This window comes from Pan paniscus, chromosome 5, assembly GCF_029289425.2.
Source record: "Pan paniscus chromosome 5, NHGRI_mPanPan1-v2.0_pri, whole genome shotgun sequence".
NCBI classification, from domain to species: Eukaryota; Metazoa; Chordata; class Mammalia; order Primates; family Hominidae; genus Pan; species Pan paniscus.
In genome coordinates this window covers 97,478,545-97,550,633 of record NC_073254.2, presented here as the reverse complement: position 1 = coordinate 97,550,633, position 72,089 = coordinate 97,478,545, and the positions used below count along the sequence as shown (strand labels likewise).

The following is a 72,089-nucleotide window of genomic DNA, read 5'->3' as shown; positions in this document are numbered from 1 at the left end:
GTCATTTTTCAGGTAAGCGTAGTGAAATTCTGTAACTTTTCATGCATTTTAATTTGTTCTCCTGCCCATTGCAAGCCACTAGCTCTAATGTTCACCCAAGATGTGAAAGGGTCTTTAAGAAATATCACTAAGCACTGGCAAAGAGTACATGAGTGACCTTGTTTCTACTGGACCTCACAGAGATATAGAACCATCAATTGATGGGATTTTAATAATTTTGGTCTTTAGCTTCTAACCCTGCCACTTCTACAGAGGTGTCAGGTCTCCTGCCTGACCTTGGGACATCATGCCAGGAGATAGTTCAGGTAGTTCTTCCTCATTTTGATCTCTAGTCTCCATTGGTTGTGCCGGCCTATGCACAGCCCTTCTTCAGGCCTTTGATCCTTTTTCAAAGGCAAAGAAATGTTTATTTGTTCTCTTGTTCTGTTATATTGGCCATGGGAGACCTGGGGCTCTTGGTGAGTATTGACTCTGCCCCTAACATTCCTACTCTATCTCTGTTCTATCACTATTAAGGCTAGAGGAACACCAGCAAGTTTGTTAGCCACTTCAGTTCAGAGAGGACAGAAGAAGTCCTCCAAGTATCTCTAAAATAGCAAGATGACAGAATGAAGAGACAGGCCAACTTCCTTGCTGGACTCCTTACTCCCCAATTCTCTTTTCACTCCTCAGATCATATGGTCTTTATCAAATGGGCAGGATACGAGGGGAAGTACTAGAGAAGAACCAGGAAACAACTTATCCTCCAACTAATTCTACTTTTAGTTTTTTCAGTCTTGTATTTAGACCTTACCTGTTGAGCTGAAAAGCTAAGAATCTGTTACTTGGTCTAATATGATTACTAACTCCAGGACAAATGGAGGTTCCAAGGTCTAAATTATGAAGAGGTGAGTCCAGGGCTAAAAAAATGAAAAGCTCTTTCAAAAAAAGAAAAAAGAGAGAGAGAACATTTCATATTATTTTTCCACATATAGAGGAAGAAACTGAGGCACAGGGAGATTAATAAAATGGAGTTTGTAGAGTAGGAGTCAAACTCATAGCTCTCTGAATTCCATCCCCAAGTTTTTCAGAAGATGTCATGCTGCATCCTCAGTAAGTCATTAAAATCATTATTCAGCCTCAGTTTCTTCATCTCTAAAGTGAAAAGCTTGAACTGATGAATTCTAAGGCTCATTATAGCTCTAAATGTCCCTTAGTTTGTAAATATTCAGCACTATCTAGGTGACAGAAAAGAAATGTGTGTGTCCTTACCCTCAGGTGGACTCATAAGCCTTCCCTTAAGAAAGAACATAAATAGGGATCCTGCACTAGATTGCAGAGACTTCTGTATTGCTAGTACCAATGTAAATTTTCTATCTATTAAAAATCAGTGGCAATAAAAGAGGACCTATAACTACCAGTAGATATTCAGATTATTTTATGTTCATATAAATATTTATTATTTTTATCTCTAAATGTAAGCCTTTGTAACTCACATACGCAGCAACTCTTTTAATCAAATTAATACATTAAAAGAGATTCACTCTAATAATAATAATTATTTTTTATGCAACCTAATTACTATTTGGCTCTATTTTAATATTATAATTTGTATACTTGGCATTATAACCTTCTTAATAGTGGCATTAACTTTGATTTTTCTCAATTGATTATTTCCCAAAGAGCCTGATCTTCAAATTCTTTTCCAGTATCTAATACTGAAGCTCAGGTTGTTTGCTATCCTCTATCTTAACTGCATGATTTACACCTGGCCAAATACTGACAGTTTGAGTTAGTTTCAGGCAATGAAATATGAAAACTCTGATTTACTATGTATGCCTGCCTAGAACAGACCTGCCACTGCTTCAGGAGAAGTCCCACTTCAAATTTTTTCCCAATTGATTCTGAAACTTGAACTGCAGTAGCATTTATCAAAGAGATTAGAAATGGCTCAGGTGCATTCCCTGGGGTAGAGATTACCACTGGAACGTGACTGTGCCCTTCATCTAGCATGTGTAATAAGGATAGTCACTATCTATTGGCTCATTCATCTTTTTACGAGGGAAAGACAAAAAACAAACAGCTTTCTTTAAAAACTGTGTTCTCCTATTTTTTTTCTAGATTTTAGGATTCATATATAGGAAAATTCCCTCAGTTAGTCAACATTTTATCAGTTAAATTGATAGATACACCTCTTTGAATCTACAAAGTTAAATATTGTACCCAAATACATCAGAGAAGAAGTCTATTTTACAAGTTGAATTCAGAATTAAAAGCATAGAAACATATGTTTGAGTTAAGGAATTAATTGACAATTTCAGTATTTTTCAAGCCAATTGGTTTTAGAAAAGGGAAACCATGAAATTCAAAATTTTTGGTGACAGCTTATTTATTTTTCATTTATCTATATTGCCTTAGGACAAAAATGAAGCTAGAGTTAGTGAAGAAATATGAATTCAAGAGGCAGTGTTCTAATTTTGTACATGGAGGTCTGTTTTATATGAAAATTATATTAGAAAACAGATGCAATAAAGGTAGCAAGAAACAGACAGAAGGTAACAAGTATTTCAGGGTAACAATGGATGATGAAGAAGTAGGAAAGAAAACTTGACGCTTCAAATTTAGCTGGAGCAACATCAGGAAGCTAAGCATTGAGGAAATGTCTGAAGACTGGTTAACTACTCTGGTACATTAGCACTAAACCTTATGAAAATGGTTTATTTGAGTCTAGGTAAAGATCTTTCTCTAACATCTTAAGCACCTAATTTCCCTCATCAGCAGGGTTTACACATTAATATTTTCAACATAAAGCTTCCTTGTAGAGAAAAGAAGAAAAGTCATATTTACTGATTGCTCACTATGTGGAACTGTTTGGTGAGGCTGAGTGATTTGCTCATACACCCAGATCTGTCAACACTACCACACCCCGGAGCTTTGAAGTCCACAGTGCCAGCTATTTCCAGGAGGGGATTCAAAAACAGATAAAGGCCTTCTGTATTTCCGGGTACCTTATAAAGGAAACATTCACCAATCTTATTTTGTAGACTAGGGGTCAGCAAACATTTTTTTTCCCTAAAAGTTCAGATGATAAATATTTTAGGCTTTTCAAGTCTTTGCATTCTCAGTCACACCTACTCAACTCTGACACTAGCACAAAAGTAGCTATATACAATCTTGTATATAGCATAGTTGTGTTCCAATAAAACTTTTTCACAGAACAGTCAGTGGGCTAGAATCGACCTATGAGTTACAGTTGGCCAATCTCTGACGTAGACATTGGTAGAATTGATAATGACTTTTGGGACTTTAATCAATTTCCCCATTGGCATGTTTGTGTGTGTGTGTGTGTGTGTGTGTGTGTGTGATGGAGTTTTGCTCTTGTTGCCTGGGATGGAGTGTAGTGGCCCGATTTCGGTTCACTGCAATCTCTGCCTTGCAGGTTCAAGCAATTCTCATGCCTCAGCCTGCTGAGTAGCTGAGATTATAGGCACCCGCCACCACATCCAGGTAATTTTTTTTTTTTTTTAAAGTAGAGATGGGGCTTCGCCATGTTGGCCAGGCTGGTCTTGAACTCCTAACCTCAAGTGATCCACTGGCCTTGGCCTCCCAAAATGTTGGAATTACAGGCATGAACCACCCCACCCGGCCAGCTGGCATACTCCTTCTTAAGCATAAGAGGTAAGGGTCAATAATCATGAATGAATGCTGAAGAAGTAATTAAAAAATAAGAACTATTAAGTAGTGGTATCCTAAGCCTTGTAACAAGCTAGCCAGTAGACAATACACAGATTCCTAATTATTACAACATGTGGCTCACATCCTTTTTCTCCTACTTAAGAAGAGAATCTGGGAAACACATATTCTTGTGTATAAAGCAGAATATCTGAAAAACTTAAAAAAGTAAAGACCGAAAAACACCTCCAAAATACACTTCCTCAAAAGTGAGTAAAGAATGATTTATCCTGGTTAGACTACTCACCTTAATATAAAAATCCTTCTGCTCAAAAAGACAGAGTACTTCCTGAGAAAGCTCAGTGATCAGAGACTGCCAAGACAGCTCCATGCCCAGGAGATGCTATTGATCCTAACTTGGTGGAAGGGAAAATTGAGGAAGTATCTGTGAGGCTAAGTCAAATAAATGGATTTGAATGGATCACAAATCTGTTGACGATAGAAGAAGAAAATGTTAACTTCACACATTATTGGAAAATGGCACATAAAATACAGTCTTAATAAAAACCAGTTTCTTATCATTGAGAAGATAAACAAACAAACAAACAAACAACCTGAGATTATATAAATGAAAGAAAAGAGAATATGATAGTACTTGGGATTTTCTTTCTTCTTAATTTTATTCCAAGTGAGACAGAGCAGAGCAAAAAAAAAAAATTCAACAAGCTAAAAACTAAACTATTCTCACAAGTAAGTATGGGATTTGTATTGTTTTGGGATGACATCTGAAGTATAAGAAAATAAATTTATATAGGAATATTGAAAAATCTGCAAAAGCCTTAGTAGAAAGAGTAAAAATGAAACACATGCTCCCGTAAAAAAAAAGTAGCTGAGACATGGTTACTTATTAGGTGTAAAAGTTTCTTGAAAATCTGATTGCTAACCCAAATATTCACCTCCCATTTACGTTTTTGTAGTAATAGCTCAGCTGAATTCTGAAGGACTATATCCACCCCAGTTTGCACAGTGAATAGTTTTAAAAACCAAAGCCACACAGAGTAGAACCAATGGTGTTTTTGAAACGTAGGTTAACAATTTTGTTCATAGCTTAGGGAGACAAGATCAATGACAGCTTTTAAATCCAATACTAGAAGATGAGAGAGAAAAATACAATCATTTTAATTATAAACTTAATTTTTATGTTCAGGTGAATTCAGCCTGTCAATAAAGAAGGAAGTGCAGTGTGTATGAAGATGAGCAAAGCAGTCAGGTAAAAAATATTCTCCAGATAAATTGAGCAGTTTCATATAGGAAAAATAAGTTTTCCTCAGAAAGCATGAGCATACATATTTCCAAGAATAAGCAAAAAGATAATATTTGCACATTGCTCTGGGATTATAGTGACTATAAATTTCCATAAAAAATGAAATAATCAGCAAATTTTTAAACTTTTACCCTTATTTTTATTCTATAGTTAAAACTTAAAGAATTTTCAAATAGGTTTCCCAGGTAGAAAGTAATAAGTACAATCTATAATGGCATTTCTTAGAGAAAAAATTGATACAATGAACCAAGTTGAAACTTATGATTGAAACAGATTTCATATGCTTTTATCACACAATTTAGAGAAAAATATCAGGAATTACCTCTATTCTTTGATATTTATTTTTAACTGATGCTTGATTGTTTTCCTGTAAGAACTGATAATAGGTAAATGCACGTTTTATTCTGGTCAATTGATCTGACCAACATGTCTTTGCTATTTGTACAAAGAGTGCTTTTTTTATAAAACAAGAACTGAATATGTTGAAGTATCCTAGTGAACACTGTTAAATGCAACAGAAATAAATATGAATCTACAGAGCACTAGGCAAGAGTCTACTGAAAACCAAAAGAGGTAGATTTTTTTTCCTTTTTTAAAATGTCAACATGTCTTCATACTTTGAAATGTTTACTAGCAGCTATTTAATATTGTCCACAGAACATATCTTATATATTTATTCGAAACCAAAAAGACTTAAGAATAAAATGTGTTATTAAAGCAATGATTTTTTTTATCATACTTTAAGTTTTAGGGTACATGTGCACAACGTGCAGGTTTGTTACATATGTATACATGTGCCATGTTGGTGTGCTGCACCCATCAACTCGTCATTTACATTAGGTATATCTCCTAATGCTATCCCTCCCCCCTCCCCACACCCCACAACAGGCCCTGGTGTGTGATGTTCCCCTTCCTGTGTCCATGTGTTTTCATTGTTCAATTCCCACCTATGAGTGAGAACATGCAGTGTTTGGTTTTTTGTCCTTGCAATAGTTTGCTGAGAATGATGGTTTCCAGCATCATCCATGTCCCTACAAAGGACATGAACTCATCCTTTATATGGCTGCATAGTATTCCATGGTGTATATGGGCCACATTTTCTTAATCCAGTCTATCATTTTTGACAATAGGTAACCTATTCAATCCAGATGATTCAATCACCCTGATCACCTGAAATTGAAAATTTTTCTAACGCAAAGTGATGGTGTGCTTATTGTAGAAGACTAAAATTACTGCAAACTTAAAGGACAGATGTCACACCAATCCAAAGACCATTTTCTGTTGTAGAAATAACAAACTGATACATTTTGGAAGATGATTTTGACCTTAACATCTTGAATTTTTTTTCAAGAGAGGAAGTATAAAACACTAATGCATGTGTTATTTTGGACTATATTTTTAAAACAAGAAAAATGTGATGTATTGATTTAGATGTCTGGATGTGCTAGAAAGAAATACTGTCTTGTCTTTTATGCCAAAAGTTTAAAAGTTACTTATTCCCAATAAGATCTCAAAAATAAATAATTCTTGACTATTTATTCAAAACTACTCTCTCACTTTTTAATAGACTCAATTCTAGGCAAAGTTTTGAATTGAAGTAGGAGAAAGGAGTTGGTGTTCACATTTTTGTTTTCAATCCTAAAAAGAAAATCCCAGCCAATAGTGCTTTTGACTAGTGTCTAGTGAAAGCTAAGATTCTAGTTGATGCATTGCCTACAGCACCAAAATATCAGCTCATGTTTTCAATTTTCACAAAATTTTTACAGGTAGAAAGTAATAGACACAATCTATAATGGCATTTCTTAGAAAAAAAGTTGACAGCATTAACAAAAGTATAACATAATTAGAAAAGATCTTACGCACTTTTCTCACACAATTTGGAGACAATACCATGAATTCCCTCAGTCTAGGATCAGGCCTTTTACATCTTTTGTCTGTGTGGAGGTTCTTAATAAACACTTATTTAATCAAGAACAAAAAAGATTTTATTGATGAGATAATCTTATAACTTTCTCCAAAGTAAAAAAAAAAGAAAATACACAATGTGTATTATGAGAAAAAAATCACTCAAATATGCATTTTTTATTGAAAAGAGGAAAATTCTAGGTAACTCTACTGCACTTATTTTACCACGTAATTAAATTAAACATGTAAGTTTCAAATTGCATTTTAAAAAGTTATTGATTTATCCGTCATGGTTAATCAAACATTGTTTAGTAGGTTAGCTCAATATAAATGTTTTGAAATATATACTGCTGATTTCTAAGCCCTAATGCGTTGCTGCTCCAAAGCTATTTCGAGAATGAAGGAAACTGTGTACACAGTTACTTCTTAATCAAGCCTTGGATATCAGTTAGCATTTATGACTAATGTTTAAAATAAGGTAATGGAAGCATTTTATGACTAGGCTATAATCATACTGTACTCACTAAGTGTCAATATTATCTTTTAAGAAAGTTAGAAACAGTGTTTGGCTGCTAACTCATAGTCTGGAAATTGCAGTGACCTACTAGAGTTAAAGAAGTCTGGAGGTAGGCAGTTCAGATTTAGAATGACAGTTTCACAGACTCTTTCAGTCTTTCTGCTTCAACATCCTGAGCATGAGAGCTGCCATGCCCAAGTCTTCCATGTTGTGCAAGATGGCTGCAGGAACGCCAGCCATTTTAATTGCAAAACAGGATCTGCCCAAGAACTTCTGCTTTTATATTACTCTATTTCCCTACAAAGAAGATGAATAAATGTACTTTTTGAGGTGGGCAAATCACCCAAGTTTTATCTTAATAAGGAAAAAGAAAGAACGGATATTATGCAGGCAATCAACTGATAGTAGCTAATAAATTATATATACCTAAGATCACATAGAAGCCAAATATCTTGATTTCCTCTGGCTTTCATAACTGCCATTCTACCTGTCCCCTTGAAGAGAATAAATGACATTACTAAATGGCAATTAAAGCTGCATGTTTTGATCTAAACTGAAGAATAAAAACAATGATTTTAAAAATAAGACCAAAATAATTTCAATGAGTTATAGAAAAAGATTTTTATAGGAAAACTTTAGACTTATGTGGAAACATTATATGAAAACATTAAAAATGATCTTCAAAAAGTAAGTAATGTATGAATTTTATATATCAGATGAAATTTGTAATGACTGTTGAGGAATATTTTATAAATTTTATGAGACTGACATGTTGCTTACTGCACTGAGGCAGGTTATATTAAGTTTTAAAGCACCTTCATAAAGATCTTCAGAATAGCAATGATGTATTTTATGCTCCCAGCTCTGTTTTGGAATAGCTATTGTTGACTCATGGTACAAATAGTTATTGAGTTTCCTACTATGAATCCAGCACAGTGCTTGGCCCCAAATCTATTGTGTGAAAATAAACTATTATGATCCCATCCTCAGAAAGCCATAGAGCATGATAATTTCTGCTTTATTTTCTTTGTAAATATTAAATTTATCTATTGAATAATACAGTTTTGCTGATGTTCAAACTACATTATTAAATCAGTAAAATTGGCCAGAACATGCTAAGAGTGTGACCTGGAGAAAAACTCTTCATGTAAACAATAATATTTTTCAGGTTCATGACTGAACAAAGTATGAAATATTTGTGTTGAAATATGACATTTAAATATAGATACAATAATGTTATAATTTTAAAATACAGTATTCAGAAAATTGGAATTTCAAATTAAGCTGATATTTCATTTTTAAGAAGTATTAGTCTTTATTGTGAGATAATAGCACAATTTTCTCAAATGTGTAGTCAATATGAACATAAAATTTTGGAGAAATTGGTAGTATGTAAATTATTTCACTCTATCTGGAAACATTTTCTAGGCTGCGCATAGGAGATTTGTTCCTATTACTAAATACAATTTTTTAAAACAAGTATCACAAAGCCATAGACGTACAACATAAATTACTAAAGATTAAAATTTGAGCCAGGTTATAAATCAGCATATTATCTAGCATATTAAAATATGTGTAAACATTATTTTAAGGGCTAAAATATATGTTGTCATTTTGGTACATTTTCCAAATTTGAGGATAAGCTTGACCTAAGTTTTCTTGTCTATGCCCATTAACTTGCTATAATTTCCAGATATTGAGGAAACTTCCTTGAGACAGTTAAAGAGCTTATAAATCAGATACTTCAGCATGATCTCTACATGAGATATCTTTATTTAAATAGGCCTTCAGTTATGTTTCGGCATGCAGGTCTTATCTAGGATGATTCTTATTTTTAAGAGATAGAGTACAATCTCAATAGCTGCTAAATTTGAACTAATTGGTTTCCCTTGTGAATAATACAGATATTATGCAATTTTAAATAAATTCTGAGTTTAGAACTGTGTAGTATCATAATTTTTACATTGCTTAAGGCACCTAATTTATTTCTTCTACAAATAAAAATAGTTTTATTTTTATTTATTAAAATAAAAGCAATCCATACTTAATTTCAAATGAAAATAACAATTCAAAACAGAATAAAGAAGCTACAATTATCTATAATCCCTCCACCCAAAGAATATCAATGGTAAACCTGTTAGCACACATCCTTCCCAACTTTTTAGTTGAATAGAATTTTGGTATTTTTTAATGTACAGATTCTTGCACATCTAAGACTATCTTCCTGTTTACCTTACACCTAAATAACAAATAGGCTAGATATAGGAATCTGATTTTGCAACCTTTATTTTCTTGAAACTCAGCAAACATTTCTCCATCATCTGGTAATAGAGTACTGATGAAAGAAACATTTAACTGACTTCAGTCCCCTTGTTAAAGGCAATCTATTTTATTTTTTTCTGCATCAGTTTTTATAAGATTTTTTCAAATTATCCTGGAAATAAAACAAGCAAACAAACATGATAGGCTGTATCATATATATATGATATATATGATATATATATCATATATGATATATATGATATATATATGATATGTATGATATATATCATATATATGATATATATGATATATATATGATATATATGATATATATGATATATGATATATATGATATATATATCATATATATATGATATATATATCATATATATATGATATATATGATATATATGATATATATATGATATATATGATATATATATGATATATATATGATATATATGATATATATATGATATATATGATATATATATGATATATATGATATATATATGATATATATGATATATATGATATATATGATATATATGATATATATGATATATATGATATATGATATATGTGATATATATGATATATGTGATATATATGATATATGTGATATATATGATATATGTGATATATATGATATATGATATATATGATATATATTATATATGATATATATGATATATATGATATATATGATATATGATATATATGATATATATGATATATGTGATGTATAATGATGTATATGATATACATGATATATATCATATATATGATATATAGATATATATGATATACATGATATATATGATATATATGATATATATGATATATATGATATATATGATATATATATGATATATATATGATACATATGATATATATGATACATATGATACATATGATATATATGATACATATGATACATATGATATATATGATACATATGATACATATGATATATATGATATATATGATACATATGATATACATGATATATATGATATATGATATACATGATATATATGATATATGATATATGATATACATGATATATATGATATATGATATACATGATATATATGATATATGATATATATGATTGATATATATGATATATATGATTGATATATATGATTGATATATATGATATATATGATTGATATATATGATATATATGATATATAGATATATATGATATATATGATATATAGATATATATGATATATATGATATATAGATATATATGATATATAGATATATATGATATATAGACATATATGATATATATAGATATATATGATATGATATATATAGATATATGATATATAGATATATATGATATATATGATATATATGATATAGATATATATCATATGTTTGATATATATGATATAGATATATATCATATGTATGATATATATGATATATGATATATATGATATAGATATATATCATATGTATGATATATGATATATGATATATATGATATATGATATATATGATATATATGATATATATGATATATGATATATATCATATGTATGATATATATGATATATGATATATATCATATGTATGATATATATGATATATGATATATATCATATGTATGATATATATGATATATGATATATGATATATATGATATATGATATATGATATATATGATATATATGATATATATGATGTATGATATATATGATATATATGATACATGATATATATGATATATATGATATATACATGATATATATGATATATATGATATATACATGATATATATGATATATATGATATATATGATATATACATGATATATATGATATATATGATATATACATGATATATATGATATACATGATATATATGATATATACATGATATATATGATATATACATGATATATATGATATATACATGATATATATGATATATACATGATATACATGATATATACATGATATACATGATATATACATGATATATATGATATACATGATATATACATGATATATATGATATATATGATATATACATGATATATATGATATATATGATATGTACATGATATATATGATATATATGATATATACATGATATATACATGATATATATGATATATATGATATATACGTGATATATATGATATATATGATATATACGTGATATATATGATATACACATGATATATATGATATATATTATATATGATATGTACATGATATATATGATATATATGATATATACGTGATATATATGATATATATGATATATACGTGATATATATGATATATATGATATATACGTGATATATATGATATATATGATATATACGTGATATATATGATATATACGTGATATGTATGATATATATGATATATACATGATATATATGATATGATATATACATGATATATATGATATATATGATACATATGATATATATATGATACATATATGATATATATATCTTTTCTTATTAATTGGTCTTGAATTTGTAAACATTTTCAGTAAGTAAACATATTTTCCTCAATTCAGTATAGCATCTTTATTAATATCATTGGTGATTCTGTGTCTTCTTGTTTCTTTCTCCATGTATCTGTCATGTTTATCTCTTTCAACTTAATCACTTGCTTCTCTTTCCCCACATTCCATGATATTCTTAATATTGTACTTTCTATTACTGATTCAAAATTCTGTATCATTATTGCTTTTTCTTATTTCTGGAATGTACTTGCATATTGATATTTTAATACTTCCTTGAATTGTTTTATCATTTGGATTGCTTTAGAATGCTGTCCCACATGAAACAGTTCCTTCCATTGACCCCTTAGTTTCATGCCCTTACACAACTTTTTAAATGTATCTAACATTTCTCAAATTTTTTCTCTTTAAAAAAACTAACTTTGTGCTATTGTATTAGTTTTTACAACAACAGCTTTATTTTCCTTGTGTTATAGTTTTTAAACTTTTGGCTATAATTTTGATTTTTTTTTCATTTACCATATCCAGTCAGATTACCAGAATTAGACTCACAAAATTTATTCACAAATTAGTCTTAAATTCTATTGATTAGTAATATTCATTCTGGCTCTTAGCAGATAAACAATGAAATTTTAATCTTTGCCAAATTTCTGAGATGAACATAATATCACTTATAGGTTTTAAATATTTATGAATAGACTATGCATTATTAATATTTTAAAAATATTCTGATATCCTCACACAAAATGAACTATGTAAACACAAGCTATAATGAATATGCAGGCAAAGCTGATCGTCAGCAGACCTGTCATACAAGCTGTTAAACATATTGAATTTATCATATTTTATCAGGTCTAAGATAAACTTTTCTTTGTTACCTTTGAACATCACTGAAATAGGGCTGCATTTTGTAATTATGGATAAAATTGGTGATGTGGCTGTCACTTGCTTCACGTTTCTATGCATCTTGAGAAAAAGCTGGCAGAATATTGCCTTGGGAAAAAAATACCAGAGTTAATAGTGAAGCACTCTTTTAGAAAACATTATATTAGCTATGTCTTGATGATAGATAATAATGTAGTATGGAAAAATACAGAAATTAATGACTATGTTGAAAAGTGATTCAGAAGACTGAGATTCTTAATGTAAAGAAATTTTAGAAATACCTTAACCAATTAATTTTCTTATTCTGTATATGCACAAAAATGATACATGATAGAAATATATATTTCAATGTCTGAAAGCAGTTCTTTCAATGGAATAACCTAACAATTCTCAGTGATGAGAAAAACTGTGACAATGTAGTTGGTGACATTTTACCAGGAGTAAGCAAAATAATGATTCATTCTACGATTGATGCCTTTTGAGATTGAATGAAATATGATATATTAATACTTCCTCATTCATTGGTAGTTCTCACCTAAAACCACTCAGTGGGATCCTCTTTCCTACCACAGCCACTCACACCTCATCTAGAGCCTCCTGGGATCTCTCCACATTGCAGCAGTGAGTCTGCAAGACTTGCTCCAAAAAGATTTCCTGCTCTGATTCATTGGGGCTGTTTCCTGCTTCTGAAGTGAACCTGAGATGTTTAACAGGGAAAATAGTAATATCTAACCTCCATGAGTGTTTGAAAATTAACTAATAGGGATACAGGACCAGAGCATCAGAGAAGGTGTGCTGTGGTAGGGTTACAGCTGTGTAGGGAAGGGATGTGATATAAGACAGTGATCCTTCAGCCCTTGGATGGCTGTGTAGGAACAGAACTCCTGGAACTCCATTAAACACTGACTCTAGATCAAATAGTAGTAACACATTGTTCCATCCCAAATATATAAAATGAAATGCGGTGGCTCACGCCTGTAATCCCAGCACTTTGGGAGGCTGAGGCGGGCAGATCATGAGATCAGGAGATAGAGACCATCCTGGCCAACATGGTGAAACCCCGTCTCTACTAAAAATAAAAAAAATTAGCAGGGCATGGTAGCTCATGCCTGTAGTCCCAGTTACTCAGGAGGCTGAGGCAGGAGGAGTTGAACCTGGGAGGCGGAGGCTGCAGTGAGCCGAAATTGCACCACTACACTCCAGTCTGGGCAACAGAGTGAGACTCTGTCTCAAAAAAAAAAAAAAAAAAAAAAAATATATATATATATATATATATATATGCCTCCGTAGGGATTCTGTTGCAAATCCTACAGTTATAGCTTGATCTTACTATTAGCTTAATAAAATGCCATTTCAAAAAGGCAACCAAGTTTGCATATGGGATTCAACATACTCAGGAATTCTTAATCTGTAAATCCTTATTCAGTGAACCAAAGAATTTAACACACACAAAGGAAAACACGATAACAGTAACAATAACACCACCATGCAAAAACATTCAGGAGCAAAAAAGTCTCTTCATAGGACATAAAGAGACCAAGACATGATGAAAATGTACTTTAACACAAAGTAGGAGTTTGAGGATAGGACAAAAATTTGGCAGAGGAGTACAGTTTTCCAACAAGAGAAATCACTTTAAACTGGAATTTTCATTCAGATTGAGAAAAAGGACATATCAGAGGGAATGATCCAACCAAATATCCTTGACTGTGTAAGAAATACTGATCAAGAAGAAGCACTTAGATATTTCCCTAGCCTTTGTGTCAGAAATCATCCTTTATCCTTTATAACTATATGGAAGGAAGGCTGGACAAGTTTTATAAAGAGCTGACAGAGCTCTATTCTCGAACTTAATGGGGAAAGCAGAGTTAGATTTGGGAATTGGCAAATAGGTGGAGCAAATCACTATATGCCGTAACTATAAAGTATCCTGGCACTAAAGAATATATAATTTAGCCATTCTTGAGAATATAGTCACCCCTCAGCATTCAAAATTTGTGGAAACTCAAGTCCCTTATATAAAATGGCATAGTATTTACATATAACCTATGCATATCCTTCAGTATACTTTAAATCATCTCTATGTTACTTATAATTCCTTATTATATGTAAGAATTTATATGCTATGTAAATAATTGTCACACTGTATTGTTTTTAATTTGTATTGTTTATTGTTGTATTCTTATTTTTAATTTTTTTTTGTTTTCAAATATTTTAAATCCATGATTGGTTGTATCCATGGATGAGGAACCCATAGATATGAAGTGCTGACTGTACTACATTTCCCTAAGCACATAGAGTAATTGCATAGAATGGGAAAAATGTGTCCTAGTTCATTGTTTTAGAGTTTGGAGGCAAATTGATTTTTAATTCATGTAAATTAAGATTATCAGAGTAAGCATAATATAACCTAAAGATATCATTGCCTGCTAGATGGCAGGGCTATAGAGCAGCTGTCATCACAGATGAGACACCAGGCATATAATCACTTTAGCATCTTTGACAATAGCAAAGCATCACTAAAAAATCTAGTCAAATTTTAAAATTAGAATTTACACAATAGAGTGCAATTAGTATGCAATGACACGAGCAAATTTAAGGAATATTTAAATATTCCATACAATTAAATAACTGAAAAACTGCAGCACCAAACCCAGTATTCGAAATTGAATTTTCAGCTGAACATGGATATATAATTTTAGAAAATATACAGGACAAGGTTTGTATGGCCTTCATGTCCTTCCAAACAGTTTTCTCCTGCTCATGAGCTCATGTGCTCAAAGTATATTTCATTCTGGGGAAAGGCTGCCATAAAACCATGCTCCATCCCTCTTTCCTTTTCCTTGGAACAAGTCCACTGAGGTCTGTAGAAGAGACAGAGAAACATGACAGTGACTCATTCATTGAACATTTACTAGGAGTTTAATTAAGGCAGGGTATTCCTATTATCTCTAAATTATTTCTGACATAGCTGGTAATGTACTTTTGTACTTCACAAACAATAGCAATGGAAACTTCATTTTGATGTTATGAGGTCTCAAAGCTTGAATACTTTCTGCCACCAACTCTACATAAATCTTTTAATTTTGTTATACTTTTTACATATTTTCTTTCTAATAGTGCATATTATTGTATCATATTCCATGTGAAAAACCTGTATACAATTTAGAAACTAAAGTATAAATTTTTTTAAAAACCTCCTTTTATTTGTATTTATTTTAAAACATTAAATTTAGTTCTAAATTATTAATAGCTTCATATAGTTTAAAAATCATAATTACACAAAACGTATTCATTAAAAAAATCTAATGGCTGTCCCTGACCCATAATCCTAAATCCTTTATCCCTTTCATAGGTAAAACCTTTAAAAATTGAAATAATTTCAGAATTACAGAAGAGTTGCAAAAATGCTACACATAATTCCTATATACTCTTACCTAGTTTCCCCTTACATTAACATCTAACATGGAATATTGATCACAACTAAGAAATTAACATTGGTAAAATACTGTCTTTCACTAATGACCTTTCCTTTGTTTCAGAATTCAGTTCAGGATCCCACATTGCATTTATGTGACATGTCTCTTTGGTTTTAGGTACTCTATGACAATTCCTTAGGCTCCCTTATCCATGACGCTGATATTTGGAAGAATACTGATTATTTATTTTGTAGAGTGTCCACCAAATGATTTGTGTGATGTTTTCCCATGTTCAGGCAGTGGTTATGGATTATGTGGTAAGAATAGTACAGAAGTGAAGTACTCTTTGGTAATATCATATAGGGGAAGGAGGCATATCACATAAGTCATTACTGGTGAGGCTCACCTTGATCACTTGACTAAGGTTGTATCTGCTAGCCTCTCCATGGTATATTTACTATTTATCTCTTTGTGGTTCCTAATTATTTTGAGAGAGGCACTTAGAGACTATGCAAATATCCTGTTTCGGAAAATATTTTTTTATCCACTAATTTGAACATTCACTGCTGGATCTTACCTGGAGCAATTATCCCTTTGAGATTCTAGTAATAATATATTTCTATCATTCCTTCTATCTTTATTAATTGTATTTTTTTCTGAAGAGTTTGTATTTTCCTCTATTTATTTTATTAATCCATTAATTTATTTGCATTAGTGTAAGCTCATGGATATTATCTGATTATTTTCATTATAATGTAACAATATCATTATTTATTTTCTTATTCAATATTTTTCAACTTTGACCATTCATATTGGCTTCTTTGTTTTTAAGAGATGGGGTCTCGCTTTGTTGCCCAAGCTGGGCTTGAACTCCTGGGCTTAAGGGATCTTCCCACTTTAGCCTTCTAAGTGCCTGGGACTACAGGTGCACACCATTGTGCCCAGATAGGTTGGTTCCTGTGTGTTTTTTATATGCTCCATTCTTTTCTTTGTTTCCCCTCTTCTATCCCTTATTTTTTAAGTGCTTTCTTTTTTCTGTCATCACAGATACTTCAGACTTCTCCTAAATTTTTCTTACCCTCACCCTGGAGTCAAGTAGACCTCCAAGGAGCCCTGTCTTTTTAATTGAAAAATTATATTCATAGATCTAAATCTGGATGCCACTGATATTTGTGACTACTGGGGTGCTGCTGCTTTTGGCTTTCTCAGTAGATAGAGATAAAAAATACATATGTATAAAAAGTCATGCTTATACACATCTGTATTTGTTTCTATGTCTACTTATGTAGATAGATGTGTTTTAAAGAAACCACGATTCCACATTGGTAACTGGAACTCCTATACAACACCACGGTTCATTTTATCCTTCCTTTTTTTGTTGTTCGTAACTTCTTTCATTGACAGCGAGAAACCTGGTTCTCATTATATTCTAACATATTTACTTGCTTGCTCAACCCTAATATACAAATAAAGTAGTTTCAGAATTTCTAGCTCCTTCCCCTCTGAGAAACAAATGTATCAACTAAAGTTTATGTCTATATATACTTATTTTTTGTCCTTAGCCTTGCATTATTAAGCCAAAGCATTTTCTAAAGTTACGGAGATCATCAACTTTCTTTCCATCTTCTTCATTGTGGTTATCTAATTCATCTGTAGTACAGTTAAATTCATTTGTCACAGTCTGCCTTCTGTCTTTTCCCTCATATTGTTGCAGTTTTTCTGCTCCTTAGCTCAGCTCGGTCCGAGGTCTTGTCACACAACCAGGAAGAATTAGGCACACGGACACTGAAGAGAGAATGGAGTAGAATTTATTAAGCAAAAGGAAAGTTCTCAGCAAAGAGGGGACATGGGGGATGGTTCCCCTACCCAAAAGCAGGAAAGTCCCCCATGTGGCTATTTCTGGGGCCTTTTATAAACTCAGAATGGGGTGCATGCTGATTGGTTTGTGAATATGCAAAAAAGATTAAAGTGAAGATACCACTCAAAGGTGGGCATGACAGTGTAGAAAAACCAATTAGGAAAGGGTAGGTATATGTAAAATAGGAGAAGGGTGGAGACCAATCAGAGGAAAATACGCCAAATGGGAAGACAAGTTCTTAATCCGATCTGAGGATTTAACCTGTAGCTTGGTTTTCAGCCTTTAAACTGTCTTTGGCTTGGAGGTGGGGTTCCACTGAGGACCCTCCCCTATCTCTGTAGGCATTTGGCTGCCTCCTGCCGCTCTCATTTCCCCCCCTCTGAACAGGTACATCTAACTGTCATTAGAATAGGGATAAAGACTGATCTTAACTGCTTTCTGCTGACAGGGTGCACTGTTTTGTGACCCACATAATTTAGACCACATATTTACATTTTGAAGATGTTTATATTTTACCAGTCATCTTTCAAACTGCTTTTATTTTTCAAAGATTAAAGTCACATTAACTAAAAGACATTATGGCCTTTATTTTTCCTTCCAAGAATATTTCTTCTAAGTGCTTATTTTCTTTAAACCAATTAATTAAAGCTTTTTTATATAACCGTCACATACATAATACATGTACAGACAGAAGAAGATCCAGTATTTATAAGATTTTTCATTCACCCATCTCTTAAATGGATTATTGGCCTCAGGGTGGAGCCCTTCAAGAAGCAGGGCTAGGAAAGCATGCAGTTTCCAGGGCCTAATAAACAGTAATAGATGGAAGACAAAAACAGATTTGACAGAGATTTATCCACTTTTAATACCTGGGGTTCCAGGAGGAAAACAGACGTTTTATCTTAAGATGGGGTCCGTAGCACCTTTTCTATTTTTCTCAAGGAGTCCCATGATCTCAGAAATTATCTTAGGGCCTCTCATGTTTGCACCAAGAATGGCAAGACAAAATGGAGAAAAATAATTCAGTCGACTGAGAAAAAAACCTTTTCCAGAAGAACAAGATCCATGAAGAGAAAAATATAAAGGCCTTTTAAATATACGTATAGCTTAGATGTTTACTTTTAATTAGGCTGAGCCCTCTTTAAGAAAAATCCTTTAAAATCCCTTTTTACCCAACTTTAGTCATGACCAATGGTCAGTATTTCTGGCTTTCGAACTTTATCAAAAGTAACCTCACAGATGAAACCAACAAGCCTCAACTAAGGTTATGACTTAACTGGGAATGCATAAGGTATTTTCAAAGAGGGGGTAAGCAGTTTTTACAAAACCTAGACTCTTTAATGGTAGCTCAGAGAAAGGAAGATTTACAAAAGGAAGCTAGAGGCTGGGCTCCGTGGCTCACGCCTGTAATCCCAGCATTTTAGGAGGCTGAGGTGATCACGAGGTCAGGAGATCGAGACCATCCTGGCCAACGTGGTGAAACCCTGTCTCTACTAAAAGTACAAAAAAAAAAAAAAAAAAAAAATTAGCCAAGAGTGGTGGAGCATGCCTGTAGTCTCAGCCAATCAGGAGGCTGAGGCAGGAGAATTGCTTTTACCCAGGAGGCAGAGGTTGCAGTAAACTGAGATCATGCCACTGCACTCCAGCCTAGCAACAAAGTGAGACTCTGTCTCAAAAAAAAAAAAAAAAGAAAGGAAGGAAGCTAGAAGTTGTTCATGGAGGGGAAGAGAATCAGCAAATGGTAAAAGTTACACAGATATTAACCAGAAAGTATTCATTCCCTAAGCTAGGATTGGACCTGGGGCACCATTGTAAAATGGCAGAGACCAAAAGAAAGTACTGCTACGTGGTAACAAGGTTAAGCTCCCAAAAATTTAAAACAAGATGGAGATCTGCAGCAAAGTTTGTTACTGACCAGTTTATCAGGCTGGCTTGAACAGCAGGCTTATGAGGTCCTAGGCCCGCATTCTATCCCAAGGTACCCCTCTTTATGACAGAACCATACAGAAAGACACACAAAGCACACCAGATTGACTGTAGCTTAAGACTAGCCTCACAATTTTTTTTTCCATTAATCAAAACTTTACAGAGAATATAAACAGTGATTTTGTCACCCATTGAACTGATTTGCACAGGGAAAGGGAGGCCAGAAGTCTGACTGGTAAAAAGCTTTTACCCTTTTGCTGGCATGTCAGGCTTCTAGGTTCCCTTCCTCCAAGCTCAATTTTAAGCCAAGCAGTTTAAGGTTTGGGAAAATTAACTTTTCCCAGTTTGGCAGATGCACCCAAGGGGAGTGTCCTGTGGTATGGGGACACGATTACCATCTGCAAAGAGAGGACAGAGGAGGAAAAGGAGAAAGGTGTTTTTTTCAAAGGAGTGCCAGTGATTCAGGAGGCATTTAAGAGAAGTACAGACTGAAGATGATTGGTTACCCATATGGAAAGAGGGGAACAAGGTGTCCCTAGTTCCTTTCTCTTCCTGGAGTATGTGAGGGAGAGAAAGAAGAGGTGTCCCCCTTTCTTTCTTGCGTCCTTATATCCCAGAGTCCTGGTGACCTCGGCAGGGTGCTGCCCATGGGTGCCAATGCAGCTTTCACTCATGTTAACAGGGTGGCCTAGGAGGTGGGAATTATCCACATTCACCCACATGCTGCCTTTCCCCCCTGCTGTAGATAACCGTAGAGGTCCCCAGAGCTCATTTATCCGATGGATACTAGCATGACCTCTATCCATGAAACAGGCGCTTGGCTTAATCAACAGGAATTAGTCCTGCTCACCTACGCTGTGCCCCTTGACTTCTGTTGTCATCTTCCTCTGGATCCCTCAGATCCAGTTTTCCTTACTAGGGCTTCAACCCAAAGCATGGAATTGAGTTTGGGGCAAGAAGGTAACTCAGAAGCGTTCATGAACTCATTAAGTCCCAGGTGACCCTTGCCAGATTGCATCCAGCAGCCGGCAGGGCTGCTCCTTCCCTGCTTCCTTATCATAATTCAAATGCTAATGTAAAGCTGTGGAGGCCGGTCCTCCTCAAACGAAAGAGAAAAAAGAGAGCCCCATGAATTGGGGCCCTGGCCTAGTAAAACACCGTTCAAAAGAAAAAAAAAACTCTCACATAGAAAAGCTCCCTGTATTTGCAGGGCTGTGTTAACTCTCGACATGGTGGAAAAGGAAAAAAACAAAAAAAACAGTTTAAGTGCAGGACGGGTAAGGTGCCTGGGGAAGAAACCCTCTTGCACTGTCCAAATTGGTTCCTCCAACAGGAAGAGGAGTTCTTAATTACTGTGCCCTTTTTCTAGTTCAGAATGAGCTGGACTAGGTTAGGAAAGACTCCACGGGTGCGTGGCAGGAGGCGGTGGCGTCCGGGAAACACTGCCAGCAAGCTGCGTGGGGCCTCTGGCCCCTGAGACCACCCTGGGGCCTGGCAGTGGCTGCGATACACTCCTGCCCTGCATGGTCATTGGACGTAGCATGTGCACACGGCGGACATGACCATGCGCCCCAGCTGGGAGTGGGGGGGTAAGTGGGCAGCCACTGCTCACCCATCCATCTGCCTCGTGTGCCTGTGGCCATTAGGGTGGGAGGAGGGATGCACCTCTAAGAACAGACAGATATCACATTTTTCTGAATTGCATGTGTGATGGCTGGGCCAAATGCTCCTTCTATGGAGTAGTATCTCTGCAATTTGCAGCAACACCCTTAACATTATAAAAGAAGAGATAGAAGCCATTTCAAACCATGAAAGAAGGAAGAAAAAATACCTTAGAAAAGTCTGGGAGTCTTGGTCAATGCCCTAATGAGTGATCAGGAAGGAAGCCAAGTCTAAGGGCCTTGTGGCAACACTGAGAAGTGGACTCAGCCAGATGCTTTCAGTTGCCCCAAGACTGTATTCTGGTCCCACGCAACAGCTAGACCTCCCTGAAGGGAAACAAAACCGACATCCCTTTTACCTGAAAGAGAGAGATAGGTGGCAGGGTTGCATCCTATCTTCTGTAACTGCGCCATTTGTTCTTAATTGGCTCACCCGAGGTTTGGTGCTTCATCTGCCTTCAGAAAAAAGTCTGAGGATGAGAAGCCTTGAAAATGAAAGTGAAAGAGAGTTTGGGTCCGTATTTACTAACCCTCCAGGTATCCCTGTACAAGCCACCAAAATGTTGTGGTTTTTCTGCTCCTTAGCTCAGCTAGATCCGAGTTCTTGTCTCACAACTAGGAAGAATTAGGTGCCTCGACACTGGGGAATTAGTGGAGTAGAATTTATTAAGCAAAAGGAAAGTTCTCAGCAAAAAGGGGACATGGGGCATGGTTCCCCTACCCAAAAGCAGGAAAGTCCCCCATGTGGCCGGTTCTGGGGCCTTTTATAAACTCAGAATGGGGTGCATGCTGATTGGTTTGTGAATATGCAAAAAAGATTAAAGTGAAGATACCACTCAAAGGTGAGCAGAACAATGTAGAAAAACCAATTGGGAAAGGGTAGGTATATGTAAAATAAGTGAAGGGTGGGGGCCAGTCGGGGGAAATTGTGCCAAACGGGAAGGCAAGTTCACAATCCAGTCTGAGGATTTAACTTGCAGCTTGGCTTTCAGGCTTTAAACTGTCTCCAGCTTGGAGGTAAGGTTTCTCTGGGGACCCGTCCCTATCTCCCTAGGCAATTGACTGCTTCATGCTGCTCTCAATATCTTGATTGATTACTTTAAATTTTTATGTATATATTTTATATATTAAAATGCATCGCCATAGTACCATAGAAAGCCATTCCATCATACCAGAAGTTCTGTGCAATTCCACAGATGACTTCACCCCAACCCCAATCGCTGGTAACAACTGTCAACTGTTTTGCTCTCTGTAGTCTTGCCTTTTTCACAGTGTCATATAAATGGAATTGTACAGTTTTGGATCTGCCTTCTTTGACTTAGAAAAATGCATTCAAGTTTGATCCACATTGTTGCATGAATCAATAGTTCATTCTTTCTTATTGCTGAGTAGTACTCCATTGTATGAATGTACTACAGTTTGTTTTTCATTCATTGGTTGAAAGCCATCTGTGTTGTTTCTAAGTTTTGGAAATTATAAATATAGCTACTATAAGCCATGTGCAGTTTTCTGTGTGAACATAAGTTTCATTTCTCTTGGGTAGATAACTTGGAATAGAATTGCTGGATTGTAGATGTACATTTTATTTTATAATAAACCTGCTAAACTGTTTAGCAAAGTGGCTGTGCCATTTTACATTCCAACCAACAAGATTTCCAGTTGCTCTGCATATTTGTCAGCATTAAATATTGACAGTATTTGGGGCAGGCATTATAATGGGTGCATAGTGGTATCTTATAGTGACTTAATTTGCATTTACCTGATGGTTAGTTACACTGACATTGTTTCATATGCTTTTATGTCATCTATTTACCTTTTTTGATGAAGAATCAATCACTTGAGATGTGCTTTGTGTCTGGCATATATTCTATATTTGTAAGTGTTCCAACTGCTTTTGAAGAAATATATGTTGTACAGTGGTAGAAATAGAATGTTTTCTATGCCATTTAGTTGACCTTTATTAAGTATATTGTTCAAATCTTTCATAGCCTCATTAAATTTTTGTCTATTTTACTATTTTATTAGCTAACAAGAAAATTATGTTCAAAACTAAATCGATTATGGCCTTGTCTAGTATTCCTTTTAGTCCTATCAAATTTTGTTTTGTGTAGTTTGAAGCTATGGTCCTAAGATTCTTATGTCTTTCTGCTGAACTTAAATACCTTTATCACTTATTTAGCAATGTAAGAATTTTCTAGCGTTCACTCTGTTTATACTGGACAGCAGCCCTTTGTGCTATTGTGGGCATATATTTTAATTCTGCATATTTTATAGGACCGGGAAAACATTATTTTTGTATTTTTTCATAGGCTTACACTCTCCTTTGCTTTTCATCCCTTCTTGAAATCTCTGCTTTCATGTAGTATCATTTTCATTTAGCCTGAACAACTTCCTTTATTATTTCTTATGGTCCTGTTCTGCTGTCAACAAATCCCCCACCTGTTGTTTGGCTGACAGCATCTGCATTTCACCACCAATTTTTAGGATATTAATTCATGGTATAGAATTATAGGTTGCCAGATTAAAAAAACTTTTAGCTATGATAAGATGTCATTATATTACCTCCTGACTTCCATAGTTTCTGTCAATAAGTCAACCGCAGGCTTTCTGGTGCTCCTTTGAAAGTAAGTATCTCTTTCTCTAGCAGTTTTATGAATTTTTAAATTTGTCATTAGTTTTTTTTATTTTTAATTTTTTTTTTACCAGTTTTATCATTATGTTCTTAGCTATGGCTTTCTGAGTGTTTATTCTGGCTAGAGTTCTTGGAGTTTCTTCAGTGCTGTTTGTTTGATGTATTCACTATGTCTGTAAATTTTTGGATATTATCTCTCCAAGTACTTTTTCTTTCCCATTCTCTTGCTGTGCATGTATTTTAGATTATCTGACTCAGTCTGACTCTTACATTCTGTTTTTTTTCTTTCCACTTTTCTTCTCTCAATGCTTCAGTTTATACTTTTAAAAATTATTTTGTAATTATTTTCATTACTTTGTGAGGTTGCTAATCTTATCTTTTTCTTTGTCTGGTGAGCTAATGCATCCATCCAATAAGTACTTAATATCAGATACTATATGTTTATTTCTGGAGTACTTATTTGACTTTGTTTTTAAAGATTTCCATTCATTGTTGAACTGTTCTACCTTTCTATCCATTTAGACTATTTTTCTTTATTTTCCTCAGCATATTAATAATAGTTATAGATGCTTCCTGACTTATGATGGAGTTACAAACTGATAAAATATCATAACTTGAAAATTCATTTAATACACCTAACCTACCAAACCTTGTAGCTTAGCCTAGCCTACCCACATTAAACATGCTCGGAACACTTACCATACCACATGTTGCTAGCTCAGGAAAAGATCAAAATTCAAAATTCAAAGTACAGTTTCTACTGAATGGGTATAACTTTCACACCATTTGAAAGTTGAAAAATTATGTGTTGACTGTTCAAAGTACAGTTTCTACTGAATGGGTATAACTTTTGCACCATTTTAAAGTTGAAAAATTATAAGTCAGGGACTGTCTGTATTTTAAAGTCCTTTCATGCTAACTCCAATATCTATATTATGTATGGATTTATTCCTATTGTTAGGTTTTTAAAATTATTGATCAATTTTACTTCCACAATGTATATATTATACTTTTTATTGCAATCAGATATTGTACATACAAGGGCTGTAGAGGCTTCAAATATTATTTTGCCCAGACAGAATTCAATGTTTCCTCTGTCAGGAAGAATGCATGAAGAGCTGACTATATCAACCAGTCAGAGACTGAGCTGAGTCAAAGCTGATTTGTAATTAGACTCAGTCCATCTGTGATTCATCCTGTTCTTTGGGCCTTGCTTTTGATTGACAGCCTGGAAGGTCTCTCTCTCCTCAGTCCTGAAATACTGCAGAAGATTCTTCACTGCTTTCAGAAATTTGAGCTTTACTCTTGTACATTTCCCCCACTGAGCTTCAAAATCTTGCAAATTGCTTGAAGGGAAGACCAGTCATATATTTGACATAGACTCCTTCTCTATAGGGGAACTTTTTCTTCTAACCACTCCAAGACTGTGAAAGATTTGATTTGCCTATTAGAATTTCCTTACCCAATCCCCTAGTCTCCTGTTTAGTTGCAACACAGAGCAAATGTCCACATATCACCCTGACCCCAATAATCATTGAAAGTTCTGCTTCTTTCCCTTTTCCCCAGTACAATCTCTTTTCCTGGACCATGTCCAATCCACAGTCTGTTCCCAGAATCAGCAAATACCTTAAGGAAATAAAACAGGCAGTAATCATTTACTCACCTAAAAAATGCATTTCCTTTTGCAGAATTTTAGTTTATCTAATTATTCTTGCTTCCACACTCTTCAAAGTTTTTAAAATATGGTTTTTTTACATTTATAGCTTTTTCAGTTGTTACTTTGGTAATGTTCACCTTTCATGACATCCTGCATTTTACTCAGAAACAGAACCCATTTCTCAGGATTTCTTAAAGTGGATCTGATTCAGATTAGTTTCTAAAATATAATTGAAGCTGCAAGATGTAAAGTCAAAAGGTGTTAATGGCTATGTTTTAACAACATGAGAAAAGCCCATCTACAGTGAAATAGATGAAAGAAATCTACCTGCAGACAGCAACGAACAGAAAAAGAAGAGTTCTGCTTGCGTTCCAGAATGCTGGTTTTTCCCAAGGTGCAGCTGCATTCCTACTTTGTCCAAAACTTGGTGGTTCAATTCCTTTTTTGACTCTAGGGAGCCCCAATCTCCTTGAAATAAATTCCTGTCTTTTGTTTTTAGATTGATTGAATTGGTTTTCCATCACTTGTAATAAAAGTCTTAGTTAATATTATCATATTATTAAATAGGTCAAGACAAATCATAATGTTGTTATTGTCATTCTTTTAGGCTTTTGCTTCTTAATGTTTACTCTAGATTTCCTGGCTCAATTTGCAATAAAGATGATAAATGTGGCATCTTGCTGCATTCAACATGCTTATCTGACATAGTTTCTCATCCATTTCTTATATCTTCAGGGGCCTTGGAAAACATATAGCCAAACATATTAGAACTGTATATTTGGCAAGAAGAAATAAGATCTGAATGAGGCCAGGAGGAGCTCTGCCATACATAAAGTGCAAAAGTTTTAGAACATTGGCACTTAGATTTGTTTTTGCTTACATTTTTGGTGTTTGCCTTGTTGTTAGTAACTGAACATGCTACACCAGGGATTTTTGGCTAATATGTTCTTTAAATAACTTTATTCAAATAAGTGTATCACCAGGGATAGGTCTCTTTATCTTTGATGAGTTCCTGATACATAAGGGGAAAAAGTCAGTTAAGTTCAACACACTAGGAAAAAAGAAAAGCAATTTAATTTGTATCGGTTATTTTTGTAACTGATATTCAAACTAACATGGTTAAATATGGAGAACAGGGGATATCACTGTATTTAATACATTCCATCCTTACAATTTTTAAAAAGCTTTAATTAATTATTTATTTCAATGTGTATATTTATGGGCCTAGGGAAAGTGTTAATGATAAAGAAAAAGATAATGAGAAGGAAGAGAGAAAAAAAAAGAATGGAAGATAACAGCAAAAATTAAAGCACACCCTGAATATAATTATGCCAAAACTAATCTGGGTAACAGCTTAGCTTGATTTCTATTTGGGTTGTGGACATCAAACTATGTAGTATGTGATCACCTATCAACAGTACTTTTGAAATGATAGCTAGCTACACATAATCACAGTGCCCAGTTTTCTACCTGATTTTTACCACAATCACCCCCAACCTCCAATCCCTACCTTCACCCCCACATAAAAATTTGAAGACGTCTAAACGAATATTACTATGGAGACTTAAATAGCTATGAGCAATGATGTCATCTCACAGGCAGAAGGAAACGAAGTCATGGTCAGGTGAGCAAAATGGGTGGCTACGCTGAGCTGCATGGCCGATCCAGTGTAGAATACTGGTCAATGGTTGTAACTTGAAATTAGAGACTTGAACTTGAAAATTGATTCTATCACTTACCAGCTGTCTGACATTGGCAAAATTACTTCAATTCTCTAAGCCTCAACTTCTTTATCCAGAAAATGAGAATGATAATGACAACTCTCAGTGTTATAAGAAATAAATGTAAGAATGTATGTAGAATACATAGCATATGGCTTAGTATATTGTGTTCAATAAAGGATAATGATTCTTATTCATGAATGACAGGTAAAGAAGCAATAAAGCACCAGAGAGTGATGTCATTTTTCCTGTTTGAAATTAAGAATTTTGCTTTTCTTCGGCAAAATAAGTGTTTTGACTTTTCTTTATTTGTTTGAAAATAAAGACTTTGCATTTCTATTGCTTCGTCACTTAGGCTGAAAGACAACTTCACCATCAAATTGTTTGGTTTGGTTTTTCAAGAGAGACATCATCTTGAACAGAGCTGCTTAATTACACTGCCAACTTAAAAAAGCAAGTTGTTTCTAAGTTTGGTGGATTTATTGGCATTGTTTTTTCATTCAGATATTTCTCATTGCCAAATCTCACTCTGTCCAAGAAAAAAAAATTCAGCACACCATACTCTATGTAACCTTACTTACATTACTTAATAGTAGCTGTAAGATAGAATTTTTTTTTTGAAGACCTATGTCTTCAACCAGGAAATATGTGATTAGATCTTAATTGGGAGCTGGCTCTTCTAGTTGGATCTGGGCTATCTTTGAACCAGTAGTAAGTTACTTGTTGCAAGTATCTGTTCAAAGTAGCAAAGTGTTTATTCATATGGAGATAGGTATTAAAAATGTCTAAGTTATATATATTTGCTCTAAGTTTTGTTTGCATTCTTCCTTAAATAGAAATATGGCTTACATGATATTTGTATCCATATATAGACACATAGCAGAATTACCAATTTTTAGGGATTAAGTTACACGAAACTAACATTTAGGGAATAAAGCACCTGCCTTCATTATTTGGTAAGAAAGACCTCAAAATTTCTAATAAAACAGATGGAATATAAATACCATGACACAAATATCAGGTCAAAGGCCTAATGTGAGGGCCAATGAATATGGAAAGGGATCTGGGCCTCATATGGTTTGGAAACCCTCAGAATTTGTCCGCAAAAATTACATGTATATCTATGTATGTATATGGTCATTTATCTGAACATTTTCATAGTTTTCATCAAGGAAGTCACAAAGGATGGTAAGAACCAAGTCACTGGATGGACCTGATACTTTCATTGCCATCAGTCAGTTCTTTAAGGAATAGTTACTGGAGGAAGTATAAGATAAACCTAGAAATGGGCTGCCAGCACATATTAGGATGGTGCACACATGAGCTGGTGGTCTCCTGCTGCCCGTTTCTGAAGTGAAAAAATATATATATATAGCTGGCCATAGATGGAGGAAGCAGAATTTGAAAGAAGCAGCAAGACAGGCCTCCACACCAGATTTCTCAAGCAGTGGGATGGTGAGTGCGGGGTTGTATTTTCCTGTATCAAAGGAGAAAAGTGACAGGCGCGTGAGTGTTCTAACGTTTTTCTTTCAGCAAAGCAAAGATAAAATCAGGACTTTCTTTGCTCCTGGGCCTGGACCTCTTTCAAGAGTTACTCTCTGGATGGAAGACTCTAGGGATGCTGAAAGCAAGACTCAGTCGCCGCAGGCAAGAGAGCTGGCTAGGGCTGACTAAGGTTAGCTGACTGCCAGCTTACAAAGAGTTGAGTTGCAATAAATTCCGTGAGATATCTCTTGTGGTTGCTGCAGGCAGAGTATGTTTCCCTTGACAGTGTCCAGTCTGGTTAGCGCTGCGCTTTAAACTTCCCAGCCTGCGACTCGAATTTGGTGCTGCAGCTGTAGAACTACATCTTTCTAGCATGGGAGAGGGTTCCTCGAGGATTCATTTTTCTTTGGTTCCTCCGCAGCCAGCTCACCGCTAGGATCTGGTTTTGTGTCGGCTCACTGACTTCGTTTCAGTTCCAGAGTTATTCTCCACTTACTCAGCTTCTGCTAAACGTACACGTGCGTGGAATTGATAATAAGGGAACCACATTAATTCGCAGTTTTAGTGCCCGGTGTTCATACGGGAGCTTATTTCTACTCAACTAAGTTTTGCGCGCTCAGGTAATCCATCTCCACCCTTTCCCTTCCGCTACTGATTCCCTCTCTGCTCCTCCCCTGTCAGCTGAATTTCCCCCAAAACTTGCCTGGAGGTTCCTTCTAGCGCCGCTGGGGACTGCAGAGCTGGCACTTGGACCTTACCCAGCGACCCCTACTCCGAAGGGGTGACCCAGGCACAGGCGACTTCACAGGGTCTCTTTCTCTCTTGGGTGTTTCACACACATGCGCCTCTGTGCAAACGCCTATGTTTTATGTGTTTTAAAGTGAGAAAGGAATACTTGAAATGCGGAAGTCAGGTTAAGGAAATGGGGTTCTTCACTGAACTCTGCCAAGATCCGGTCAATATGATGGCGGTGTGTGTTTAAGCAGCTCTTTACCAAAGAGGGTAAAATCAAACTGCCTACAAGGGGCGGATTCCTCTGGGAGTCTGGGACTCTGCGAAGCAGTGGAGGCATGGCCGGAGAAAGCCACAGGTCCCCAAACCGCTAAAGCCAAAAACCGTGTGGGGAACAAATTTTGTTTTGTTTTTTCTCCTTCCCATGCTCCCGAGCAGAAATTAAAAGAGGAAAGGTCGCATGGAGCTGGTTACATTCCTGTCGGCCTTCCCCCGCTTCCCATCCCTTTAACACTTGTCTCTAATCGTTTCCAGTTCTCCTAGGATAACGGGAAAATTGTTTCCTGGCACCCCGCACTCCCACAGGACACACCCGCAATCGTACACACTTTTGATCCGTCCTGGCCAAGGCCCCCACCTAGCGGTTTAAACTCTCCGGCTTTGCTTCCCTCTTCTATGGTTTCTAAGTGAGCGCTGCAGTTGACAAAAATAATTGTTTATCTAGGTGGATGGGGTGGGAGAATGGGAAGGATCCCTTAAAATGTGGTGAAAATGAGGCTTAAGGTTGGTGGCAAAATGCTAGGTGCTAGGACTGGAGGAGAAAAAGAGAGAAGGCTGTGCTTTTATCCTCAGGGTGGCTGCTGCAGCCCAGACCGCATACAGAGGACGTCCTTGAAGAGCTGCCACCTTAGTTAAAGGAGTACCCTCACTCTCAATGCATGCATGTGTGTATGTGTGTTTTTCTTCAAAACACTTAACACTACAGAAAAGTATAAGTATTAATTATTTACTTGTTCATGTAGTTATTGTCTGTCTCTTCTAGAATGTAAACTGCTGTAAAAGAGGGTCTGAGTCTACTCCCACTGGCCTCCATACCTCGGATGCCTAGAAAAATACTCAGCATAGAGTAGGCACTCTATTTTTTGCCTGCTTGCCTGGTTTAGAGAACCGGGAATTAAGGGAACTTGGGTTTGTGCTTTATTGCCTTGGGTAAAAAGCTCTTCTTTCAAAGGATCTCAATTACTCTTCCTCTAAAACTGGGTGGAGGGATCAGATCAGATAGCCTTAGGTTCTGACACAGAATGGTTCTCTTTAAAATATATGTGCGCTTAAACAGATGAATTCATTTACAATGCAGTTTTTATTAGATACACTCTAGGTGCCAAACATGGATCTAGGCTCTAGGAATTCGTAGTGGGGATCATTTAATCCTTCGAGCTGAAAATACCTTGTCCTTTCCTGGAGCTTTTCTTCACACTTTCTGATTTGCATTTCTACCCTACATTTGTTTCTGTTGAGGTCAGAGGAGAAACTGAGGACAGGGGATCCGTCCCTGGTCATGAGACCTAGGTACTGGTATTGCATGCTGCAGCTTATGGCTGACATTCCCACATATTAGTTGAAGGCAAAGGACACACACAAGATGGTGCTGATGATGGTTCCAGTCCTCCCCGCCCCACCATCCCCCTTTCTTCTTGAATTCTGATGACCTCCTTTCTAGGTAGGCTGTTGGAAGGAACACGCTCACTGGCAACTGTTTTCCAGAGGCACTGAAGCACTGAGCAGCTGGAACAGGAGGGTGGAGCAGAAGGTTTGATTTCACATACAGTTGGCTTCTGTTTGTGATAACTTTTACATTTTCGCAGATAGCTTGTCTTTTTCCCTGTTGACTCATAGTTGAGTGAAAAACACAAATTTCTAAAACTAGATGAAAAAATAGTTTTTATTGTATCAAGAGTTAAGGACGGCAAAGTACAAAATGCAAACATTGGGCCCTCTACAGCGATATTACTGGTGCCTCCTAACCTGGGTGTGGCCATCAGGGCTGGATATGATTTTAGAGCGGAGAGGTCAGAGACTAGGGCTTCCCCGCCTAACACTGGCCTCCTAGGGTGGGAGTGGTAGGCAGGAGCCTAGGGCCAGACTGCTGGACTAAACCTGTGACCATGGCTAAGGACATGGGTCTCACTGGAGGTCAGCGCAGCAAGCTCTGATGTCCGTAGAGGCGAGAACAGGACGCCTTCTTCCCCTGACCAGAAATGCAGCTCCAGGTTGTCAGGGCTGGGAGAGTGGCCCGGGGTGGGAAGCGGGGAGATAGGGCGGTAGGACCCGGCGGGAGCTTCCTTGGCCAGGAAAGGAACAGGGCGGGGGGAAAAGAGGGAGGGAGAGAGAAAAAGGGAAGGTGATGGGGAGCGGGCGTCCGCACTCGCCGCGCCGCACGAGTTGCACTGCTCTGGCGGACCGGACCTGGACTCTATATAAAGAGCCCATCTGCTCCGTAGCTCGCACGCTTCTCCCGGGCTGGCGCACGCCGCGTCTCTCCAGCTCCCCCAGATACCTGCCCCTTCCCAGTGTACCGCGCCAGGTCCTCCAGACCCGCGCACCCAGTGGCATGGCTCCGAGTGGCTCCCGTGGGACCAGGGTGGCGGTGGCGGCGGCGCGGCCCGAGCAGCCGCAACTCCAGCCCCCGTGTCCCCCCTTTTATGGCTCCGTCTCCGCGGGGCAGCTCGTCCGAGTGGCCAGAGAGTGAAAAGAGAGGGAGGGCAGAGCTCCGGCGCGAGGCGCGGCGCAGCGCTGCTCCTAGACTTCACCCCACCCAGCTCTGGCGGCCGCTGCAGCCCCACAAAAGTGCCCCAGCTTGGGGCGAGGGGTGGGAATGCAAGATCTCGGGACCTCTCGCTGGCCTGCAAGCTTTGGTCTCTACACCTAGGAAACTCCTGTGGGCAAAGTCTGCAGATCCAAAAGCGTCCAGGTTAGGAGACGCTCAGCCTCAAGCAACTGGGGTAAGAGATCCCATTTGGTCAAAGCCTTCTCCTCAAGCAGTACTTCACCCTCCTGCACTAGACGCCTCCAGGGAGCCGGAGCGGAGCAGGGCTCGGTGGGCCAGCTCTTAGCAACCCAGGGCTAAGACCCGGTGTGGAGAGGAACAACCACAGACGCGGCGGCTTAGCTAGGCGCTCTGGAAGTGCAGGGGAGGCGCCCGCCTGCCTTGGCTGCCGCACCCATGACCTCTAGTTTCAGCTGTGAACCTGGGCGGAGGAATAATTGAGGAACTCACGGAACTATCAACTGGGGACAAACCTGCGATCGCCACGGTCCTTCCGCCCTCTCCTTCGTCCGCTCCATGCCCAAGAGCTGCGCTCCGGAGCTGGGGCGAGGAGAGCCATGGAGGAACCGGGTGCTCAGTGCGCTCCACCGCCGCCCGCGGGCTCCGAGACCTGGGTTCCTCAAGCCAACTTATCCTCTGCTCCCTCCCAAAACTGCAGCGCCAAGGACTACATTTACCAGGACTCCATCTCCCTACCCTGGAAAGTACTGCTGGTTATGCTATTGGCGCTCATCACCTTGGCCACCACGCTCTCCAATGCCTTTGTGATTGCCACAGTGTACCGGACCCGGAAACTGCACACTCCGGCTAACTACCTGATCGCCTCTCTGGCGGTCACCGACCTTCTTGTGTCCATCCTGGTGATGCCCATCAGCACCATGTACACTGTCACCGGCCGCTGGACACTGGGCCAGGTGGTCTGTGACTTCTGGCTGTCGTCGGACATCACTTGTTGCACTGCCTCCATCCTGCACCTCTGTGTCATCGCCCTGGACCGCTACTGGGCCATCACGGACGCCGTGGAGTACTCAGCTAAAAGGACTCCTAAGAGGGCGGCGGTCATGATCGCGCTGGTGTGGGTCTTCTCCATCTCTATCTCGCTGCCGCCCTTCTTCTGGCGTCAGGCCAAGGCCGAAGAGGAGGTGTCGGAATGCGTGGTGAACACCGACCACATTCTCTACACGGTCTACTCCACGGTGGGTGCTTTCTACTTCCCCACCCTGCTCCTCATCGCCCTCTATGGCCGCATCTACGTAGAAGCCCGCTCCCGGATTTTGAAACAGACGCCCAACAGGACCGGCAAGCGCTTGACCCGAGCCCAGCTGATAACCGACTCCCCCGGGTCCACGTCCTCGGTCACCTCTATTAACTCGCGGGTTCCCGACGTGCCCAGCGAATCCGGATCTCCTGTGTATGTGAACCAAGTCAAAGTGCGAGTCTCCGACGCCCTGCTGGAAAAGAAGAAACTCATGGCCGCTAGGGAGCGCAAAGCCACCAAGACCCTAGGGATCATTTTGGGAGCCTTTATTGTGTGTTGGCTACCCTTCTTCATCATCTCCCTAGTGATGCCTATCTGCAAAGATGCCTGCTGGTTCCACCTAGCCATCTTTGACTTCTTCACATGGCTGGGCTATCTCAACTCCCTCATCAACCCCATAATCTATACCATGTCCAATGAGGACTTTAAACAAGCATTCCATAAACTGATACGTTTTAAGTGCACAAGTTGACTTGCCATTTGCAGTGGGGTCGCCTAAGCGACCTTTGGGGACCAAGTTGTGTCTGGTTCCAAAGGTAGGTCGAATCTTCTTTCGCGGTTTCTGGGTCCCAGCGAGGCTCTCTCTCCTGGGCAAGGGCAATGGATTCTGAGAAGCCAGAATAGTCCTGAGAGAGAGCTCTGAAAGGAGAAGTGTTGAAACTAAATGTAGAGCTTCCCTGCCCAGGAGGAGGCTCACTTCCTCCCCTCAAGCCCCGGGCTCAGCACTGACCCTGCGGCAGCCAATCCCAAAGGGGGTTGCAACTTTTAAAAATTGATAATGGAAGGGAATCCCTGCCCTGCTTTGGTATCGTGGATAATGCCCACTAGAAGCAGTGTACTTGTAATTGTTGTCTGAAGCCTGTCTGAGACAGATCTACATACAGCCTGGCAGTACTTGAACTAGACGCTTAATGCCCTGTGTTTTTGGGGAGAACTTTGTGTTACAGCTTAATTTAAGAACAGTTACTTTGGCATCATTCAGTCTTCACTTTTTGTCTATTTAAACTTGGTTGGAGAAACTTGTGGATTTGGTGCTTCAAAACCTATGTGTGGCTTGGATGGCGCAGAGAAACCTTGAAGAGTTAACAGCAAAATTCTGATGCTGAGATCTCTATTTTTATTATACTTGAAACTATATGGGGGTGGGTGGGTGGGAATGGGAGATGAGGAGTGTTAAACTGAGAATCAACACCTATGATTGTTTGTTTTCTGCAGATTTATAATTTTGTAATTCCTGTTTAGCGATTGTCAAGCCACAACTCTAACAAACAAACCATTATGTGTGCTAGTGCCAAAGTCTGCAGACTGCTTTATTTTTTCTCTTAATTTCATGTACCTGTCACTTTACACATTTAAATCCCCATAAATGAAGGGTATGATGGGTGACTCAGCCCACACTGCTGCTATATTTCTTACTAATGCAATTGGTAAAACCGATTAGTATTGGAAATATACTGTTTCTTAACAAGAAAAGTGTCTTTATTTCTTATCCAATTTAGTGAGATGTGAAGGAGACTGATGACATGGGGATAGTTCTTACACAATTGAGGAATGGGGTGGGGGCAACAGGAGGATGTATATTTTGACTTGTAAAAAAATCTTAAAATGCATGAAACTTTTATCTGATAGTCATTTGCACTCTCCTTCCCATCTGTGATTCCTTGTGTGCTAACATGTAAAGAAACCAAGAGAACTATCTTCCTTCTCCAGAAACCTTAAAAAATACAGTTAAGGGCCCTAAAAACGATATTGAAAAGAAAATAAACTTGTTTCTTTTTTGTTGTTGTTGTTGTTATTGAAGTTTGGACAGGAGAAAAGATTGCTAGAAAATGACATATAAGAACTTTAGAAAAGCTTAGAGAAACTAAAATTGAGCCTGTTTTTGTCTTGTTTTTTGTTTGTTTTAAAAAAAAATTGCAGAACCAAACCTCAGACTTACTAACAATCAGGAAACTGGCAAGCTTTTGACCTTTGTAAATTTGTTACCAACCTGATATCTCAATTAATATAATATCTGGAATACTTTAAATTTATCAGTCTTTTCAAATTTCAAGAATACTTAGTTATTTCAAATTTCCTCTGAGAGCTCCCTAATACAGGATAAAGACATGAAATAAAATATGAAAAAATGTATATTTTAATAAGAAGTAGCCCTGAGGGATTATCTGCACGGAAAAAAATGTATATGTACAGCATTTAACATGCCAAAGAAAATTCACACTCCTTTCCTCAGAGGGCATTCTGCAGTTGATACCTTTTGTCTGCAGAAGCAAGTTGTCTTTGTGAAATGGATTCACTCCTTGCTTGAAACTCCTCAGTCCTGTTTGTCAGACGATAAATACATTGAGCTGAAGTACACTGCTTGCCTACTGTGCAGACCTTCACCTTGGGTAATCACTCTTGAAAATATACTATTCAAAGATTCACACATAAGCTAACTAAAAAGGGGAGTTTTGATCAATATTTATACCTGTCACTGGTGTGAGAGAAAATTTTAGGCATTAGATTTGCCTATACTTCTGCTAGATCCCAAGTTTCTTTGTTTGCTTTTTGTGATATTTCTCCTATGGAGGAATGTGCATAGAGCATGGTGTTTGTTTTTATGTTATTAATACTGTGGTCTTCTGTTTATACAGTTGTATTTTCTTTGGTCCTAAGAGGCAATTAAGTCAACTTCTAAGAGCCTTAGGGGGAAACATTAATTGAAACAAATAGCCACTTTCAAATGATTTCTTTATAGGGTACCTGCAATGATGGTGTCCTCACATTAACAAAACACAATCAGTTTAGTCGAATGGGTTGTTTGCCATTTTGTAGATTAACCACCTAAATTATTGCTTGACTATTTGGCTGTATTGCCTGGATTTGGGGCATATTGTATGAAATAGAAGCTTGCAAACCCTTATAGTTATAAGAGATATACAATCATCATTCAGCATTGCACATGATTATGCAAAGTGTAGTATTCATCCCAGGGGTATGTAGTTAAGACTGTTAAGCTCCTTTTCAGTTACTGTTGCCTATAGCATAGTTTATTTCATAAACTAGGCACATGGCTTTTTTGCAGAACATGAAGTGGGAGATGGAAATGTTTAACTTACATAGCAATGGAAATATATTTTCATTGGCTGTGGTAATAAACAACATTTTCCATATTGTTTAATTGCACAAATTTTCACAGAAATATATGAATGTATACTCACTCAATATTACCAGTATTGTCTTGTGTTTCTAGGAATTTTAGAGTTTCCTTTTAAAAATGGACACTACACCCATGAATGAATGTTTATTGAGTTCAACAAATTTTCTAAAGAACAATATTCTTAACTTTTCCTCTCTATTATCTTAGTTTTGTCTTCTTTAACCAGGAAACCCTGAGAAGATTATAATTCACTGAAGCAGTAAAATATCAGATTATGTGTATTTGATGGAGTTGCTGTGACTGAAAATTGCCTTTGGTATTCCATCTTTCAGGAAATGTATCATTGGAAATGAAATTTAGGAAAATAAATAAAAGTCCTTTTGTGTTCTAAAAAGCGTCGGGTAGTAGTTCTATTATTATGGAAAGATTGGTTCCTTGGATTCTGGGGTTGTGTTTAGGAGTTTGACCCTTCATGAGAGAATGACTAATAGTAAATGATACTGTGGCTGCCTGATATGTGCTGCCATGACTTGGGGGATTTAGTTTATATCTGAAGGAAGAATCTGAAAGGAAAGAAATGGGTTGTGCTTTCATATTCTGCAAAGAGAGAGGGTTAGATCCACTATCACAAGAGTTTTCCAGATTAGTTTTTAGGGGGGACCTTTAGTCTCTAGGCTAGGTAGTGAGATTCCAAGGACTGTATGGTGCTTAAAATACAGGAGGAACTGGGTTAGAAGAAGACTTAAGAGGAGTAGACTGACCTATCTTAAGACCAGTGAAGTAGGCAGAAAGGTAGCTTTTGTAGTCAGTCCTAGGTTTGAATTGCAAATAAAGTATGTTAGAAATATGTGGTTCTTTTTCTCAAATACTGTCTACCTACAAGTTGATGTGAAGGCTTAGAACCTATACATGTAAAGCACTTATTGAGATGCCTGACACTTTTTTGGCTCTCAGCAGGCAGGACTTCCTCTTAGCCATTATTTCCCATTGTCTCCTTTGTGGATGCAGAGTGCCTGTAGCACAGAACAGGGGTACTTGGGAGAAGTTGGACTGGAGAAGATCAAACTAGCCTGAATGGGAAAAACTTGGCAAAAATTAGAAGCGACTGAGCTTTACAGCCTTTTACAACTAATCCCCCATGCAGGTGACATACAGCCCAAAGAACAAAAGGGAACATGAAGGATGGTTTGCGGTGGCTCTATCAGCCAAGAAGAAATTGCCAAATGTTTAATTATTTCTTATAGCGTCCTTTTATTCACTTTTAAACCCTCTTCCTCTTCCTTGTCTAGAGATTTCTGGCTGTCTTTCTAGAATCCAAAGTCCCTGGCCACATCCACATTTTTAATTTGCAGCACCTCATTTTTCACTTCTCTGCTTTTTTCTTACCTGTATCAAATCATGATAACCAATAATGATGTTTATGGTTCTTGTTTTAGCTGTGAAGGGCTGATTAAGTAATTAAGGGTTTTCACATTATCTAAAAGGGAATTGTTGAACCAAAGGAATGTGTAATTGGTGGGGATAAAGGCTTTCAACTGGGGCATCTACTCGAGGTAGAGAAAGGGTGGGAGAAGGGAAGTCTGCACTGTTAATCGAAACCCACCCTGGAACAATCCACCAGGGGGCAGAGTGTCTCTGAGATGTTTAGCAGAAGCAGGCGCAGACCATTCAGGATCTCTAAATCCCTCTTCCAGGACATTTTGCAACTGATATTAACGCCTCTAGACTCAGTGAAAACAAAGTTCCATGAGTCAAGGGAGAGGAGGTTTATCGCTGATTAGAAATAGCAGATTTTTCAGAGCTGTAAATTCAGGCAGAGGATCTCCAAATCAAACCTAAAGTTTTTCTTCATATATGCAAACTCAGTTTTTTAAATTCATCTCTAGTCCTGATATAATGCTAAAATCTTAGCATTTTAAAACATTGTGACCTTTTATTAATGTGGCACTGAGCGAATCAGAAGTTAGGAGACAATGTACCTATTTCAAAATAAAAGGAGCTAATTATTTACGTAAACATGTTTAACCATTATGATTTTTCTCATCACTGTGTTTTTCTTTTCAAAAATTGTTTTGATTTAAGGTTGATATATCCATAGTTCAAAGGTAGAACACTTGCCATTTATGATTGAAAGAGATGTCTGTTTTTTTTTTTTTTTTTGCACAGAAGTAAGGTTTATTTATATGTCAGTTTTTCCCAAAAGACAGACCCTGAAGTCTGTGTAATTTTGGCATTTTAAAAACAGGCATATAGAAATGCGAGTACAATCTTATGTTTCACAAAAATAAATTTCAGCATCAGAAAATGGATCACATAAAACGAGAAAACGAGTGAGATTATATCATTGCCATTCTCCTGTAACGTAACTGTTACTCTAGCATTTTCATTATCCCCAGTGGGGAGTTTTCTATGTGCCATTTCATACATCTGTCAGTTAAATCAGAATTTTAAAGTCAACACTCATATTTTAGGATTATACTAGGGTTTTCAGTGCTCCCTGAGGGAGAGCTAGTCCCTGGAATTGAGCCATCTGTCAAAGAGAGTAACTTAACACTATTCCGAGTATAATTTGTAAAAGAAAATGTCCATTTCTTTTTACTTATTTGTATATATCTCAAAAGATCAGAGAAATCCTTTTCAAAACTACTAAATGAAAATCCATATGACAAGAATGGTCTTATAATATTTCCTGTACCAAAAGTGAACAGATGGTGATGAGGGGATCCATTTATGGTAAATGCTTTAAAAATCTACACAAGCCTTGCTTAAATGATGTAAGAAGGCATGACTCACATCCTCTCTGACTCTGTGGGAACATTCCACCCATCGGCCTCTGGCTGGTCATCCTATGTAGGGAGAACCAGATTTCAGGATATCTCCTGCTTACAAGTATGGTGACCATATGTGGTGATGGGACAGTAGTGATAGAGCAGTCCACAAAGGTTAGGTTCCTTGGCCTGAGAGCTGTGCCCACAGTACTATTGTAAACACTCTTGCATGTCTCTTCTAAGCCCATTTGCTTAATTCAGTTTGTGACAGAGTCTGGTGACATGCAGATCCCCCTGTGGTTCATCAGTCCATTTGCTCATTTATAATCGCAATTGGCTCAGGAGAGGGGCTGATCTGATTTTCTGGAGAAACAGTTTCACCACTCTTCATCTTTCCATCCCAGTCTTGCTAGCCTTAAGGTTCTTGATGTTCACTCTTCTGCCCTGCCCCTCTAGGCTTTCCCATACAATGCTGCATGTTGGGGTAATCACACAATGGGAAGTTGGGAAGTAGCTACTGGTCTAAAACCCTCCAACATATTGATGGGTATAAAACGCAAGAGAAAATCTTTGAAGTCAGACAGACCCAACTTTAAATCTAGGTTTTGCTATCATGAGCAAGTTCCTCTGTGATGTAATAACGCACACCTTGATGTTTGAAGTTAAGAATTAAGTAAGATAATGTAATTGTTTTCAACCTTGGTGTCACATTTGATTTATCAGGGGAGATTTTAAAAAAAACTTGCTCAGACCCTGTATGAGATGAATTACATTACATTATTTACAGTAGGGTCTCATATTCTTATTTTAAAACTTCTCCCTAGGTAAAGCTCTTAGTATAATACTTACCTCAAACAGGATGTATAGGTGTGAAGGGGGACCTTGAATGAAATGGGAAGTCAAATAGTTTTGGTTTTTCACAATGGGGCTTCTCAAAATTTACAATGGGCCCATAAGTCACCTGAGAAGTTTGTTACAATGCAGATTCCAATTCAGTAACTGGTCTGTGATGGGGCCTGGTATTCTGCATTCCTAATAGGCTCCAGCAGATGCTGATGATGGTGGTCAATGGATCACACTTTGATTAATAAGGATCTACAGGAAAATATATCTTAGTTATGCAGCATTGGTCATTGACTATATATATATCTCAACCAAAACAAAAACAACACATAACTTGCAGATGAAAAAATTGTGCTTTTTAATGTACAAAGGTTGTGTTTTCTCAGCTTGTTTACATGGTATTCATATCTCAGTTTCAGCAGCTGTTAAATGTTTCTCCTTAAATGCTTTCTCCCAGATGCTTTAAATCCTCAATCTACCCTAAAACAAACTATTCACTTCTGGGTCTGAATCAGCAAAGCATGACCCTCACATTCAGGCCTCTGTTTTTACATAATTTCTAACTAAGGACTTTGCCTTTTGTTAAAAAAAGGAAATTCATTTAAAAACGAAAGCAAATGATAAAACAACAAAGAAATAACAATTGCTAACATATGGCAAAAGGCACAACTTCTTTGGTGCTCTATTTCACTTAATAAACCCACTAGGCTTCCTTTTGCTAATACATATGCATGCATACTCCCACATACACATTTATATGTTATATAGATATTTATGTTTTGTGAACAAAAGCAACAATTTAATCAAAGCTGCAAGAGGTGTGCTTTCATCCATTAATTTTATTATTACTGTCTTTTAGAGACGTAATACTCAGAGCAGTGATCCAGCAACTTTTTGATTTTATAGAAAGCCCCTCCTCATTTTAAATCTCCAAAATATTTTGTGAGTATTTTTCATGGAAAGTAATTTAAACTATTTAATGGGAAATGTTTGTCAACTTCTTGGCATCTGCCCATAAAACCAAAAACTGTTGTTTCCTAAGCCTAGGTTGGGAATAAAGAATCAAAGGATCTCACTTCAGAAAAGATCCATTATTTTATTTTTTTTTTACTTGTGTTTGAAGTTGCGGCCAAGTAGGTCTTTATTCAGCGTTACAAAACAAAGTTAAAGGTCTTTCATCTCTTTCGTGAACAATTATGATGCTTCGAGTTTGATTCCAGAAAAGACACATTGCTGGAAATTCAACTGTTTTATTTCAAAGGAGCAGCAGCTGGGGATGGAACTGGCATGACTGAGCACTTACTGTGTGTCACATACTTAAATATCCACCCACCCCATTTAATCATCGTAACACTATCAGGGGGCAGGTATTATATTAGCATCCTCACCAATCAGGTAGTATGACAATTTGATCCAGTTTTTCAGGTTACAGAGTTATGATGACAGCCCCATTTGAATACTTTGTATTCAGATTTTAAAAGGAAACTACATTATTATGTCTGTTTCACTCAGTCTTTGAGAATAGTGGTTTTTTTAAAATGCTATTCTGAAGCATTAAAGTAGAATAGAACTTTAGGGATATATTTCTAAGTACAACGTTGTATCTAGGGAACAAGGGTTTCCTCTTGGGCTGCTCCCAAACATCTCCCCCTCCCTGTCTGACTCCAACCCTAACCAACCAGGGCACATACCTTGCCTCCTGACCTCTTCTAGGGAAGTTGGTATGTATAAAAATATAGATTTTAACTCCTGGATATGGTACTATTAAATATAGATGCTTTTGCTATGATGAGTAATGCATGACAGGAGGAGGCGTTTACCATTTATAGAAAGTTAGTTCGAGATTTATATCCCGTTTTTACATGGAGTCAAATTTCTGGGTGAAAAGTAAACTCAGGCAAATAGCAAAATGTTTTCAAATGTTACGGTTGTTTTTGCATTATATAAATAAAACTTCTAAATTAATGTCTTTATCTTTTTTTATAATCATATTCCTTATTAGCAGAGTCCCTCCTGCTAAGAGCTTTAAATTGCTTTCCTCTCCCCTCATAATCCACCCCCAAACCCCAAAACAACACCATAAACAACAAAACAAATAAATCTCAGGGATAGAAACTTACCAGTATTCACAAAACTACGAAACTGACTTAAAACCCAAATATTTAGACTAGTTGTAAAAGAAATTAAGGAGCAAACATTATAATAGTGAGTGTGCAAAGTTGTAGACTCGCCTTTGGGAGAAAATTTTACTCGAAATACTTTTTGTCCTATGTCTTTGATTATTTTCACTCATTTTTAGGTGGAACAAAAAAATACACAGAAATTTTAGTAAATTTGGAAATAGAATTAAAGCCCAGGCTGACCTGGATTCAAATTCTAGATTTGTCACTTACCCGTTGTGTGACCTTAACCTCAGTGAGCATTAGTTTCTTTATCTGTTAATGTGGGGAAAATAGTGCCTTATCCATAAGCTTATTAAGAGGATTAAACAAGCTACTGTGCAGTAGGCTGAGGCAGGAGAATCGCTTGAAACCAGAAGGTGGAGGTTGCAGTGAGCCAAGATTGCACCACTGCCCTCCAGCCTGGGTGACAGAGCGAGACTCCATCTCAAAACAAAACAAAACAAAACAAGCTACTGTGTGGCAGTTCTTAGTCTAAATAGTCTCTAAACATTATAGGTGTTTACCAGATACTGGCTTCATTCTGTTCAGACAAAATAAGCCAGGTGTCTATCCAAAGATTATGAAATTTGGAGTCAGCACAGCTGTTTAAAATGTTGGGTTTTTTCTTACCAGTATGTGATTTCAGAAAAAGTATTTAATCTCTGTTAAGTCTCAGTTTTCCTGTCTCTAAAATAAGACTAATATGATCTATCTTGAAAGAATAAGGGGATTATATTATTATTATATAGTAAGTGTAGACACCTGAGACAGTTCTTGCAGCAAGGCAATTGCTCAGTAGACCTTAGTTTTCTTCTTTTTCAACTTTCTTTCCCATCTTTGGAAGTTAAGGCCTGATATCGTATTCTATGCTTCAATGTTGGTTAAAATTCCATTTATTATTGAAAGTGAGATCTGTGTAACTTTGTGAGATTGGAACCAGTTTTACTGATACTGTTTGGAAATTGCTTATATGCCGTGATTCAAGGGGTGCTAGAAAAATTACCCCATTTCCTGCCTAATATGTATTAATTAGAATCATCGTTTTGAATATTTTAAATCACAAATACATTTTGAGGTTTTAGCACATTATCCATTTACACCTTATTGTGAATTAGTTTGTTCATGCTATGGATTACTTGAGAACATTAAAATAATGTTTACTCATAGGCTGGGTGTGGTGACTCACGCCTGTAATCCCAGCACTTTGGGAGGCTGAGGCAGGCAGATCACTTGAGGCCAGGAGTTTGAGACCAACCTGGCCAACATAAGGTCTCTACTGAAAATACAAAAATTAGCTGGATATAGCACACCTATAATTCCAGCTACTTGGGTGACTGAGGCATGAGAATCAGTTGAACCCAAGAGGCTGAGGATGCTGGGAGCTGAGATCATACCACCGCACTCCAGCCTGGACAATAGAGTAAGACTGTCTCAAAATAAATAAACAAATAAATAAATAAAAATAACATATTTATGCAGAACACTAAAACAGTGTGGGGTTTGTATATAAAAAGATAAGTTAGGACTTATTTTGAGCTACAACATATTTCTAGATAGGCAAAAATGAGTAGTTTGTCATACAGCCATGTGAGGGACCTGGAGAAAGAATGAAATTTAAGAGGCTATTGAAAAAAAACTTAGCCCCTTTGTAGTTTATTTGGTAAATGTATGCTTGTATGTTATACTGTCTGTTTCTGTAAGATTTTTAATATTTTTTAGATACTATGAGCATTCAAGTCTTCAGGGAGAAAAATTAATTTGGGATGGTAAATATGTCACTACACTCAGCTAGAAAAATAGAACCCAGCACATATAATCTGTCCTGCTGTGTTTCTTAATGATCACTGTGGATTTTACCATGTTAAAGGTGGCTGTCCACTGTGAACTTCTAACGGGGAAGAGTCTGACAGAAACATGGCGGTATGCTTTCCTGACCTCGTATAGAAGCGGTCTCAGGTACCACAAGTGCATACGGAGTAGATATTTGTCCACAATAACCCAAACACTGTCCAGAAGCAGTGAAATAATTTTAAAGGTCACTTAGTCTGCATTTAATCAAGTCTGTTTTCATTTTTGACTGCTTGAGTTACTCAGTGGTATTCATAAAACACAGATATTTGCTATAGCAACTGCTGCAGGCTAACACCATAGGGCAGATAGACTGGGAAGATTATTTTCATTCCACAAAGGAGATACACCTGCCTTTATGAAATGATGTCTATGACCTATTTTAGATCAAAAGGAGAACAAAAATAAGAGTTTAAACACTGCATTGTATAACATTTTAATTTTCTTATTTATTTTATTTACATCTGACCGTTCCTGCAAAGAACAATAATAAATATACTGGGTAAGTATAAAACTAAAGTACACCAAGGTGATTATCCACTTCAACTCTCTCTCCCAGCACACACACAAAAAATGTTATTTACTTTTATATAAATAATGGATGCATCTCTGCATTTTTCTTGTTTCTTTGCATATTCAATTTTGAAGGTGATCAAATCATTTCCTATAGAAAATTACTTGAGCAACTTGATTAGCATACACAGAGGTTTCTCAACCTCAGCACTATTGACATTTTGGTCAGAGAATTCTTTGTTGTGGAGGCTTATTCTGTATAAGATGTTTAACAGCATTTCTGTTCTCTACTCTCTAGATGTCAGTAGTGACTCCTCTCTCCAGCAGAAAACCAAATATATTTCACGACATTGACATTATTTGTGTCTATGTGCATTTACATATTTTTCTTGGATAGGAGGATTTTTAATTTGTAGTAAAATACAAATAACATAAAGTTTATCATTTTAATAATTTCTAAATGTAATGGACAAACCTTTTATTAGATTCTTTATGAGGCCTCTTGTGCAAAAAAATGTTAAAAAATTATTGTTAATAGAGAGCACCAAAATGTAGGGTAATTGAACAATGTTGTTGAATGCCAAAACCTACTCCTAATCATGTAAGTCCCAGTTTACTTGCCTCCACCTCTGGAAAACCCTTTCTGATTTTCCATATTGAGATATTTGGTTCCTCTTATATGCTGCTTTTGCAGTCTTTCTCCTATATACCATGTGGGCTGTGATGCTAAAGGCCTACAAATGAGTTTTTAAGAGAATTCAATAGTATCTTAGCACAAAATAAAGGAGAACTTAGCCTGCAAGTTCTCCCTTTCTAAGTGGTTCTAGTGTTATTTGCCATTGCATTGCAGGGCCTGGCAGAGTGCCTCATACTTTGTAGGAGATCCATACGTGTTCAGCACATTAATGTGGGAATGAATGAGTGAACATTTTACCTTGCATAATAATTTTCAATAAAATATTTTTCAATCATATGGTTTCCTAAAATTCTTTTAGTTAAAAGTATACAAGTGAAAACAATGTGTTACCATAAAAGAGAAACTATTTGCTTCTAATCAGGTATTACAAGATGTTGAATCATCAAAAAAGACTAAATGATTTTACTTAGGGAGAAAAGTGCACTAATACATTCTAAGAAGATTTTCAGTAAGTAGCAAGTGTCACAATTGAGGATCATGATACTTTGGAGCCAAATATGTCGCACTTAGCAACAGAAAGCAAAGTTAAAAGGACAGCCTCATCTTCTAAGCTTTCAGACAATTGCAGTCTTATTGTCATTAAATGTTTTAAATACAAATTTTCATACATTGGTCTCTCATGGGATCACGTTTTTAGTCATAGAAATGTAGAGTTATTGAACCCTACAGTAGTCATAGAAATGCCTTCTGTACTTCTACAAAGGGTGTCAAGGGAAGATTTTCTAAAGGGATGAGACTTTGGTGAACTCATTGAGTATGGAGAGAAGCCTAAAGCAGTCAGGAGGGATGCTTGGCCGGCTCTGGGGTCCGGGCCGGGAGCGCAGTTCCTGCCAGAAGGAAGGCATTTTTCTGTTTCTTGGCTGTTCTATGATTCACTCTGAGTGACACACAGTGTGGTGAAAAGTATAGTGGGGAAGAGCTGGTGGGGATGCACGCATGTGGGTGGTGGGTTCATAGGTCCATGGATAGAAGCAGTAAAATCCAACAGGCATAAGACCTCACGCTGGCCCAATGATGGTGGTCTGTGATTCCTGTTCTACTCAATCAAGACTTTACATACTCAGATTTGAGTGACAAACATAACTACACTAAATGTCTTCCTTTACTTGTTTGCAAAATAATTAATATTTGAATTAGAATACAAAAGGATTCTTATTGGGCACATATGTTTCAACAAAGGCCTAACTTCCAAGTAAAGTTAGACTAATTTTTTTTCAAACAATTTTGGCATTTATACAACAACAAACAACGAAAGCATAAGATTTTGGTAGCCTGAATAATTTAGATTTGCAGTTTACATTGATTGATTGATTTCACTGGATAAGTGCACATTTCTATTCTTTCTGCTCTTGTGAACCCACAGCATTAAACCTTTGAACAAATGTTAAATGTTGGGAAATTTTTGTTTATTATGTAATTCAACAGCCAGCATTAGAGCTGCTTATTAGGTGATTGCAAGATGCAAAGAAGAAGAAAATTACCATTTTCTTGGGCTGACTGGTACACACAATTGGATCAATTAGTTCTGGCTTTTAATTATGCAGAAATATGAAGTGCCATGCAAGTACTAAACTGGAGAATTTTTTTAAGGGAAAACAAAAGACAAGGAAAAAAGGAGAAAGATTGTGACAGAAGATTAGGTTTATTGTGACAGGCCTTATTGCTCCAATATCAAGTTATTTTCTTGGGCTGAGTGGAGAGAAGGCAAAGCAAGTACAGGAAAGAAAAGGAAAGAACTAATAGGAAAAACAGTACAACGGCAACAGCAATATTTCTGATCATTTATCACTGACACTCCCAAATGAGTGTTTGAGAATTAAATTATCTTGTCATTTCCCTAAGGATTGAGGTCATGAGTAATGAAAGAAGGAGCCAAACTCACACCCCTTCCCTGTAAAATTGACATCTATCTATGCAAGTGAATTTCATATAATGACTGGTTCTAATGAATTACTGGATTGCTTCACTACTTCTGAAGCTCCTTGTCATGTATACTGGTTCTCACTGAAAACGTCAGATGATAATGCTGCCTGGAGTCTCTGGTGTCGAAAACAGCTTTGTATAATATGCATGCCATTTCTATTACATGGCTACCCAAATGAAAAATTTTATTTGATAAACAGTGGATTTATTTTTGTACTAGGAGACATTTTTCTTCTTTTGGATTTATGGATATATAAAAAATCTCAAATCCTCTGTTCCAAAACAAGTGCCAGCATTTACTCAATGCTTAATGCAGCATCAGACCAATATTCTTCTATGCCTCATCTCCTCGAACCTTCTCAACAACATGTAGATAGTACTACTATGCTCATTGACAGTCCTATCTCCAGCTAGGCCTTCTTGTGCACCCTCTCCCAAGACACATTAAACAAACTAGCCCTTTGAATATTTGTGCCATTTCCCAGCTCCACATACCTGCTACTCCTTCTATTGCAATTGGACCTGAGAATGAGGACTCATCTTCTGAGATGCAGCTCAAATTACAACTCTTCTTGACTTTCCTAGGCAGGGTTGGCCCCTGATTCCCTTTGTTCTTATAACACTTTATAACATCTTCTAACTCCACTATATTGCAATTATACTTTTATGTTAATATTTTTAAGTGACTTGAGCTCTTTTAAGAGTGTGCACTATCATTTATTCATGTCTTCATGGCCTTAGTGCAGAGTCTAGGTGCTGACCCATTAAAGATACTCAATAAATGTTTGCTAAGTTGTTAAATTATTATGGTTAATTTCATAGACTTATTAATGCCTCTGCATTAGCATCTAGCCTTATCACAAGCAATGTCAAGTTACTTGTTTCTTTATTCTTCCTGATAAGTATGCCTAAGTACTTTAGTATATTTATGAAAAAAAAAGGTTTTTGCTTGTGCACATTAGAATTATATCATATACCAAAATAATAAATTAAATATACATGCTCTTATAGGTGCACAATTAACTTATACAATGTCCCATTTCCACAAAATTCTGATGAAATTTTTCAGATTTATATTCACTCACATTATCAAAAATGTGATATGCTGGGGAAAGCACAGGATTTAGAATTCAAATACATGAAATTGAGTCATAATTGTTTCCACTAATTAGCCTGGTAATATTGGGAAAACTCACTTAACTTTTATCAGCATCTTTTTACTTATGGAATCATTATGAGGTTTAAATAGGAAACTTATTGAGTCACTGCTCTTTCCATGATACTGGAAATACAGAATGAATCAAATTTCCCAGTCCTTATCCTCATGAAACTAAAATTCCTGAGGGGGAACTCATACAATAACCAAGGAAATATAGATCATGTGGTAGTGAAAAGTACCATGAAGAAAACTGCCAGTGATAAGCAGTTGTTGGAGGGAGTGAGCCAAATTGGTATGGGGGAAGAGTGTTCCAGGCAGAGGTCAGCTATTATCTTTCTTTCAATAACTGCTTTGAACGTTCTGAAAAGTGTAAGACATATCAGCAATGACAATAGTATCAATGGAAGCAAAGGGGGTATAATGTAAAATTGGTTTTGAGACATCATCTCCTTTCTACAGTGCCTGAAGAGTCTGTCTTCACTGGGTTGCTTTCATTGAAATTAAAGACAATTGACTTTCCCCAATAATGGTAGATTGTTGAATTGCTAACATATCTGTGTGTTCCCATGTGTATTTTATTTAAAAAATTATTAATTTAGAGTTTCTAAATTTGCTATCATTTTTCCTTAAAGGTAGTGCCTTTCTCCTATATATATTGGCTAAACCAATTACTTCTTTGGAAATACACTGAAAGAAAATGAGAAAAGTAAATGTATAGACAACTAATGTTAAAATGAGCTTTGCTATATAAAGTTTAGATGCATAGAGAAAAGGCTTTTTAAGTTAGCAAAATATGGCAGTTTTGAATGTGAATAATCTCAGAGTATCTTTAATATTTTATTTGTCTAAGGTACCAACTTTCATTTTGCTCTGTTCTAGCAGATAAATAAAAAAGTAGATATTTCCTTCATAACAGCACTACATATATTGGCATTTATTGATTTCCATTAGTATTTGAGGTGGTTGGCATTTTACTTCTATATGCTGCATTAATAAATTGTGGTTGAATGATGCCTGTGCACTTTAATTGCGGGCCCTCATTTCCTCTTGACTATTTTCAAAAATTCTTCTGAGTTGTGGCATTTGCATTTTCCTTGTTCTTTGTTTTCTTTTTTGAGAAATGTACATATGTCACCACACAATTCTATTTCCCAAGAAATGCTAAAGCACAGAAAGGAATATTCTATTCCAATTTGTGGAAGTTATTTAAAGGATCCCTTTGTTGTTTTCTCTTTCTAAAGTCCAAGAGAACAATGCTTTGCATATGCTTAAACTTCAAGATTGCAAATCAAAAAGTGTGAAATTCATCTTGGCACCTAGGTAAAATTGGTGTGAGCTAATGCAGTCTTTTCTGTGTCATTTTTCAAGACTGGTGTTTATCAGTGGTCAGTTTTCTCTAAATCCACAAGAAGTAAGAGAAATAATACTGATGAATTAAATTTCTTATAAGGTAGAACAAATTAAATTTGCATGTCTACTCTAAATTCAAGGATATGGCGTTTTAGTTTTTTGGTGTTAAATTGTCTTTTGTATGATTGATGGAGATAGTGCATAATAACTGTAATTATTTCTATGCCTACAATAATAATTTTTATTTTTTGAATAAGAAATACATTAATGTGACTCAAATATTTTTTAAAATATCCCTTTCGACATCTGTCTCCCATATGCTGTGTTTCCCCTGACCCACACATTCAGGTAATTACTGTTATTAGTATCTGTTTGGAGTTCCTTTGTACACACGTAAGCAAGAACAAATATGATATTTTTCCCTCCTTCCCCTTTCCCACAAAGTATTAACATAATACATATACAATTCCACACAATGCTTTTTACTAACTTTTATTTTAAAATAATTATAAACGTAGTGGAAGTAGTTTAAAAACTAAGCACGAGGAGATTTCTTGTACCCTATACCCAGTTTTCCCAAGGGTAACATCTTGTGTAACTACAGTACAATTTCAAAACTAGAAAATTGACATTTATACATTCTACAAAGTTTATTCAGATTTCACCAGTTTTGCATGTACTTGTGTAAAATTGGTGAAATCTGGCAACCATTGATCTGTTCTCCATTTTAAAACTTTTATTTCAAAAATGTTTTATATATGAAATCATATCATTTGTAACCTTTTAAGATTGCTTTTTCTACTCAGCATAATGCTCTTGAGATTCATCAGGTTGTTACACATATCAATCAATAATTATTTTTCATTGCTGCATAGTATTCCACAACATGGATGTATCAGTTTGTTTAATCATTTGCCTGTTAATGGACATTTGGGTCATTTAAATTTTTTGACTATTAGAAATAAAGCATCTATGAACATTTGTGTACAGAGTTCTGGGGTAAATACCTAACAGTACAATTACTAGGTCATATGATATGTGCCCTTTTTGATTTATGAAAAACTGCCCAGAGTGGCTGTACCATTTTACATTCCTACCACAGTGTATGACCACAGCATTTGGTGTCACCACTTTTTCTTCTAGCTATTTTAATAGGCATGTAGTAATATTTTATTGTACTTTAAATTTTTCTAACGGCTAGTAACGTTAACATGTGCTTATTTGCCATTTACATGTTGTCTTTGGTAAAATGTCTGTTCATTTCTTTTGCCCAGCTAATAATTTGTTTTTCTACTACAGAATTTTGATAAATATATATTTACATATATAGTAGATATACGACATTTGTTTGATATATGGCTTGCAAATATTTCATCCTTGTTTGTAGCTGATCTTTTAAAAATCATTTTTATATGAGGTTTCACAGGATAAAAGTTTTAATTTTGATTAGTTCCATTTTATCAATTTTTTCTTTCACAGATTATGTTTTTGGTGTTATGTCTAAAACTCTTCCATTTATAAGTTCTGAAAATTTTCTTCAGATGATTTGTTTGAAAAAAATATACTTTTATGGTTTATATTTAATTTCGTGGCCAAATTTAAGTAATTTTTGCCTAAGGCGTGAGGTTTAGATCAGGGTTCAATTTTTTGCCTATGAATGTCCAATTTATCAAACACCATTTGTTGAAAAAGCTATTTAGCCTTCTTTTATTGAATCACTTGTGTGCCTGTATAAGAAATCAGTTGGTGGCCAGGCACGGTGGCTCACACCTGTAATCCCAGCACTTTGGGAGGGCAGAACACTGTCTCTATTGAAAATGCAAAAATTAGCCAGTGTGGTGATGCATGACTGTAGTCCCAGCTACTTGGGAGGCTGAGGCAGGAGAATTGCTTGAACCCAGGAGGCAGAGGTTGCAGTGAGCCGAGATTGTGCCATTGCACTCCAGCCTGGGCAACAGAGCAGGAAAAAATTAAAAAGCTATCAATTGGCTATACTTCTATCACATGATTTCTGAGCTCTCTGTTCTGTTCTATTGAATACTTGAATACTGTAGCTTTATTGTAAGCCTTGATATTGAGTAGAGTGATTATTTCTACTTTATTGCTATTTATCAAATAGTTTTAGCTATTTTAGGTCCTTTGTCTTTGCACACAAGACAAGCTCGAATAAGCTTAAATAAGCTTGTTTATGTCTACCAGTTTCTGACAGAAATTGCATTAAATCTGTGGATCACATTGGGGAGAGTTGCATCTTTACTAAATTAAATCTTTCAATCCATGAACATAGTATGTTTCATATTTATTTAGATTTTTTTCTACCATCAGCATTTTGTAATGTATAGTATATGGACATGTTTTGTTATAACTATTTTATTTTCTTTGGAGCAATAATTGTACATAGCTACCTTTTTTTAATAAAAACCTAGTTCACTTTATAGAGAGATTCTTCATTTCTTTTTATAGCTTCATAATATGGCATTATGGATAAGTGCCATATTTTAATTAAGTAATGATCTACAGATAGATACTTAGACGATTTCTCATTTCTTGCTATGATTTTTTTTAAAAATTATATATAATATGTGATATATGATAATATATGTATATGTTTATGGTACACATACATATTTATAATACATCCCCATAAGTGGGATCATTAAATCAAAGGGTATTTGATTTATAATTTTGAAACATATTTCAACACTGTCCCCCACAGAATTTGTACTACTACCAACAATATATGAGAGCAATGGTAGCCTCACCAATACAGTCTGATATCAGTCTTTCTGATACTCTCATACAGTGTAGTTTTAATTAGCATTTATCTTATTATGAGTCAGTATAAGCAAGTTTTCATTTGTTAAATGGCTATTTGTGTTTGCTTGTTTTTTTGCTTTTGGTTGATGTGATGGTTAGTTTTAGGTTATAATTTGACTGGGTTAAAGGATATACAGAAAGCTGGTAAAACATTTTATTTGAGTGTCTCTGTAAGGGTGTTTCTTAAAGAGATTAGTATTTGAACCAGTAGACTGAGTAAAATTCTGTCTTCATCAGTGAAGATGGGCATCATTTGCTTCACTGAAGGCCCAAACAGAAGAAAAAGACAGAGGATGAGTATATTTTCTCTCTCTTCTGGAGCTAGAACATCCATCTTCTCCCGCGCTCAGGCATCAGAACTTTATGTGCTTGGGCCTTTAGACTCCGGTACTTATACTAGTGGCCCCCCAGGTTCTCAGGTCTTTGAAATCAAACTGAGAGTTACAGCATCAGCTCCCCTGGTTCTTGAGCTTTCAGGTTCAGACTGTATTACACGACCAGTTTTCCTGATCCTCCAACTTCAAACCACATATTGTGGGACTTCTCAGCCTCAGTAATTGCATGAGCCAATTCCCATAATAAATTTCCTCTTATATATCTATATTTATCCTATTTTGTTTCCCTGAAGAATCCTGAATAATAAATAAAGTTGGTGTGAAGGGAGGCTGTTGCTTCATGTCTTTTACTCTTTTTTTTTTTAAATTGGGTTATTGAGATTTCTCATGGCAGTATAGAAATCTCACTGTATGTTAAAGAGTTTAACCCTTTGTCTGCACCAGCAGTTGTCAATATTTTTCTCATGGTGTCATTAGCCTTTTGACTTTGTTTATGTTGGTTTTGGGCATGCTATAGCAAACAATGTCACAGTGAATAGTTTCGTACTTATAGCATTTCACACATGTGTGCCATATCTTCAGGATGAATTCTCAGTAGTGGAATTTTTTGCATATATAGATGTTTGTAACAATGTTCTGAAGACATAGCAATCATAAGATGTCATTTTTTTCTAAGTTATTTTGTAATTTAACCTAGTGTCATTAATAAAAACCAACATGCGACCAGGTGTGGTGGCTCACGCTTGTAATCCCAGCACTTTGAGAGGTGGAGGCAGGTGGATCACCTGAAGTCAGGAGTTCAAGACCAGCCTGGAGCCTGGCCAACATGGTGAAACTCCGTCTGTACTAAAAAATACAAAAAAATTAGCCGTGCGTGGTGGCAGGCACCTGTAATCCTGGCTACTAGGGAGGCTGAGGCATTAGAATTGCTTGAATCTGGGAGGCGGAGGTTGCAGTGAGCCGAGATTTTGCCATTGCGCTTCAGCCTGGGCAACAAGAGCAAGACTCAGTCTCAAAAAACAAAACAAAACAAAACAATCCAACATGCTTCTTTTTTAACTGAGTGAGCTAAAGTTCATATGAAAAAATAAACAAAATGTAATATTTTGGAAAGTTCTTCAAACTATAAAAAGTATGGGGAAACTAGTCCTACCAGGTATGAAGACATATTGAAAGTCTTGTATAATTATAATGTGATAATGCTTACAAATGAATAGACCAATAAAATGGAGTAGAATGTTCACAAATAGCTGTATCCTAAATTAATAAAGAGAAAATGGATTATGCTACATTAAGACATCATTTTTTACATATAAGCTTAGCAAAAAATCCAAGCTATATAGCACATTCTGTAAGACTATGGGAAAAACAGTCCCTCAAATTTTGCTGGTAGGTATTTAGGTGACTACGACATTTGTGAAACGCCATTGGCAATTTTTTTTTTTTTTTTGGCTTGGAGAGATGTGTTTTTTTCTGATATTTGACAAAGATTGTGTTTTTGGTTTGGTCGTCATCTTCATAAATTTACATAATATTTCTCACATTCTACTACATTGGATATTAATTTCTTAGTTTGCTACTATGCGCAACAATATAGTGTTTCTTGTTCTCTGTCCTCATCATTTCCTTTGTAACCCAATATCATTCATTATTTGTACTTTTTAAGTATTTACCCTGTGTCATAGCTTCTCTTTGACCCTCCAGATGTGTTCTTCATCCTGTCCTACTCTGATCTCTGCCCAGGAGGCCGACCTGTGTGGACTGTATCAACTCTTGCCACCCAGTTTCCAGTTAGGTTCAGCATAGATCTGAAAGAGGGAGGAGAGTGAAGTCAAGAACTTTCTATGGTGTCACCTCAGACTGTTGTACTCTACAATCTTTCAGGATATCCTTTTCTACAACTGTTTCTGATAACAGTTCTCACCTCTACCTATGGGCCATAGGCTTGGTAACAACTGCTTTTAGTATCTTCACAATGCTTGTACCTTTGACAATATTCTCTTTAATTAAGCCTCCCTTGAATGATGCTAATTTGACTATGCAGTTCATTTCTTCCTAGGTCTCTAAATAATTCAATTACTATATATGTATATTTACATTTTCCATACCTTATCCACAATTCTGATGTGTAAAGATTTCTGAAAGCTATTTTTTTTTTTTTGTAAATTTGGTACAACTCACTTGGTAGGCAAAACTTGAGTAGAACTCGTTACAGTCTTTTTTCTATGACTCAGTATAAATATTTATACGGCTCATTACAGAAAAAATGTAAAGCTGCTTTTAGCTGTCTTTCTATTATGAAGAATTTTGAATATACACATAAGTAGAAGAGCCACATGGAGCTATCACGCAGTCCTAACATCTATCAACTCATGACCAATCTGGCCCCATTCATACTATCATTCACTTCCTCTATGCTCAGTCAGGAAACAGAAACCACACATTAACTTGCATAGGAAAATATTAATATGAACAGTTGTTAATTATAACAAGGCATTGTAATAATGAGCCATGAGATAGTAAGAAGTAAGCATTACTTTAAAGAATGTAGTTGTAATAGATATAAACACCAGTCTCTACCACTTGGGCTCAGATACATACCCAAGGAAGAGAGCCCAGGCTGAGATCCAGACCTTTATTGGCGATCATAGGCTCACCAGATGACAGAGAAGTCACTGTGGTGCTAAGCTGGTAGAACTTGCTGGCAATCTGCCCAGTGTGGTGCTATGGAAAGCCATTCATATGGAGGTGTCCTGCTGGAGTTACGTTGTTACGAAACTTCTGTTGCACTGCTACAAAGTTGAAGTTATTATTCCAACTGATATTCACATTGTCCCATCTTGCTATCTAGCATGACTATCTATTCTAATTGTATCTTATACATGTCCTATGCCAGACCTGAAATCATTTATTTCTCCAAAGAACCCTGATTCCTTTCAGTGGGAAATAATATTTGGAGACCCCTATCTATTTGCTTCGAGTGTTCTTTATTGCTGGGTTAATCAGTTTCTAGAGATTTTACAGGACATAAGTAGAGGAAAAATGTTTAAATTGTCATGAGTTCATACTGTTTTTTTTTTTTTTTTTTTTTTGAGACGGAGTCTCGCTCTGTCTCCCAGCCTGGAGTGCAGTGGCCATCTTGGCTCACTGCAAGCTCTGCCTCCCAGGTTCACGCCATTCTCCTGCCTCAGCCTCCTGAGTAGCTGGGACTACAGGCGCCCGGCATCACGCCCGGCTAATTTTTTGTATTTTTAGTAGAGACGGGGTTTCACCGTGTTAGCCAGGATGGTCTCGAGCTCCTGACCTCATGATCCGCCCGCCTCGGCCTCCCAAAGTGCTGGGATTACAGGCGTGAGTCACAGCGCCCGGCGAGTTCATACTGCTATTTTTAATTCAAATTCGGGCAGTAGGGCTATGTACTTACCTTCTTTCTTTTCTCTGTTATCTCACGCTGAAAAGCCTAGCTCTCAGGAACATTGGGGTTGATAGAATTTCAAATAATTTGTCATTTGGTTTATCCTATATTAACAATGCAACAGTCTCAGAGTAGCAACTATGATATTGCTAAATGATTGCTTAAACATCTATTTTGTTGTTGTCTTTGATATATTTATCCAGCATCTTAAATTCACTTGTATTGGTCCCTATTTATGTGATTGTGCCACCAACTAAATAATGAATATGTTTGTTTCACTTATTTTAATTCTAAGATTTATTTTTATTTTGAGATAATTTTAGGATTACAGAACATTTGCAAATGCAGTTAAGAAAGTTCTAATATATCCTTTGCCTAGTTTGCACTTATGTGAACATGTTATGTAACCATAGAAAATGTATCAAAACTAAAATATTACCCTTGGTCAAATACTATTAACTAAAGCACAGAACTTGCTTGGATTTTACAAATTTTTGCATTAATGTCCTTTTTCACTTTCAGGATTCTATACAGAATCCTAGGTCATATTCGGCTTCCACATCTCCTTAGTTTCTTCCCATCTGGGGCATTTCCTCAGTCTTTCCTTGTCTTTCATGACCTTGACATGTTCAAAGAATATTGACCTGTTAGTTTGTAGAGTGTCTCTCAGTTTGGTTTTGTGTGATGTTTTCTCATTATTAGATTGAGGCTACACATTTTTGGGAAAAATGCCATGGAGGAGACGTGACCCTATGCCCTTCTCAGTGCATTATATTAAGGGATACATAGTATCAGTTTGTGCTACTGTTAATGTTAACCTTGACCATTTGGCTAAAGTGATGTCTTCTAGGATTCTCTATCATGAAGTTACTGTTTTATTTCCTTTATAATTTATATATATTTGAAGGAACATACTTGAGACTATGCAGATATCCTGTTTTCTCTTAAACTTTGCCTGCTGATTTTAGTATCTATTAGAGAATCTTGCCTGTGGCAATTATTACTGTGGTGTTCTTATAGTAATTTTTTCTATTTTCCTTTTTCTTTATTTCTTTTCCTCTTTCCTTTTTTCCTTCCTCCCTTCCTTGTTCTTTCTTATAAAATAAATACTTGTGCTTTTATTTTTTAAGAGCTGTATTGTGGTTCTAATTGATGTAGAAGGAACTATGCTTATTTAATGTGTACAATTTGAGTTTGAATATATGCATACACCTGTATTACCATCACTACAATCAAGTAATAGACATACCCAACACCTTCCAAAACTTCTTTGTGCCATCTTGTTTTTGTTTTTGATTTTTTGTTAGTTTGTTTTTTGTGGTAATGACACTTAATATAAGATCTACCCTTTTAACATTCTTTCTACATTTATTAATTTGAATTCTTCTGTGAAGATATGATATTACTTTTCTCCTATTTTATTTATTCATTTATATAAATTCATAATATTTATTTTATTATTTGGATTATAAAACAACTACTGACATTTACTGTTTTGCTCAAGTTGTTCCAACTTTGGCCATCTAGAGCTCCTTCACATTTGTTCGTGTGCCTTTTTGATATTTCTTCATTATTTTTGTGGGGGTAGGGAGGTCATTCATACTTTCTGGCATCATGAGACTTTCCTGGCTAACCTCGTATATTCTCTTGCCCAGCCCTAGAATCAACCACTTTTCTAAGGAGCTTTGGTTCATTTTATTGGAGAATGGTGTATTTATTTCTACATACATACATCTATATTTATTTTGTACCTACTTATCAGAAAATATATTTTAAAAATTGGTCTGTATTGATACTTCTGACTTTAATCCAATGTCATCATGTTTATTCTAGCATCTCCTTTTTCTTATTTGTAACTTATTTCTCTCTTGGTGAGATTCCTGCCTCTCATTATGTATAATATATTTACTTACTTGTTCAACCCTAGTATACAGATAAATTGGTTTCAGAATTAGTGTTCCATATTTCTTCTTATAGCCTTGTCTTCTCCCTGATCTTAGAATAAAGCATTAAGGCTTTCACTATAAAAGACATTTGTGCATTTTTCAGTTTCTTCTTAAACTGCATTTTGTCCATAGCCTCTTCAGATTGTATTGTCCTGTACCACACTTTGTAGTGTTGAAGGAGAAGGAAGGGCTAAATAAGTTTTCAAAACTTTATATTCCAATGACTACATTTGTTGTCGTAAAATATGGCTCTGGATGAACTATGTGATTTTTATGCAGACCTTAATTTTTGTTCCCCGGAGCTAATTAGTGTAAAGGATTTCTTTCAACAGTCCTGGTAACACCAGTGCCTGTATTGGAATAAGTAGGCAATGCAGCTTTTCTTTTTCATGGTGAATCTCTCCATGCAATTTTTGCTGATATTTTCTGAGTTGTATTGGTACTTTATCCTATGTTCTTCTGTTCTTTTCACTTTCTATTTAATATTAGCAGTCATACTTAATTTGGAATCTGCAGATCATACAAGATTATCTCTTTCTTTTGCAGAAAATGAACATTTAAAAAATTCTCTGTTGCTTTTCTATAATTTTTCAGCTTAAGAAGAGAAACAAACCACTCATTTGATTTTTAATGGCTAAATACACTTGGTAAAAGGAGAGTGTGGCAATCCTATGTAGCTCTTTCTCTCTCCCATTCTCTCCCTGTCCCTCTTTTTTAAATGTTAGCGCTACAAATTCGAACACTAGAAAACCAGTAGTGTTGGTTAACAAATCCAAATTTTATAGCTAGAGAAATCTGAATTGCAATTCTGCTTTATCACTTACTGTTTATGCAACTTACTTGTGCTGGACAACTTATTATCGAGCCATGGTTTCTTTAGATATAAAATATGGACCATTATAACCATATCACAGGGTGGTTGCAAAGACTACATGAGGAAAGCTATTCCCAGTGTTTGGTCCTATCAGATGTTTAATATTTATTAGTGTCTTTCTTGCTGCCAAAAACCCTAATGAATTTTTCAACAGATACTTGGATAGCATTAGGAGGGTTTGTGTGTGTGTGTGTGTGTGTGTGTGTGTGTGTGTGTGTATGTTGTTATTGTTACTTTAACTAAATCTGTCCAAATAATACATTTTAATCTCTTAAACTGTTGTACCCCTTGGATGGGAAGAGGCCAATTCTGCAAGAAATCATTACTAAGAATATTGGTATAGGCTTTGAGTAAAAAAAACAAACAAACCCAAAACCTTTAATTTTTTAAGGGAAACGTGGGTGAACCAGAAGTTCCTATATCAATAACCACTCAAAATGTACATTTATTAGACACATTAAATAGAGCTTGTCTAGTTGCCTTTCAAATATTATTGGAATTGGATTCTTTTCACCTAATAGTTCTGTAAGTACTATGATGTCAGGTAGAGAAATCACTTATTTTCCCTTCTTTTATCTGTGAAAAATAAAAGTCATCTCTACAGATCACTGAGAAAATTTTCTGCTGCTTCTTGTTGATTATAAGTGCACTTACTGTATTTACATGGTGTTGAATAGCTTTTGAAAACTACCATAATGTACAGGTTTTCTTTCTGACAGTTTATTTTATGAAAATCTTGTTTTCAAATTTCAAGGAACAAAGAAAAGGAAGTGAATGAGACAAGAAACAAGAATGCTTCAAAGGAAGGGTGGTTAAGAATAATGTCAGTAGGTTCCTGAAACATAGCACAGAAAGTGTTTCTGTCTCGTTTTCCTCTCTACCATGTGAATGCACATATATGTTCCATACTGGTGATAACAGAGCTGTGAGAAAGGAGAGCAGAGGTTTAATTTTTTCCATTTTTGAAACATTAAATGTTAAATTTCTTTATAAATAGAGACATACATTTTTATATACACATTTTTTGCTACCCCTATTCTCTTTGTGCTCCAAATATATGTAGTCTGTCTACTGGTACTCCAGGACAAGGTGAAGCAAATATGTCTGTTTGTTTTGAGAATACAAAAGGCTTTCCTACATAAGCCTTATTTATATAAAGGCATTTGAAAGACAATGTGGTTTTCTGAAGTAACTCTGGGTAGTTTCTCAAAAATATCTGGAAAAAAAGGTAAAGAAGCCCAGCTATAATACCTTATTAAACAGAAAACAACCTACATTTATATTATATGTTGTGTATTCCCACTTTGCTATTTCTTAAAAAATTCACGGACCAATATTTCTCCTCTGAAATTAAGATAACCTCCATTTAGAAAGCACAAATATCAAACCATAAAAATATGGAAACCTTAATTTTACAGAGGTTAAATAAACAGATTTGAGGTATGAGTCATTATGATAGTGATATTTGGTATTTGTAATAGTATATTTTCTGAGATATTTTATGAAAATATTACTTTTCTTCTGTACTCATCTCATTTATTATGTGAAAAGAAAACATGGTAACTAAAATGAAAATATCATGGATATAAAAACTGTATGAAATGATAATTCCAGAAAAGAAATTTTGAAAAAATGTTAATTGAAAATGGAATATAGTAATTCAAAAGTATAAGTTAAATTTAATTTATGTTTATTTCTAAACTTAATAGTTGAAATTGAATGCTATATTTTAGATTACAAATCTTTAAAGCATCCCTTGCTTTTTCAAAATAAAATACTTTTTTAGAGGGAACAACATTGAATAAATAAACAGGAAATTTGATCTCAATAAAACTGCAGCTCAGTAAAAAGGAAGAAAAAATCTGAGACAAAAGAAAACAAAACTCTAAAAAATCTCTACTATTTTATAATAATCTGATGAATTATTAAAACCCTGAGGTTAAATATTTTAACTGCATTGTCTATTGTGCATAGTATAATTGTGACTATCATAGTATAGATATTGAATTCTCAGTTTTACTTGTAATACTTGGTTTCTATGTAATAGTGATTTAGATCTTGAGGAAATATCATGGGTTATTGAGTCCCTTCTTTCTTAACCCATGTGAGGAACGCAAGACTTGAGATAATAAGTGATTTGCCTTGAATCTTCCAGCTACTAGTATTGTGATTTCTCTATGGGATAACTCATAATTACTCATTACTAATTGAGTCCTTCAGTCTTGCCTAAGTTAAATGGGAGGAAAGCTATCATCTTCTGTACAACCATAGCTGAAGAGGAAGGATATTTTTATTACCATTTCTTGGTCTTCTCCTGGCAATGTTATTTTCGCATTTCTTACATTTTAAAAAAAGATGAAGAATTATATTTATTTTAAAAATCCTATCTATTTTTCCCAGAACAAAAACAATCTCATTTTTTCTCATTGTATTTGGAATTATATGTATTCTGTCTAGCATTTTTTGTATTTTTCTTCTATAGTTCCTTTTTCAAACCTTTGAGGCTTTTCCCATTATGCCATATTTCACCTTAGGAACTTGCTGCCTCTTGCTAATATTTGAAACTGCTTGAACATTTACAATGTCCTTTCACAGTTATCTCAATATCTGAAGTAATCCTGTAAAGCAGATGCCACTGTACTGTGGGGAGCCCTGGCTTGCCTGGTTTTACGGTTTAGTAGAACTTGATTACAAATCTTAGAGTTGAGGCTCCAGTCCTCATAATCCTTCCAGCATACCACACAGCCATCTTAGGGAAAACTGCATTGACTGTGAAGCTTAATGTTAACACAGGAAAGTACCTGTGTTTGCTCAGCAGGAGTGGAGAACGGAAGGGGCAGGATATAAAGGCTATGTTAATATGTATTACATTGGTTTAGCCATTATTCTAGCTGACTAGCTTACATAAAATTTAGGAAAATGTGGTGCGCTGAGAAGGTAATTTGAAGCTACTAAAGACAATTGAACAGAAGAAACAGGAGTCGTATGGAATACTTATTGTGCGTCAATTGCTGTAAAAAGTGCTTGTAAATACAAATGTATCGAAGATCTATTGTTTTTCTTCTGAACTTTCTCCTTTGGAAATGGCCCTTTCCTTCCTCTGAGATCACCTGTCCCCATCTCTTCTCTCTTGTTGGTAAAAACTATATATTATTGTTGTTGTAGCAACCATGTTATAAACTGACTCAATTCCTGATCACTCTTGGTTCATTCAAAGGGTGGACACTTAGGTGGCCAATGAATCTCTTCCTATATTGGACTTGAAACTTAGAAAATTACACAGTAAAGCAACAAAGCTCAAGAAATGTACAAAACCATGTTTGATGCCACAAGGAACAGGAAAAGTGAAGCATCATACGAAGAAGTAATACATTAATCAAGCCAACATGGGAAGGAGAAAACAGATGAAATATAGTCAAGGTATTCTGATGTTTTAAAATATTTTAATTTTAATGATTTTTGGAGGCTCAGATATATTCCTGTTTTTGGTCCAACAACACACTCTATGATTCATAAATTCCTAAATTTTGTTTAAACTAGTTTGAGTTGTGTTTTTGTCACTTGCAAACCATTTAACACAATTATTTTGTTTTAGAAAATAATTCTGTCAGCATTATGTGAAACATATTAGAGAAAACAGAAGCTGAAGGAAATACTAAATAGTTTAAGACAGTGGCAATAAGGGCCTGAAATTGAGGGCAGTGGGAAAGATAAGAAGAGGAAGTAAGAAAGAGGGTTAGATATAAAGTAGATTACAGCTGAAGAAGTAGATTAAACAAATATAGATATAGATTGTTAACTGAAATGAGTGATAAGGCAAGAGTCTCAATCTATGGAGGTTCATTAAGTCAGAGCTTGAGGGTGTGCCTGGAAAAAAATAGGAGTCACAGATGCCTCTGTGGCCAATGTTAGCTGAAGGGGTTTTCAAGAGATTTAGTATTTACATTTCCTTAATGTGGGGAAGACATGTAGTGGCGGATAGGCAGAAGAATGACTGATCTTGTCTTTGTTCTGTACCTAGGAAGAGAAGTATCAATCAATGTGAAATCTAAGGCTTTAGTTTTAGGAGCTAGACTTGGATCACAGATCTTTAAATTGACACATTCTTGTTTTATGAGAAGATATACATATTGAAAGATTTTGAGGCCAGAAAGCATCTGGAGATGCCTGATTGTCTGTTTCATGGGAGTCTGGCTGATGTATATAAAGCTTTGACAAAGGTTGTGAAGTAGCAGCTATTAATTTGGAAAAAAGATGGCAGTTTTAAGTGACTCCATCTGTAGGCTTAACTTTCCCTTTGGCATAATCTGTTTGGGGGTTCTGAGATTTCTTTTTCCTTTCTAAGATATAGATATCACATACAGATATACCCAATACAAATGGGTGCACATATGTGCACACACACACACATGCTATCACTTTAAACATTTTGGTTAAATGGAAGCAGCTGAAGTAAAGATTGGACATTCAAAAGTCAAGAAGTATAGGTTATTTTTTAAGAGGATGGAATCTGGTAGGCAGAAGGGAAAGTGTGAGTCAGTGGTACAGAGGATGAGAATTTGAGAACATATTACTATAGGACCTTGAAGAATATGGAAGGTGTAGACAAAGCATGGTAACTTCATATGGAAGAAGAATTCTTCAGCTTCTCAGTTTCTCCTTCCAGCCATGGGCTTCGACAAAGTTCTCAGAGAAACAGACTCCCAGACGACGCTGGCCATTCCCTGGCAACGGCCAGGTTTGCCATTATCCAGTCACTCTGAGACCTGTTATCAGGCCTGAGGTGAGTCTTAAGAAGTCAGGGATAAAGTCAGAGGTCTTGGGGTGCAGTGCCCTAGCTTTCTAATATTGGGAGCTCCCCTTGCTAAGTGAGAAAGACTCCCAATTGACCCACTCTCTTCCATCCAACTTGGGACATTGGCTCTGTTTCCACCTGATACACAGGGCCTGATGGTCAGGTCCAGGACTCCTACAGATGTGCATCTGTGGCACAGGATTGTGGGCAAAAGCTTCACAATACCCAAATCCCTTAAGTTCCTGTAAGTCACAGGAGATGGGGAAACTACCCACTTCATTCTTGGAGTTCCAGGAAGGCCTTAATTCTGAGGCCTACAGTTTCCAGGGTGCTAAGAAGGGAGTAAATTTATCTCTGGGAGCTTCCTCACTACATCCCACTGCAGGTTCTGAAAGATGTCCTTGTTACAGAGACTGAGGGAAGTCTCTACTCCCCCTCACCTCTGCTCCCAACTCTGTCCTTCCCCTGCTTGCAGCCTCTGTTGGTTGATTTATGCCAGATCTCTTAAATTCTATGTATGCAAACCAGTGTGAGGCTCAAGCCCTCTAATAGAGGCCCCTTAAGGTGGCTTCTTAGCCCTATGTTGTTTTAACCTCTAGATGCCATGGGACTCCCTCCAGGAACTCTTTTATGATGATAGTACATTGAACATAAAGGAAGATATAGATACACGAAAATGTTAAGTTGCAGAAGAGGAAAGATGGGGGAGCTCACATAAGATGGCTTCAATCTTCTCAGTGGAGGAGGATTGGAGGTAATTTGCTTTTAATTAAGAGGACAGAGTAGGGTTAGAGGGCCCAGGAAACTTAAAAAAAAGGCTTGGAATGACAGGCTGAGGGAAATTATGAGATTCAACATATTAATACAACTCTACTCAACAATAGTTGAAGACTCAGAATGGGTGAGTACAGTGTCTTCAGTAGAGATTTCTTTATTCCTCTAGAAAAGCTGGACAGTCTAACAGTAGGAGCAGAGAAAAATGACACTGAGTTGTACCCTGACCTGGGAGATGCCATGTGGGAATAGCAGAAGATAAAAAGTCCTAGGGATACTCGAGGTGGTAGAGACATCTTTCAATGTTGTGACTATCACACAAGAAACAAAGCAGCAAGGGAGGAAGATAATGAGAGCCAAATGATTTGATTTGAGTTCAAGGTTTTAAAGAAATAACAGTTGGGGGTGATTTTACAGAGAGGTTGAAGTGTAATTAAGATCAAAGTCACTGGTGAATGTAAAAAAATATGTTGTGAAGCCAAGACTTTAACAGGTTGTTCAGGAATAGAATTGTGAGTAAAACAAAAGCAAAATTAAATATCATCTCCAGCACACCACCACCACCGCTACCACTCATCACCACCAACACTAACAGCAAGAACACAATCTGTTTGCCACATGTGTAAAGCACTAGGCAATTTAGCAGAGTGTCCCAGAGGGTGAAGCACAAATTAAATAAAGGGAGTGGATTATCAAATTATATGAATTCCAAAAGGAGAAGTTGTTGAAGGATGGGGGTAACAATATTCGCTGAAGTAAAAGTGAGTTACATAGAGTCCATTTGTGAAAAATACCATGTTATCAGGTTTCATATGAATGAAAGATGTCAAAAGAGTGTTTGAAAAAAATTTCTGAAGGGTGTTTATGGGACAGAGGAGAGGGCTGGGCAAAAAGTAGTAAGAGAGGAATTGGCCTGGAATTGATGATGCTATAAATGAGAGAAGGCAAGAAGTAATAGTGGTGAAAGATTTGGAAGGGGCTTTGGAGAGAAATGAAAGTAAAAGAAAAGGAGAAAAACAAAATAAGGCTGCTCGTGGGGAGGATCACAGAAGGCTAGTAGAAGGGCATTTATCTGGAAATCTGAACGGCAAAAGCATTCAAATAAAGCAATTGTTATAAAAGGATTATGTGTGGTCACCCATTAAAAAAGAAGTCATACCAATGTACTGTTTAAAAATGATTTGCTGGAGTACTGAGGCTAAGTAATGGTGTGATGCAGAAACAGTGGTCCCTAAAAACTTGGTTTGTGATGGCAAGTTCACCTAAGTCATGGGATATAGAATCCAAGTATGGACTTTAAGACAAGCAACACTGTAACTAATAATATTTGAGAAATCAGAAATGATGGTTCCCAGTTGTTATCTTAGCAGATAAAAAAAGTGTTTCAATGTGTTGAATTACTATTAGGCAGATATCTAATTTTTAATAGATAGGCAGAAAATTTCACTAACAGATATTTTAACTCTTGATTTTTCTATGTATCTAAAAATAGATATTTTCCTAAAAGTAATTTAATGCTTTGAAACATTAAAATTACACACACACACACACACACACAAACACACACACACACTTTGTTACTCTGTAGGAGATGGAAAATCCAAGAGCTAAAATTTGGAAGATGGCAGGGCTACATCACATTAAGTGGTAGAAGTGAAAAGCCCTTTGGGAATAAATGTATCTAACTCCAGAAATACTGTTACTCTTGAAACAGATCAGATCCTGTTCATTTCAGGTAAATGATCTTTGAAATCAGTTTCAAGTTTCTAGTCAAGAAAGTAGATATGAGATTCTACCTCTATAAATTTACCTCCCATTACAAAATGAGCAATAGTAATATTGTTTTAGGAGCCACAACTATTTTTAGTTCAAGTAACATCTTATGTAGCATCTTTGAGAACTCATTTTTTTCCATGCAAATAGACTAACTATTTAAGGAATATAGAGAGCACAAAACATGGGTAAAGACATACTGTTTCGGGCTGGGCATGGTGGCTCACGCCTGTAATCCTAGCACTTTGGGAGGCACAGGCAGGCAGATTGCCTGAGCTCAAGGGTTCGAGACTAGCCTGGTCAACATGGTGAAACCCTGTCTCTATTAAATTACAAAAAAAATTACCTGGGTGTGGCGGCATGCACCTGTAATCCTAGCTACTTGGGAGGCTGAGGCAGGAGAATTGCTTGAACCCAGGAGGTGGAGCTTGCAGTGAGCTGAGATCGTGCCACTGCACTCCAGCCTGGGTGACAGGGTGAGACTCCATCTTAAAAAAAAAAAAAAAAAAAAAAGGACATACTGTTTCTCTAACTTTTGCGATGTGTTTCACATTTTGATGTAATTGACTTCGCTTATGTTTTGGAGTTTTTGTTGTCCCTCCACCTGCCTTGGAAGACTTGTAGAAAATTACAATTTTGTGAGATTCCAATGCAAAGGAAATCATTTAGTTTTACTTTAAGCAACTCTTAAGTAGGTAAGAGTATTAGGATTCTCCAGAGAAACAGAACTAAATATGTCTATATATGTATATAAAATATATACTTCTATATCAATCTGTATTGTACATGCAAACACACGCACCCACACACGCGTGTGCACACACACACAGAGAAATAAAGTAAAAAAGTGGTTCACATCATTGTGGAGGCTGGAGTCCCAAGATCTGCAGTGGGCAAGCTGAAAACACAGGGGAAGTCATGATATAAGATTTAGTCCAAGTTGGAAGGGCTGAGAACTCAGAGTCAATGATTAAGTTCCAGCCTGAGGGCTGGAGAAGATCAATGTCTCAGCTCAAGCTGTCAGGCAGGCTAAGTATCCTCTTAAGGCAACCATTTTGCTCTATTCTGATCTTCAGTTGATTAAATGAGACCCACACTCATTGGAGAAGGCAAGCCACTTTACTCAATTTACCAATTCGAGTGTTACTATCACCCAGAAACATCCTCACAAAAACGCCCAGAATAATGTTTGACCAAATGTTGGGAACCCCATTGCCCAGTCAAATGAACCCATAAAATTAATGATCACAATTGGAGAAATAATCATTTGTAACTGCTGTGCCAAATTCTGTAGTTTTGTCTATACCATGGCTAGACATATGCATGAAAGATATTTCATATTGAAAGATAAATATATTTAAAGAATAAATATCATTATGAAAAACTTGCTTAAGACTGGTATTATCGTGTGTGTGTGTGTGCGTGTGTGTGTGTGTGTGTGAGTTGGGATCTCTCTCTGTCTCTCAGGCTGGAATGCAGTGGTTCTATCATGGCTCGTGGCAGCCTCAAACCTCTGGGCTCAAGCAATTCTCCCATCTCATCATCTCAAGTAGCTACGACTACAAGTGCATGTCACCATGTCTAGCTAAAGTTGTTTCTTTTTATTTTTGTACAGGCAGGATCTTGCTATGTTGCCCAGGCTGGTTTTGAACTTCTGGCCTAAAGTGATCCTCCTGCCTTGGCCTCCCAAAGTGCTGGGATTACAGACGTGAGTCATCATGCCCATCCTCCTATTATCTTTTTAACATTTTTGCTTTCTTTGAGATTTTATATACTACAAAGAATGTCAAGTTGGGTAGATTTATTGTAAATAGAATAATGTATCTCTGGATTTGTGTTTATAGCATTAAAGACTTCAATAAAGATTTATACATTATCTCTGAGTTGTGTGCCTCTTATCTAGTATGTTTTACTGTGCTCTGCTTACACAATAAGCTGCCATTGTCTTGAGTGATTTAATCTATTTCTTCTGTCTCTCTCTCCCTGTGTGTATGTGTGTGTATGTGTGTACGTGTGTCTGTGTTGTTTACACCTGACTCCCTAATGTAAAATTTCAGAAATATAAGCTGAATAAAATGAGCTAACATACTGCCCAAATGGAAAATGTTGCACAACCTAATAAATTATTTATTTCTGCAAGATGCACAGAACCCAATGAATATAGTCTATTCGTGAAGGAAACAGAAGGTTACCTTAGGAATTATTTGTATAATTAAAAAAATATAAAGAATGACACATTTTGTTCAAATAAACAAGAAATGTCAAACATTTTTGATCATTAAAAATGATTTGCTTAGGACATCCTTCTAAGCTGGACACATTTCAACAGCATGATATTTTGAGACCTACTAGCATCTCTATTTAGGATTCACTAAGCACAGCATTCCACTGGTTAAAATATGTATACATGTATGCAAGTATGCTTTATTTATTATTTTACATTTGCAGAGGAAATAGACTCAGAGAGGAGCAACAAAACATGGCATCCAAAGAAACGACCCATGCTTGGAAACAATTTTCATTTCATTTACCTGGGTAGTTCAATCAAAAGAAGGAAGCCTGTGTACTTCAAACAAAGTGAGGGCACCACCAGGTTCACAAACATTATGGAAAAAATTTAAGAAAAGAATTATGTTTTCATACTTCGCACACACCATGACAAATTGCAATTATTTGCTGTCATTGTTGGGGAGATAATAGTAAAAGTAAAAACTAAACCTGAGAATCTCTAACAAAAAGACCAGTTCTGACTTAGCCCTGATGATTACCATTTGGGTTGGCAAGCCTAATATTACCAGATAGTTCATATTTTTCTTTTTCTTTTTTTTTAAATTTCACTTTAAGTTCTGAGATACATGTGCAGAATGTGCTGGTTTGTTACATTGGTATACATGTGCCATGGTCGTTTGCTGCACCTTTTAACCTGTCATCTAGATTTTAAGCCCCACATGCATTAGGTATTCGTCCTAATGCTCTTCCTCCCCTTGCCCCCTACCCCTCGACAGGCCCCAGTGTGTGATGCTCCCCCCGTGTCCATGTGTTCTCATTGTTCACCTCCCACAACTCCTTAAGCTGATAAGCAACTTCAGCAAAGTCTCAGGATACAAAATCAATGTGCAAAAATTACAAGCATTCCTATACACCAATAATAGACAAGCAGAGAGTCAAATCATGAGTGAACTCCCGTTCACAATTGCTACAATGAGAATAAAATACCTAGGAATACAACTTACAAGGGATGTGAAGGACCTCTTCAAGGAGAACTACAAACCACTGCTCAACAAAATAAAAGAGGACGCAAACAAATGGAAAAACATTCCATGCTCATGGATAGGAAGAATCAATACCATGAAAATGGCCATACTGCCCAAAGTAATTTATAGATTCAATGCTAATCCCATCAAGCTACTATTGACTTTCTTCACAGAACTAGAAAAAACTACTTTAAATTTCATATGGAACCAAAAAAGAGCCTGTATAGCCAAGACAATCCTAAGCAACAAGAACAAAGCTGGAGGCATCATATTTTTCATGAAAGCTGGAAATCAAAATTCATTTGTGAAATCTATTTTTATACATTGAGAAACAACCAAATCCAAAAATGAAAACATTCTGTGGGCTAAATATAGTCTGCCAAACATAACATGTCAGCCAGTTTACACAATTTATGTAAGAGTATGAGGACTCTGGCGTCTAACCCAGTTCCATTAGTTCATTGTGGTTTCCATCCTTAAATAATATCTATCTTTAGGGTATAATTGAGGAGTTAATAATAACAAGCAAACATTCATAAAATCCTCACTATATATCAGACACTATGGTATGTACTAAATACCTTATCCCATTTAATCCTCACAAATTGCAGAACTAACATTAATCTTGCTTCAGCTGAGAAAATTGAAGATTAGAGGTAAGGGATGTGCCTAAATTCACCAAATTAATAAAGTTGGGTAAAGCATCTATCACAGCAATGACAAATTCAGTAGTAGCAATCATTATGATTACTTCTAGCTGAGCAAAGTTCTGGTCATGGAGATATTTAGTGACCTTTCTCAAAGTTGCCCATGTGTTGAGTATTAGGCAACAATACCATAGACATTCCCCTTCAAACTAGTTCTTTTTCATCAAGCCAGATTGCCTTGAGTTTTAAAGTGTCTTGTCTCTGAGTTCAGTTATTTCAGTGAGCTTCATCAAATGCAATAAGGCTTTTCTTTTTGTCTCCCTCCATCTTTACCTAATCAATGTGTCAGCAGTGCATGAAGCAATTTCCTCAAGAAAGTGGGTGGAAGAAATTCTGTAGTCATATGCTTCTTCAGAAATCTTTTCTTTTAAAGTGATTTCATGAGCATATATTGCTTTTCTGATGTATTTCTTAAATCTTTTGCTTGTACATCAAAAAGAACCTCATTATGCATATTTCTTTCTTTTACTTTGAAGATTTAAGACGAAAATATTGGTTTACTTACACACTTCCCGAAATACCTCACAAATCTTATAGAAGATTGATAATCTATCTCCAGGGCCTCTAAAGGAACATAACTCCTTTACCAGAGAATGGTTATCCAAGTTTCAGAGTTTCTCAGTAATAAAATGTCAAGAATCATGACTTTCTTGAAGTTAAATGCCACCTACTTCAGTCCTTTTCTTAAGTGTTTTCCCTGCAAAAATGTTAAGAAAAGTGATAACTCCTAAAGCTACTTATCTTCACAATTGTCTCTTTTCACATTATGCATCAT

General features: G+C 36.2%; 1 protein-coding gene across 1 annotated transcript; it reads left to right on the top strand.

Annotated features, from left to right (window-relative positions):
* The first annotated feature begins 33,103 nt into the window (after positions 1-33,103).
* HTR1B (5-hydroxytryptamine receptor 1B) lies at positions 33,104-69,043 on the top strand. Its single transcript, XM_055113904.2, has 2 exons — positions 33,104-34,755; positions 68,969-69,043. Exon 1 carries the CDS (start codon positions 33,519-33,521, stop codon positions 34,689-34,691), a length of 1,173 nt encoding a protein of 390 aa, XP_054969879.1. The 5' UTR covers positions 33,104-33,518; the 3' UTR covers positions 34,692-34,755; positions 68,969-69,043.
* The last annotated feature ends 3,046 nt before the right edge of the window (positions 69,044-72,089 follow it).

What these genes read in the sequence shown, in the direction of transcription:
- HTR1B (XM_055113904.2), top strand. Translation starts at nt 33,519, where the DNA reads ATGGAGGAACCGGGTGCTCAGTGCGCTCCACCGCCGCCCGCGGGCTCC.